At 36.1% G+C, this 72,089-nt stretch overlaps 2 protein-coding genes and 2 long non-coding RNA genes across 7 annotated transcripts; all 4 read right to left on the bottom strand.

The window, feature by feature from the left end:
* Window positions 1-29,733: 29,733 nt before the first annotated feature.
* On the bottom strand, window positions 29,734-30,467 carry LOC141596430 (COP9 signalosome complex subunit 8-like). Its single transcript, XM_074416587.1, has 3 exons — window positions 30,294-30,467; window positions 30,101-30,180; window positions 29,734-30,001 (listed from the first exon to the last, which is right to left on the bottom strand). Exons 1-3 carry the CDS (start codon window positions 30,450-30,452, stop codon window positions 29,749-29,751), a joined length of 492 nt encoding a protein of 163 aa, XP_074272688.1. The 5' UTR covers window positions 30,453-30,467; the 3' UTR covers window positions 29,734-29,748.
* Window positions 30,468-40,272: 9,805 nt separating this feature from the next.
* Window positions 40,273-58,097, bottom strand: LOC141596428 (putative F-box/LRR-repeat protein At5g41630). Of its 4 annotated transcripts, none has more exons than XR_012522483.1 (3): window positions 57,961-58,097; window positions 56,579-56,872; window positions 40,273-40,649 (listed from the first exon to the last, which is right to left on the bottom strand). XR_012522483.1 is itself a non-coding variant. In XM_074416583.1 (3 exons), exon 2 carries the CDS (start codon window positions 57,690-57,692, stop codon window positions 56,634-56,636), a length of 1,059 nt encoding a protein of 352 aa, XP_074272684.1. In that variant the 5' UTR covers window positions 57,693-57,722; window positions 57,961-58,097; the 3' UTR covers window positions 40,273-40,649; window positions 56,579-56,633. The 4 variants fall into 4 exon arrangements, 3 of the variants coding, with proteins under 3 accessions (XP_074272684.1, XP_074272683.1, XP_074272685.1); XM_074416583.1 differs by having other exon boundaries at window positions 56,579-57,722; XM_074416582.1 differs by having other exon boundaries at window positions 56,579-57,711.
* Window positions 49,122-51,136, bottom strand: LOC141594147 (uncharacterized). The gene is made up of 3 exons (XR_012522022.1): window positions 51,033-51,136; window positions 49,349-49,404; window positions 49,122-49,191 (listed from the first exon to the last, which is right to left on the bottom strand). It is a non-coding gene; the product is annotated as an uncharacterized LOC141594147 (long non-coding RNA).
* Window positions 58,098-66,803: 8,706 nt separating the features above from the next.
* Window positions 66,804-67,389, bottom strand: LOC141594146 (uncharacterized). The gene is made up of 2 exons (XR_012522021.1): window positions 67,250-67,389; window positions 66,804-67,112 (listed from the first exon to the last, which is right to left on the bottom strand). It is a non-coding gene; the product is annotated as an uncharacterized LOC141594146 (long non-coding RNA).
* Window positions 67,390-72,089: the final 4,700 nt, after the last annotated feature.

Raw genomic sequence — 72,089 nt, 5'->3', positions numbered from 1 at the left:
TGCTTGTATGTTCCCATGCATTAGTTGCTAATTCTCTTCCTAATTGGATTGTAGATACGAGGACGAGCAAGCACATAGTTCGTGATCGTGATGGGTTTATGGACTATCATCGATTTTCGGTGGGTTCACAAACCGTCATGCTTGGGAACGGTAGTGAGGAAGATGTCCTTGGAACTGGTACCTATCAAATAAAGCTTCGTGGAGGCAATACGCTGCTTTTACATGATGCCCTCTATGCACCTGGGGTGCGATGTTGCTTAGTTTCAGTAATTAGTTTATTGAAATTAGGATTTGTTTTCAATTTTAAAAATAGTAGTTTGGAAATTTTGTATCATGGCGATGTGTTTTGCCATGGTATTTTAAAGAATGGTTTCTTTGTACTAGACTTGGATGATATTTATAGTAATTCATCTTATGCTTTTGTTTCTCATTTTGATGTCGATTCTGAATCAGTTAAATGACATGCTAGACTTGGTCATATTGGTCAAGAAAGGATGAATAGACTACCTAAAGATGGTCTTTTAGACCGGCTTACTAGGGTTAAGTTGCCCATATGTGAGTCTTGTCTAGCTGGTAAAGCAACAAAGAATCCTTTTAGTAAGGCTTCAAGAGCTCTATGTCCTTTAGAACTTATCCATTCTGACATTTGTGGGCCTTTAAATGTAAAGGCTCGTCATGGTGCTATATATTTCCTCACCTTTATTGATGACTATACACGTTTCTTTAGAAGATAGGCTTCAAGAGCTCTATGTCCTCAACCCTCAAGTGTAGAACATGAGATTAGTCCTCAAGTTCAAGATCCCATTTCTTTAGAAGATAGTGGGAGAGATTCTTCACTTAATGGTGTGGAACGTAAGAGTGAACGAGGGAGAGTTCCTCAAAGATATTTTGATATCGAAGAGCGAGCAGCGTTCCTTTGTGATATTACAGAGATCGATGAGCCTACTTATTTTAAAGAAGCTATGGATTCACCAAATAGTAAAGAGTGGATGGATGCTATGAAGGATGAGATGGACTCTATGACAAGGAATGGAGTTTGGGAACTTGTTGACCTTCCGCCTAAACGTAAGTCAATTGGGAACAAATGGGTTTTCAAAGTTAAACGTAAAGCGGATGGGTCAATTGATAAGTTCAAAGCCCGATTGGTAGCGAAAGGTTTTAACCAAATTGAGGGTATAGAATATGATGAGACATTTTCTCCTGTGGTGAGACTGGCCTCTATTCGCCTCCTGCTAGCTCTAGTTGCCCATTTGGACTTGGAGTTGTTCCAAATGGACGTAAAGACTGCTTTCCTCAATGGGACGCTTGAGGAAGAGATCTATATGGATCAACCTATTGGGTTTGTCTCAAAAGGTGAAGATGGCAAAGTGTGTCATCTTAAAAGATCTATATATGGTCTTAAGCAATCTTCTAGACGATGGTATTTCAGATTCCATGAAGCTATTACTGAGTTTGGCTTCTATATGGTAGATGAAGATCATTGTGTGTATGTCAATAAAACTGCAAAGGGGATTGTGTTTCTCTCATTGTATGTTGATGATATACTACTAGCTGGTGACAACTTGGAGATGATTAATGCCGCTAAGCAGTGGCTATCCTCTATCTTTGAGATGAAGGATATGGGTTGAAGAGTCTATTGATCCAAAATACTCAAGAGGGGGGTGAATTGAGGATTTAAAACTTTTTGAAAGCTTTTTCGATTGTGCGTATGTAATTGATTATTTAAAGTTTATTGATTAAACTTTAACTAATCAACTAACGATTGTAAGCAAAGTAAACGAAAGAACGAAAACAAGAAGAGACACACGGATTTTTGAAGTGGTTCAGTTTCACAAGTCGAAACCTACGTCCACTATTCTCGATTAATAAATTTAGTACCTTTCTACGGATTACAAATTTACTAACCTAACTCGTACAACTAACTCTAGCTGTAACTCAATGAGTACCGTTAAACACTCGAGTGACTAACTTACGCTAATAAGAAAGCACTAATGATTCTAACAAAGGTTCACGTTAATGAACAAGTTAAGAAATCAACTAAGCACTATTATCTTATAACGATAAATGAAGAACAAGTATGCGAGTTTTGTAACACACGACCTTTCAAAATTGCAAATCGGTTTTTCTGTTTAAAACACACGGTTTGCTCTTTAATATATGAAAACAATTTTTATGCTTAAGGTCTCTCTTTTAGATGTTGTAAATAGCAAAGTATTTATAGGCAAGGAAGAGGTAGACTACACGGTTTCTACAAGAACCCTAATAGCCGAAATAATAAGATATAATTACAAATTATATCTTCTTATTATCTCTTTCCTAAAAGCCATAAAAGATAATAAAGAATATTCTAAAAGATAGAATATAATCTTTCCAAATATTATCTTTACTATAAATTCTAAGATTATGATAAGATTTCCTAAAACAAGAATATATTTTACCATAAACAAATATATTAAATAAGATATGTAAAGATAGTATTATAGAATAAAATCTTTACCTAATATCTCATAGGCAACACGAGATATCACGGTCCATAAGCTCGTGAATCATGCAAACCCTAATCTTAATATATAATTAGAATTTAGGTTTTAGGGGAGGCTATATGGAAACCCTAATTAGTAGTAAAGTCCAACTCATAAGTTGATCCAACATAACTACCAATTAACGCTAACCATAAAACCGGACTCCTCACTAAACTGGGCTTTATAAAATAAATACTTTCATTAAAACATTTAAAATAAACTTTAAACAAACATAAAACAATTTTCGAAACATTTATAAGTCGTGTATGAAAACTCAGCATTTCAATGTTATAGTACAAGAGCTATAACATTGAGCTCTTTTACTAGTAATGTTATAGCTGCAAAGCTATAACTTTACTAATCAAGAAACTCATTCTTGACTACCATTATGAGATAATCACCTATACTATTCTAATCTTCAAGGAGATCTTCGAGTATAGGCTACGTCATCATCCAAGCTTGATAAATCTTTAGACAAACTTCGTCTTCACATAATACTTGAATGAATCTTTGAATTGTCTGATCTTGAATGAAGGCTTGAACTTCTCATGTAATTGTCACAATCCTCTTTGTTGCTCGTAATAGGTTAATGCTAAAACACTTAACAAACATTTACACGCAACAAGCATATAAAATATAAAACACCTTGACATCATCAAAACATAAACATATAAACTATATGGTCCAACAAATTCCCCCCTTTTTGATGATGGCAAGTCTCCTAAAATTGTGACTAATTAAAAAGTTCCCCCTCAATATAATACCGTTATCTTGATAATAAAGATTAACGCAAGATCAAGACAATTTTTCAAAAACCGAAACTTTAAGGACTTTAAGAGACAATTGGTCTTGACAAGGAGCAAGCTTAGGTAGATGCTTACTAGAGACGTTCTTTCCCCCTCTTGACATCATCGAAAAGTTAAGAATAAATCAAAAATGACTAGAATAATATAAGACGAGACAAGAGATAAAAACGTCATAAGAAATAAAAGTAACAAGCAAAACTAGAAGCATCCAAAAGATAATTAGCATACAAACTAAGAATTAAACATGTTTAAAGCCAAAGTGGGCCGAATGAACACATGTCTAATAGAACACTTGGGCCATAACCACAAGTGTAATACCAAAATAGGCCGAATAAGAGTTTGTTTAACACACCATTAGATGAAATAAAAAGAAAGCTAATTAAAGTAAGGGCTAATGAGGGTAGGACGAGAGGAAATCAAATGTTACGGGTCTTATACGGGTTCACGTAGTCGGGTCTAATGCGGTGCTCCAAAGCATCCAGACGGTCAAACGAGCTCCGAACCAACTGCGAAAGAGTACCAATGCTCCTTTCAAAATTAAGCACTTTCAAAGAAAGAGCCTTTGTGGCCTCCAACGTAAGAGCTTGATCACCCGCCATCGCTTTCCCGTGCATCACCAAAGCGCCACCCTGACTCGTAAGGAAAGTGAGACGATCTCCGTGTGGGAACACTTCCCCACGTATAGCCTTCAGCTCCCTCTCAAAACCCGCTAACCTCTTGTCTACGTCCTCCATCCATGAGTACACCCGACTAGCATCCAAACCCGAGTCTAAAGACCGAGATGGTCCAACCCGAGACAACACCGTAGCTAAATTTGTCGAATGCTCCTCAAATTTCTCCAATAAACTTCCCATAAACCCCTCCAATTTCGACTCGACAGCTCCTAAACTCGAATCCACCGGGGCTTTCTCAACATCCTTTGCAAGTTGCAATTCGGGTCCATCAACAACAAGACCCATTAGCTTGATTAACTTGTCACACATACAATCTCGAGCACTAACACCGTAACTGTCAGGCCCTACCACTTGTTTAATTTCCAACAAACGAGATATCCACATACCATACGGCAAATCGATTGTGGTGCTCAACTTATCTTTAGTGACCGTAAGACTCGTCTGAATTATACGGTGCAAGACAACACTACCCAAATTCACCTTCTGACCTTCCAACCAAGAATAAACCATTATCGCCTCATAACTTGACACCTTATCACGGCCTCCTCTCCTCGGCACTACTGTGTTCCACAAAAAGTTCAAGAGGAACTTGATCTTAGCCGAGAAAGGACGAACCACGATATTGACACCCTCCGTCATCTCCTCAAAATACTTCTTCACTAACAACTCCTTTTCACTCCCAACATTAGACCACTCAAGACTCGGATTTAATTCAATTCCTTCATTAGGAACCGAAAAAGCAGAGCAGAAATCCGAAACAGAGACGGTAACATCGACACCATTAACAACCGCATGCAACACTCCTTTCTTAATTGAAACACTAGCAAAGAACTGTACCACCTCAACTGGGTAAATAGGACCCGAAAACTGACTGACATGACCCCATCCTTGAAAATCAAGAAAATTAACAAAGAAAGCAAGAGCGGGAATATTAACCAACCAATTTTTTGGATAGTATCTACCACCATGAACGGAATACCTCAAGACTCGATTCACCAGGATGCTTTCATCATGTGTAAGCCGAACACGATTCAATCCCTCTTTTGTCGCGGCTTTGGAAACATCTCTAAGCAAAGTACGAGCCACACCATTCCGAACTATTACCTCGGGTTCCTCCACAGCTTCACTATCACCAATAACAAGTTTATTTTTACCCTTGAAAAGACGGCGTCTTTTGCCTTCGGACACCGATTCGTCCCGACTACGAAACAGGGGTGAGTTTGGGTTTGGTGGTGGTGAAGGACAATTTATGGAATGAGGATTATGTGGTGGTAAAGGTGATGCTTGGTTAGGAAAGGGGCGGTTTTGGTTGTGACGGGTTGAAGTCCGAGTATTTTTTGCATGAGATGAATTCATGATGATGGTGATTTGTTGAAAAAGGAGGTGATGGTGATGGTTTGAGTGAAGGGGATGAATTGTGATGATGGTAATTTTTGGAAGAAAGAAAAGATATGCAAGTGGGGGATGGGTGGACGGGTAACACGCAAGGGTAGATATAGGTGTAGGTTTAGGGTTAACAAGTGGAGGTGAAATATGGTAAGTGTCTTTAATTAGGAATAGGAAAGTGATAAGTATGGAAATTTATGGTGATAAGACACAAATTTGGAAATTAAATTGATATAGGAAATATGAGCCGTGTACTTGTGAGCTTATATGAGAGATTTTTATGATTTGGAAAGATAAGAAAATATGGTGTGTTTTATTTATATGATAAAAGATAAGTTTGTATTTCAATTAACTTCTAAATAGCAAATAGAATCTTATGATAAAAATATTTCTATAAACGAAATTATTCATGCAACGCAATATACGGACACAGTCATACAATCTTAACTTAACTAGTCAGTCATAAAAAGATTGAACAAATATAGAAGCTTAGGTACCACGGATTAAACCAATTTCCAACCGTAAAGTCTCAAATCGTTCTCTTGCTAATGATTTTGTCAAAATGTCTGCCCATTGTTTTTCAGTACTACAAAATTCAAGTTTTATATTCCCCTTCTCAACATGGTCTCTAATAAAATGGTGTCTTATTTCAATATGTTTGGTACGTGAATGTTGTGCGGGATTTTTAGAAATAATGATCGCACTAGTATTATCACATAAAATAGGAATACATCCTACGTCAACACCATAATCACGTAATTGTTGCTTGAGCCATAAAAGTTGAGTACATACCAGTCCTGCGGCAATATATTCGGCTTCAGCAGTTGAGAGAGCTTAAAATGGGCTTGGTCCGACCAAGAAAGGAACTCTCTAAATTCTTTCAGAATTTTCTTCATAATTAAGCAGCCAAATGTATTGTCTCTAAATGGTATAACAACCAACCGTGCCGAACTTTTTCATTTTCTCGAGGATTTTCTCTCCAACCGACATTTATGATCATTAAGCAGAAGCGTTGGCAGCTTTGCTATCTTCGATCGGACCATATTCGGTTCCAGATATAAATGATTATTTAAATAAGAAAGAACAAGAAGGCAATTCCAGATGCTGCCTTAAGGGGCGCATAAGCAAGAGTTTATGCCTGACTTGAAGCAACTAAGCGAGTCAACTTCCTAGGGCAAAGCGCTTCCTCTTCCTCTGCTCTCGCGATAAAATTCCCTACTTTTAAAAAAAAAAAAAAAATTAAGGGTGGGGAAAGCGTGGGCCAGCTCTTTGCTGCTTACCTTAAAGAAGGAAAGAAGCAGCCTTTTCAACTTTTTCTTTTTATCCTCTCTCACACAGCAAATGTCTCTCTTCCTTGCTTATGCTTTACAGAAGAAAAAGATGTAAGGTGTGATCACTCTAATCTTATAAGAAGAGCGTCAGTCCGAAAGCCTTCGATGGCTTCCTTATGAAAACATAAATTTTCTATTATATAAGATTTCATTCAACGAGTCCCTCTACCGACCGAAGGGACTTGACTTATCCGAACCGAACGCATATTAGAATATAGAAAGTAAAGAAAAAAAGGCATGACCAGAAGAATTGTGCTTAAAGTACCCATTTTCCTCCTTCTTTACTTTCTCTTCACCGCTAAAGTGATGCACATTTTAATAATGCAGGGGAAAAGTCTTCCCTTAAGCCATAGCATAGGTCGAGCCAGTGAACTCCCTCTCCTTCTTTAGGGCAGGCTTGGGAGATCCTCATCAAAATACTCTATGGGGAGTTCCGGTAGCAGTAGGTATATGGCCCAACCGGGAACTCCAGCTGCTGGTGAGCAAGATAATTTTTTGGCCCTGCTCCGCTTTCTGAAAAGCAAGGTGACCCCTACCTGAATCTGGTAATGCTGCTTTTTCCACTGCTGCGGCCTTCTTTAACAAGGCCTTTTGTCTTGGGCTACAGCCAGCCTCGTCATCATAAGCTCGGATAGTGTAAAGCTCTCTGGGTCGAAGTTGAGACCGCTCACAGTAGTTCTGCCTCACCTCGCTTCTGAAAATTAAAAAGAACCAGCAAAAGAAGGAAAGAAAGCCTAAAGCCTAAGGACTCTCGGAATGCCTGTAAAGAGCAGGCTGTTAGATATAAAAGACTCCCTTTGGTCAAGCAAGCGCTTATTAGGCAAGGGGCAAGCAACGGCAGCAGAGGGAGTTTCCAGAACAAAAGAAATGACGGAGCTCTTTCCTTTCTTCGGTGCTACCTTTTTCTTTCCACCTAAGGGCTTATAACTACCTAAACGAAAAGGGCGGCATTTCAGGGGACAGACACAAAATCCAACCAAACTTCATTTTTTGTTTACCTAGTGGGAAAGCCTCAGAAAAGAAAAAGTAGGTTTCGAAAGTTAATTTTAAAGTATAGACCTTATTAAAACAGGGAATCCCCTCTCTTTATAAAGCTCGAGCCAAGCCAGCAGCTAAGACTGATGCTGCCATTAATTCCCCTAGGAAAGATGCTAGCTCTTTTATAAGCTTTTTACTAGTGAAATGGATTTTTAAAATGAAAAAGGAACCCGTAGGAAGGCGAGCTACGTGAGGCCGCTGGATTCAATTGTGATTTTCTTAGTTAGAGCAACCGAATTTTGTTTCTTCGAACCCCACGTGATGATACACGGTCCGACAAATGTGGCGACACCCGACGTGCTTTTCCTGTCTAGAGAACATCCTGCGTAGTCGGCATCGGAATAACCGACTAGATCAAAATTGCACTCCATTGGATACCATAGGTATAAGTTGGCCGTTCCAATTAAGTAACGTAAAATTCGTTTTACGGCCGTCATATGCGATTCTTTGGGAGACGATTGATATCTCGCATAAACGCATACGCTAAACATAATATCGGGTCTACTTGCGGTCAAATATAACAATGACCCAATCATCCCACGGTAAGTAGTTTCATCAACTGATTTACCGTTTTCATCCAATGTCAATTTCTTGTTTTCGACCATTGGAGTAGGCATAGCATGTGAATTTTCCATTCCAAATTTCCGAATCAACTCTTTGATATATTTTTGTTGATGGATCTTAATGCCTTCATCTGTCTGTTGTATCTGCAGACCTAGGAAGAATTTCAATTCTCCCATCATACTCATCTCGAACTCGGAAGTCATCAACTCAGAAAAATACTTGCACAAGCTTCGGTTGGTCGATCCAAAGATGATATCATCGACGTATATTTGAACAACCAAAAGGTCAGAATCCTCAGTTTTTAGAAATAGGGTTTTGTCGACGGATCCTCTATTGAATCCACTGTTAAGTAGAAACTTGGATAATCTGTCGTACCAAGCCCTAGGTGCTTGCTTCAAGCCGTATAAGGCTTTATCTAATTTGAAAACGTGATCCTAAAATTTGATATTCTTAAAACCAGGGGGTTGTTCAACGAAGACTTCCTCTTGTAAATATCCATTCAGGAATGCCGTCTTGACGTCCATCTGGAAGAGCTTCATTCCCTTGTGTGCGGCAAATGCTATCAAAAGTCGAATGGCTTAAAGGCGAGCAACAGGTGCGAAAGTCTCATCATAATCTATTCCTTCTTGTTGATTATACCCTTGAACCACCAATCTAGCTTTGTTTATGACAATGACTCCGGCATCATCTAATTTGTTCCTGAAGACCCACCGAGTTCCAATGACTGTTCGATCTTTTGGTCTAGGAACTAAATGCCAAACCTTGTTTCTTTCGAACTGTTGTAGCTCTTCTTGCATAGCTACAATCCAATCTGATTCAGCAAGAGCTTCATTGATGTTCTTTGGTTCGATCATGGATAGGAAAGAGTAGAAAGAGCAGAAGTTGTTCAAGGAGCGTCTTGTTTGAACACCCTTCTTAATATTCCCAAGAATATTGTCCATGGGGTGTGAGTTCTTGTATTTCCACTTCGTTGAAGTGCTTGGTTCTTCATTTTTATTTGAGCTTGACCCAAATTCATTTGGTTCGGAATTAGAGGAAGTTCCCTCTGAATCCAATCCGGGTGTCGTATTTGAGCCGATTATAACCTCGGACTCTACACCTTGATTTGGATTCAATGTTATAGTAACATCATCTATAACATTGGTTTGGGAGTTCTTATTTTGAGTCGATGTTATAGTATCATCAACTATAACTTTGTCCTTCTCCTTTTTGTCTTTTGAGGAACGATCAAGTTAATCCTTTATTCCCTCAATCTCATTATCCTCTAACTCCAAATCCGGGGGATCGTCTCTTGAGAGTCGAAAGTCGGGTTCATCTAAGTCTTCTTCCTCATCCTGTAATGGCTTATCGAACACGTTATCTTCATAAAAAATAACGTGTATACTTTCTTCAATACAAAGAGTTCTCTTATTGAAGACTTTGTAAGCCTTGCTATGATCTGAGTATCCTATGAAAATCGCCTCATCACTCCTAGGGTCGAATTTACTTAAACGGTTTTTACCATTATTATGAACAAAACATTTACTCCCAAAACAACGAAGATGGGAGATATTAGGTTTTCGACCTCTAAGGAGTTCGTAGGGGGTTTTCTTAAGGATAGGTCGGATCATAGCGCGATTATGGATGTAGCAAGAAGTACTAATGGCTTCAGCCCAAAAATTACGAGGTAAACCACTACATAGAAGCATTGTACGTGCCATATCTTCTAAAGTTCTATTCATACGTTCAACGACACCGTTTTGTTGAGGAGTTCTTGGTGCAGAAAAGTTATGTCCTACACCATTAACTCTACAATATTCTATAAAGGTTTGATTATCAAATTCGGTGCCATGATCCGTACGAATAAATACTAGATTAGTCTTATATTTGTTTTGAACACGTTTCATAAGACAATCAAATTCATCAAACGTTTCGTCTTTTGAATGAAGGAAGATAGGCCATGCATACCTTGAGTAGTCGTCTACAAGAACAAAGACGTACCTGGATCCTCCTCTACTCCTTACCTTCATAGGTCCACATAAATCCATATGTACCAGTTCCAAGGCTCGATTTGTGCTTACTACTCTTTTAGGTTTGAACGAAGATCTTACTTGTTTACACCTTGCACATGTGTCACACATCTTTTCTTGATCAAACTTGATCTTAGGCAACCCTTCAACCAAGTCCCACTTCTTGAGCTTGTTCAAGGTTAGTGAGCTAATGTGACCAAAACGTTTATGCCATAAACAAGGATCATCTAGTGTAACTTTCATGCATGAAAAAGAGTTAGTAGGCACAACATTTAAATCCACCATATAAACGTTCCTTTTTCCGTGGCCTTCAAGAATAACATTGCTCGTTCCTTCTATAATAATGCGACAACTATCAGTATGAAAAACTACTTTGTTACCTTTGTCGCATAGTTGAGATATGCTTAGCAAATTGTGTTTAAGACCATCCACGAGGTAAACGTCACTTATTGCGTGAGATTTAGAAATTCCGATTTTGCCAATACCAATAACCTTTCCCTTTTTGTTATCCCCGAACGTCACCTTTCCTCCATTGAACGGCTTGAGTGAAAGAAATAAATTTTTATCTCCGGTCATGTGTCTTGAACATCCACTGTCAAGATACCATTGATTGTTTTCTTTCACTACTTCCTGCAAAAGGATTAGATACAATTTTTAGGTACTCAAGCTAAGTTGGGTCCCTTAAGATTAGTTGCTCTAAATACTAAATCCTTTCGAATCCAAACACGTCTAATGACCGTTTTTCTAACCTTAGGTTTGTTTGGCTTGGGAGGAGTTCTAGGGTTAGGGTTTTCTCTAGGTCTAGGAATTTCTCTAGGTCTATCTTGACTATTTCCCTTGTGAATAGGTTTACTAGTTTGAGATCGACAAGGGTTTTGTGAGGTGCTAGGTTTCTTAGTGTAGTCAAAGGCCATGTCATAGAACCAACGAAATTTGTTGTTTCTTTCTTCGTTAGGTTCATTAATGGGGGTTTCCTTATCCTCGACAACTGTGTCAACAGTTTTAGCATGTTCGGCATTTTTTCGTAAATCATGAGCCTTTTTGACACAATTGATTTGGATATGACCCGTATGACCACAGTAATTGCAAATCAAGTATTCAGGAAGATCAACATACTTCCTTTTTCTAAAATCAAAATCCGAAGGTGTTGATTTGCATTTAGAGTGATCTCTACGGCTGTAGCACTCATGTCCTAACCCCATCTTCATATTATTGTCAGATTGTTCGGTTAGGAAGTTTAGGACTTTTGTGCTACCTTCCCACTTATCATGGACCTTTCTAGCGTGTAAAAGAAGGTCTTTTAGGGTTTTGATTTCCTCTTGACATTTCGTGTGATCTACATCATTATCTTTCTTAAAGTTATCACGAAAGTCTTGGAATCGTTTGTTAAGAAGGAACACAACATCTGTGTGTTCCCTGATATTATTCCTATGTTTCATCCTGAAGGGGAGTTTGATCACTGTCCATGCACTATTAATTTGACTGCTGGTAATGACAGAAGAAAGGGATCCTTCAAGTATTTTAATATGTGGGGGAATGGACCCTCAGTTTCTTGAATTGGTCCAGGAAGTTTGGGACAAACCATTGTATGGTATTAAAATGTTTCAGGTGGTGAAGAGACTGAAAATGCTTAAACATCCTCTGAAGGGGTTGAATGGTACTGCTTTTGCTAACATTGAAACATCTGCAAAACTTGCTAAGCATCACCTTTATGCTGTTCAGGAAAAACTCCATGCTGATCCACTCAACTTGCTAATTCAGCAGGAAGTCAATGAAGCCTCCAATTGTTATAGGGATTTGGAGAATGCTAGGAGAAGTTTCTTGGCTCAAAAAGCTAAGGCACACTGGATGCAGGAGGGTGATGATAACACGAGTTATTTTCATAGTATTATTAAAGCCAGACGAATGAGCAATAAGATTCTGACTATCCAGGATATGGCAGGGCACCATTGTAATACTATTCCTGAAATTGAAGAGGCCTTTATTACTTACTATAAAGCTTTACTTGGCTCTAGTAAGCCTGTCAGGAAAATTCATGGCCCTGTTGTCAGGAATGGGAAAGTGGTGAGTAGGGAGCAAGGGGAGGAGATGGTTAGGACTGTTACTACTGAAGAAATTCAGACTGCTTTAAAGTCTATTCCTGCCAATAAATCCCCAGGCCCTGATGGATTTACTTCTCAGTTTTTCAAAGATGCTTCAGTGATCATTGAGAAGGATATTATTGAGGCCGTGCAGGAGTTTTTCAATAATGGGCAGTTGTTAAGACAGGTGAATTCCACTACACTTACCCTTATACCAAAAAAAACTCGTCCTGTTACTGTTGCTGATTTCAAACCTATTGCGTGTTGCAATGTCCTGTACAAAATTATTTCTAAGGTTTTGTGCAATAGACTGGCTACAGTTTTGCCCTCTATTGTTAGTGAATCTCAAAGTGCCTTCATCAAGGGTAGGGACATTGTGGACAATATATTGATTTGTCATGACCTAGTGAGGCTTTACAAGAGAAGAACCTGCTCTCCCAGAAGTATTATGAAGATTGATTTAAAGAAAGCATATGATTCAGTAGAATGGAGTTTTATTGATCAAATGCTTCATGCCTTGAATTTCCCTGAAAGAATGATTAACTGGATCATGACTTGTGTGACTACTCCTAGTTACACCATAGCACTTAATGGTTCTTCTTTTGGATATTTCCCTGGCAAAAGGGGAATTAGGCAGGGGGACCCCTTATCTCCCCTCCTCTTCACCATTTGTATGGAGTATCTAAGTAGGGTTCTGAATGAAGTCACTAGCAGGGTTGATTTCAATTATCATCCCCTCTGTAGACCACTGAAATTAACTCACCTCTGCTTTGCTGATGACTTGTTGATGTTCAGTAGAGGTGATAGAACTTCCATTAAGGTGCTTCTCAGGGCTTTTGCTTCTTTCTCTTGCTCCTCTGGTTTGGAAATGAACACTGAAAAATCAGACATCTATTTTAATGGTATGGAGCAAGGTGAGATTGACTATATTTTGAGAATCTCTGGATTCAAACCTGGTGTCTTCCCTTTTAGATACCTGGGGGTACCCATTTATTATAAAAGGATGGGTATTGGGGACTGTACTAGGCTCATTGAGAAGGTGGTGACTAGAATTCGAAGTTGGGGGGCTAAGAAACTGAGTTATGCAGGGAGGCTTGTTCTCATTAAAGCTGTCCTTAGTCAATTGCACTCCTACCGGACTCGTATTTTTGTTATCCCTCTTACTGTAATTGATAGAATTGAGGGGATATGCAGAAATTACCTCTGGTCTGGCTCTGACCAGTTTGGTAAAACTCCTTCTGTCAATTGGGATAATATATGCAAAGACAAGAAGCATGGTGGCCTGGGTATTGTTAACTCCAGATTATGGAACACTGCTGTGATAGGTAAATACACTAGTTGGCTGGCTATGAAGAGTGATCATCTTTGGCTCAGATGGGTTTGTCATGTTTATATGAAAGGAAGGGACTGGTTTGATTATACACCCTCTGTTAACACTAGTTGGACTTGGAGGAAAATCTGTCAAGTCAAAGACATTATGAAAAATGGCTTTGCTACTGGGACTTGGGCTGTGCTTCCTGATAAGTATCAAGTGTCTTCTGGGTATAAATGGCTTATGGGACAATATCAACATGTTGCATGGCATCCTCTGATATGGAATAGGACCTTGCTCCCTAGACATGCCTTTATTGGCTGGCTTATAGTCCAGGGTCGCCTGATGACTAGGGATAGGCTTTTTAAGTTTGGGATTACTACTGATATGGCCTGTGCCATATGCTCCTCATAGACTGAAAGTCACCAGCATCTGTTCTCTGACTGCAATTACAGTACACTCTGCTGGGATCTTCTTAATGCGTGGCTTGGCATATCAATACCTAAGTCAAGAGTGGTGGATTGGTTTGTTACTTGGAGATGCCCCTCTTTGATGAAGAAGCAGATTGTTGGGGCTGCAATTGTTGCTTTATGGTATCATATATGGAATGCCAGGAATATTTCGAGACTTGAAGCTAGAGTATTGGCGCCTAGATACCTTCTGAGGCAAGTAAAGCAAGACATACAAGGGAGGTGCCAAGAACGAAAATGGGCTTTGAAGATGACTAAATTACCATGGGAACCAGTTTACGTTTAGTATTGATTACTTGATGTATTAGCTTGGAAAAATGTCATGTAGTTTGGTGATAGTGTAAAACTTAATTATCCATTTTATTAATATATTTTCACATTTTCACCAAAAAAAAAAAAAAACATATGTGTGTTGTTTCTTAACATTGATCATGTTAGTTTTAGATTCCTTTAATTGCTTTGAAAGGGAATCAATCTCTTTCTTTTGGTTTGAGATTACTTCTTCATTAGAAGTGACCTTAGTTTCCAAAAGTTCTCTGACTTTTCTAAGCTCTAAAGTTATAGCTTCATTAGCTATAACTTTGGCTTGAAGGTGCTTGATGTTAAGCTTCAGGTCGGAAGTTATAGCTTCATTAGCTATAACTCTGGACTCTAATTCCTTCTTTTCAGCCATAGTAGAATCTAATGTTGTAGCTTTCTCAGCTATAACTTTAGATTTTAACTTCTTAGATTTAGTCTTGAGAGTATGATTCTCTTCTGCAATTTCGAGAATCTGTTCCTTTAGATCTTTTAATTCCAAGTCCTGTTCGTGACACTTATCAAGAGATTGTTCAAAGAATTGTATTAAAGCACTTTTAGACAATTTCCTAACACGTTTTTTAAGCTCAAGGTAACTTACCTCTTCATCGTCATCCTCGTCCGATTCTCCAAGAAGGCAATAGTTTGAATGAGAATTTGTGCTTTCATCATCACTGTCGGAGATTAGGTCAAGACTAACACTGCTGAGACAAAGGTTTGCTACTTCGTCGTCTTCAGATTCCTCGTCATCTTCTGAGTCAAGGTCTCCCCAACACGAAGCCATCATAACTTGCTTGAATTCTCTCTTTGTCTTCTCACGTTTCGTCTTGTCCTTTATCTTCTCCTATGTTGGATAATCTTTGATCATATGACCAGATTCTCCACACTTGAAGCAACCTCTATTTGCGAAGGACGACTTTGAGTCATTAACCTTTTTGTTGAATGACTTGTTGTTATTGTTGTTATAGGATGATTTTGTTTGTCTGTTTCGAAATATTTTATTTTTAAAACGTCGTGCAAACAAGACAGTTTTATCCTCTAGTTCAGAGTCAACTTCTTCGCTATTCAAGGCCATACTCTTATTGCGACTTGGTTCAGCGTTGTCTTTGTTAAGAGTAATTTCATGGGCCATGAGAGCACCGATGAGTTCTTGATAAGATAGAGTTTCAAGATCTCGTGATTCCTCCATTGCAGTGACCTTAGCACGCCACTTCTTAGTAAGGCTCCTAAGAACCTTTCTAGCAATGTCCTCGGTACAGAAGGTTCTACCTAGGTTTTTTAATTCATTTATTATACTTGAAAACCTTGCGGACATACTATCTAAGGACTCATTAGGCTCCATAATGAATAGCTCATATTTTTGCATAAGCAAATCAATTCGGTGCTTCCTAACAATGGAAGTAACTTCATAAGCTATTTCAAGCCCGTCCCATATCTCCTTGGCCGTGGAACATGAAGAGAACCGATCAAACTCAGTAGAAGTCATTCCGTTTTGTAGAAGACTTATTGCTTTGGAGTTCTTTTCGGCTTTCTTGTAGTCGGCCTCGACATAGTCCTCTTCCTTCTTTTCATAGGTAGTGCCTTCCTCGGATGCCACAAGAATTTTATGCGGTCCGTTTTGAATAATCCTTCAGCACTCCCAATCGTGTCCTTTCACATAGTGAGTCATCATGTTTTTCCATAATCCGTAATTCTTCCCATCAAAGACGGGACACTTGAGATATTTGGAATCCATTTATCACGTGATAGGCAGCGGAATATAAAACGATAAGATATTAATTAACGGGAATAATCCATACTATGGACGTCCTTCTTATATTAATCCAAACTATGAATTAACTCACTTTAATCCCAAGTATTTTACACTCTTCCTTGATTGCACTTGTCCAATTTTTCACCTGCTAATTCCGGTAATATGTCTATTAAAATCTCATTATCAGTCATCACCTTTCACTATTACCAATTTAACCACCATTATTAACAAGCACCAATTATTTACAGGATAAGTTTGATTACCTTCTCCTTCACCATATCACTATCCTACAGCCACCCTAAACCTAAATTAACTCTACCCCAAAATTGAAATGGGGATTTAGGATTCTCGGAAACTATCACTATTGCTGGTGGAGGAGCACGGTAGTTCAAGGCAACAACTTCAGAAGAAGGCAATGGAAATGAAGTGCACGACGGCTTAGTGGTGGGTGCGGCTCGGTTGTTTGTCCGACGGTTCTAGGATATGTGAACCACCACCGTTCTAACCTTGGAAGGGTTATGGGCCAGTGGGTTTCATAGCAGCGGTTCCGATTTCGGTGTGGCCTGGTGTAGTTCGTAGGTGGAGATGTGAGCGAGTAGCGGTGCCGTCGAATGAGCAGGTACTAATTACTCGTGTGGTGCTGCTAGTTGTTTGAGCAGGTGGGCTCGGTTCGTGCAGCGGAGGTGTGGTGCTGGTGGTGGACAGTGGTGTAGAAGATGATGTATGCCGTTTGAGAAGAGTGGAAAGAGGGTATGAAGGATGAAAGGGGAAAGTGAGGTTAATGGGATGAGATTTAGGCAAGGAAAGAGATGAAGGAGAGTTAATGGTTGGTTTGGAAAATTAATTGTGAGGAAAAGGAAAAGGTTACCAGCTCTTCAGGTAGCTGGTCAGTGAGGTGCAATGTGGGAAGGGGGATAAGATAGTTAGGATTATAATCAGTTAATGCATAGTTTGGAATAATATAAGAAGAGGGCACATAGTATGGATTATTTTCATTAATTAATCCTAAGATAAATGAAAAACAATATAGATCAGCCTCTATGCGGTTAGGCAATCAAGAGCACGAGGCTCTGATAGCAATTGAAGAGTCTATTGATCCAAAATACTCAAGAGGGGGGGTGAATTGAGGATTTAAAACTTTTTGAAAGCTTTTTCGATTGTGCGTATATAATTGATTATTTAAAGTTTATTGATTAAACTTTAACTAATCAACTAACGATTGTAAGCAAAGTAAATGAAAGAACGAAAACAAGAAGAGACACACGGATTTTTGAAGTGGTTCAGTTTCACAAGTCGAAACCTACGTCCACTATTCTCGATTAATAAATTTAGTACCTTTCTACGGATTACAAATTTACTAACCTAACTCGTACAACTAACTCTAGCTGTAACTCAATGAGTACCGTTAAATACTCGAGTGACTAACTTACGCTAATAAGAAAGCACTAATGATTCTAACAAAGGTTCACGTTAATGAACAAGTTAAGAAATCAACTAAGCACTATTATCTTATAACGATAAATGAAGAACAAGTATGCGAGTTTTGTAACACACGACCTTTCAAAATTGCAAATCGGTTTTTCTGTTTAAAACACACGGTTTGCTCTTTAATATATGAAAACAATTTTTATGCTTAAGGTCTCTCTTTTAGATGTTGTAAATAGCAAAGTATTTATAGGCAAGGAAGAGGTAGACTACACGGTTTCTACAAGAACCCTAATAGCCGAAATAATAAGATATAATTACAAATTATATCTTCTTATTATCTCTTTCCTAAAAGCCATAAAAGATAATAAAGAATATTCTAAAAGATAGAATATAATCTTTCCAAATATTATCTTTACTATAAATTCTAAGATTATGATAAGATTTCCTAAAACAAGAATATATTTTACCATAAACAAATATATTAAATAAGATATGTAAAGATAGTATTATAGAATAAAATCTTTACCTAATATCTCATAGGCAACACGAGATATCACGGTCCATAAGCTCGTGAATCATGCAAACCCTAATCTTAATATATAATTAGAATTTAGGTTTTAGGGGAGGCTATATGGAAACCCTAATTAGTAGTAAAGTCCAACTCATAAGTTGATCCAACATAACTACCAATTAACGCTAACCATAAAACCGGACTCCTCACTAAACCGGGCTTTATAAAATAAATACTTTCATTAAAACATTTAAAATAAACTTTAAACAATCATAAAACAATTTTCGAAACATTTATAAGTCGTGTATGAAAACTCAGCATTTCAATGTTATAGTACAAGAGCTATAACATTGAGCTCTTTTACTAGTAATGTTATAGCTGCAAAGCTATAACTTTACTAATCAAGAAACTCATTCTTGACTACCATTATGAGATAATCACCTATACTATTATAATCTTCAAGAAGATCTTCGAGTATAGGCTACGTCATCATCCAAGCTTGATAAATCTTTAGACAAACTTCGGCTTCACATAATACTTGAATGAATCTTTGAATTGTCTGATCTTGAATGAAGGCTTGAACTTCTCATGTAATTGTCACAATCCTCTTTGTTGCTCGTAATAGGTTAATGCTAAAACACTTAACAAACATTTACACGCAACAAGTATATAAAATATAAAACACCTTGACATCATCAAAACATAAACATATAAACTATATGGACCAACATGGGTGAAGCTAGGTATGTCCTAGGCGTGGAAATTATGAGAGATCGTTCTAAGAAACTTCTTGGTTTGTCTCAAGAGTCATATATTAAAAAGGTGTTGGAACGATTTAATATGCATAATTCCAAACCCATTGACACTCCAGTTGAAAAGGGTAAAACTTTAAGCCTTGATCAATGTTCTAAAACAGATTCAGAAAAGAAACAAATGGGCAAGGTTCCATATGCTAATGCGATTGGTAGTTTGATGTACGCCATGTTGTGTACACGGCCGGACATCTGCTATGCGGTTGGTTTGGTGAGTTGTTTTCAAAGCAACCCAGGACTTGCGCATTGGCAAGGAGTCCAGAGAATCATGCGTTATCTTCGTGGTACAAGTGATCTAGTCCTCTGCTTTCAAGGTGGAGACTTGAGGTTAAAGGGTTATTCGGATGCCGATTGGGGTGGTGATTTAGATGAGTCTAAATCAACCTCAGGATATGCCTTTATACTTGGTGGAGGTGAAATATCCTGGTGCAGTAAGAAGCAAGATTGTATTGCTTTGTCAACCATGGAAGCAGAGTATGTCGCTGCTAGCCTTGCCGTTCAAGAGGCAATGTGGCTAAGGTGTTTTCTCCAGGATCTAAAACTTACTCCTAAAGTTGATGAACCTGTTGAAATGTTTTGTGACAATACTGCTGCTATCCAGTTTGCCCAAGATCCTAAATTCCATAGAAAGACCAAACATATTAAGAGGCGTTATCATTTTGTTCGAGACGCCATAAAGAATAAAGAGATAGCCATTAAGTATATATCGACTAATAAGATGATAGCTGATCCGTTAACTAAACCTATTGCTAGAGATGTGTTCCGAGCTCATGTGAGGAGCTTAGGTTTGCAAAGGTTTTAGTTTTTTAGCTTGTAATCTTGTTTAGTGTTTTTTCGACATGTATTGGATAATGGACTTGTATTAAAGCATTCTGGAATAAAATTTGTTTTTCTTCTATAAAATGTTTATGAGCATATGTTGCACGCTAAGGCACGTTGGAGATGTCACCAAGCTATATGATGCCTAGTCACACAGGTAATCGCCTTGATACTAGTGGAGCATCAAGATGAGACTGAGTCACGTTGGCACTTTGTGTGTATGGATGACGGAATTAATACTTGTGTAGTATAAGTAGTCTATTGACTCGTTGCATAGTCGCCTTAGTATGTCTAAGATGAGATTCTAATAGAGTCGGGTATGAAATACATGTCTTTCATACTAAAGCTTCTAAAACCGAATCTTGAGTGAAAGATTGAGTGTTAAGTATGCCAATCAGGTGACTCGGGTTAGATATTTGTGTAGTATTTAGACTTTTGATTCGCACGACATAGAAGAGTGGCATGCCCATCGTAGTGGGAGCTATGTTGTGACACATATATCATACTATGTGTGTTTTGTCAACCGTAAGGAGTGACAGATGAATCCCTAATCTGTTGCTGTGTGAGCCCTATTTTGATACGAAGCCCTTTGACTTAGAGCTGTGAGATGAAATTGAGATTTGATGTTGCTACTTTAGCGTGATTTCGGAGAATCATAAAGTCATTGGTTCGACAGGTCATGTTAGGAAAGCAGTCGAGTTGAGATGGATTTTCATTAGTGTCTAAGGAACGGTCAATTCAACTACACCATGTTAAGCCCGGCCGGCGGTTATATTGTGTATATAACTACGTAACATGTTATAGCATAAAGGGACAAAGTGTATCTTTGCGGTGTTGTCTCGAATGATCCGGGAATCGTTATTTTGAAAGTGTTATGTTAGTTTGATGGTGACTTAATATAACGCTACTTGTTACATATTGGTCGCACACCCCATTTTCCTATATGAGTTGTGATTGATAGTTCTGTGATGAACTTGGCTGTGTGACCAAGTGGGAGGATTGACTCGGTTGTGTGGCCGAGTGGGAGTATTGTAATATGAACGACCTTTTTGATATGGCTATTGCAAGGAATCTTTTGGAGCCAATATTATGTGAATATTGACTCACATAATGGCTGTGATTAAGGTGAAATAATATCCCACTAAATCAGTTTTAATGGCCATTATTTCTCCCTTATTCTCCTCTTCGTAACAGCTCTTTTGGAGCCTTATAAATAGTGAGTATTCTGTGAGAATACAACACACTCAGTATCATATAAACACAGTAACATACAATCACATAAAAGACACCATTGTTAGAGCTTTTGGAACTTGGGGTGTGAACTATCACCGAGACTCTAGTAGTGTCGGAATCGGTTTTCGAGGGCAGAAAGTCGGCACGTCGATCTTCCGTACCTATTCCGCTTTAAGGTACTTGTAACACCCCCATACTCCAAGTGCCTTACCAGGACCACCCAGGTATAAGGATGTTACCATCTCGATTACCCGAGGCAATGATAATCAAATAAACAATAATGAAACAACGTTTAAATAGAAATACTTTAGTGAAAGGTTACAATCTCGAAACCAAAACCAAAAGTACAATACATGTTCTCAAACTGACTGTCTACTGATCTAACTGAAATGTATATGAAAACTACTAAGCTACAGCGGAAGACTTCTATCATCAGATCGTGGCACATCCCAGCTATCCCAGTACTCAACTCATACCTGCTCAATATCTGCTCACCATCCCCGAATGGATCACCGCAGGTTTTAAAAACAATAACCGGGGTCAGTACTATTTACATAAATTATATAACCAAGAGAACAGTAACCAATACAGCTCATACAATCATACACAAGCAATCACTCCACTACATCTCCGTCACCGATCATCCTTTGGACTACCGCCGATGGGGGACCGCAACCGTTCCCACCTAAGCCCCGCTCATCATACCGAGCGATAACCCTGTCCCATTAATGTGCACATCCCCTTCCGTGGCGGGTTCCACGAAGGGCGAAACTAGGGCGTGAAGCCACTCCCGCAAGTGACTCCACTCAGCCGAGAACGCATCTCGAGAACCACAGACAAACAATCACAATATCAACAACCGTCTGAATCTATCAACAATGTATAATCACAATCGTCTGAATCAATCAACAACACTAATTACAGCACAATCACCACACATTATGTAAGTAATACTGAGTAGGGAAACCCTACCTGGAAAGCACAACAATCAGACGATCTCACAGCTGATATCAAAAAGCTTCCTCTACGAAACCTCCTCCTAACATACAAACATATAATCACTACCATGCATATAACACAACAAAACCCCCAATTCCCAAATTAGGGTTTAACCAACTTTAAAGAAACATTATAAAAATGGTATATAGGTCTTACCCTTAACGCAAGGATCACAACGGTATAAAGAAAGGTGAAATCCGACCTTCCAAACTCCGGGATTTGCTAACAATACGATTAAGGTGATGAACGTACTTTGCTTTCTCTCTTGACAGTAATTTAGGTTTTGAAAAGTGTTTAGAACAATGACGGAAAAGATTATATACCTTAATCGCATAATTAACAAAACCCGAGAAAACAACCCCCGTAAACCGACTACTCGATCGAGTAGCTAAGGTACTCGATCGAGTACCCCCCCCTTACTCGATCGAGTATCCTAGTTACTCGATCGAATACCCAACAGGTCAGAAACTATTTATAAACGCAACTCACCCTTACTCGACAGAGTAAGGCCTACTCGATAGAGTACCCCAAGACTCATAAATACGGAGTATTACAGTACCCATATTCTTACAGTGGTATCAGAGCCGATCGTGACACGGCTTCTGTCCCGACACTAATTAACATGATTAAAATCAAAATTCGTTTTTATTTATTTATCATGTTATTCATATGCCGTATACCCCTTGTATGTAAACTAATAAAATCATATGTTGAAACAATAGACAGTTTACATAACAACAAATCATACTCCGTATGTTATTCGTATGCCCCTAAAAATCTATAAACAAATGACTCATATGTTGTTTTCATTAACAATGTTTACACATCGTAATTCATCTGTTGAATTTATTAAAAATGTTTACATACATCATGTTTCTATGTTAAACCTTTTTTTTTGTTTGATTCATATGTTGAATTTACATCTTCTGCCAACAACCCATCGCTACAAGTTCCCCAATTAATTGAACGCTTACCTATTTGATCGTCTTCAGTCTTCGTGACTGTCGCATATACCCCAAATTAACGATAAAGCCTTCGTGTGTGTCACGAACCGTCGTCTGATGCCGAGCAGAGGCGCGTGTGTGTCACGCGCCGACACCGACCATGGGACATTGAGCGCGTGGTGCGGCTCAATCGTCTTATCTGGCGCCGATCTAAGTGATGGCGTCGGTCTTGCTTGATGAGGTGGTACAAGGCTGATGTATGTCGTTTTTGTGGTAGCCGTATGATTCTGTTTTTGTTTCTGTGTGAAATAAAAATTGAGTAATTATTGTTTCTGATTAAGAGATGGAGATCAATTCTTCATTTTTTTTAATGAATATATGGCGGCTTAAAGTAGAAGATGAAGGGGATGTGTGTTTTTTTTGTTTTTCTTCTTCTGGGTGTTTTGATTTGATGCGTCTAACGGGGGGAAGAAAAGGGGTTTTATTTTTATTTTTTTTTTGGTTTGTTCTTTTTTGCAATAAGGATAGTGTGATAGTGTATTATATTTATTCTCTTTGTTGACTTGTAAAGAAAAGTCTAGAACTTCACCAATTTTTTTTTACATAAATAATCATAGTGGGTTGCTAGTATGTGTTGTGTACACAAGTAAAGTTCCTGTAAACCCACATGTTGACGGTGAGTGCTACACTTTGTATATATATATATATATATATATATATATATATATATATATATATATATATATATATATATATATATATATATATATATATATTTTGTGTGTATTGACTTGTCGCATATGTTGCACAAGACCCTATTTTGTTACACACATTATTATTATCCAAGTGATATTATCATTGCTAATTTGTTTAGCTTAAATTTATTTATACGATTTTGTTTCGTAATAATATCATAAAGAAAAAGTTAATTTTATAGAATTTTATTGTTTATGTCTTTTTGTGATGATTACTAGCATAGCGAAATTTTCGAACATATGACATGAATAATAAAAATCTTGGGGTAATTTAATTTTTTCAAACGTGCCTAATGTCCATTTGTTAATATATACTTGTAGATGGCTAAAAATATGGTTGGTGACTTGTCCACGACTGAAAAGCTAGATGGTACGAACTATGATATCTGGCGTAGGAAGATTCAATATCTTCTTAATGAACGCGAGGTACTTGAAACCTTGACAACTATTGTGGCTAAGCCTCAAGCGAGAAAAGCGAGGATTTGGCTAAGTATAATGAAAATTGAAAGCACATGATGAGTGGTTAAAAAAGGATCGTTCTGCACGCTTTACTATGTTGTTCTGCATGCACAATGATTTAATTGGTGAGTTTGAAATGTGTCCTACTGCTAAGGACATGTGGGACAAGCTTAAGATTTCGTTTGGTCAAACTTCGGCAACGAGGCTCCGTGCCTTGAACCTGAAGTGGATGGATTATTCGATTGATCCTAAAAACAATGTGACCGAACACTTACGTGTCATGAGTGCCATGATACGTGATCTGAAAGCTGCTGGGCGAGACGTGCCCGATGAGGAACAAGTAGTGAATGTGCTTCGCTCTCTTCCCTCCGATACTGAGGAGTGGAAGAATTTTAAGCTCCTCATGTCTCACAGTGAAAATATCAAGACTTTCACTGAACTTGCTAAACATGTGGAGATGGAGGTGGAGCGTCAAAAGGCGCTCAAACCGCCTACTCTCTCTTCTTTGCACTTGTTGTTCATAATAAGTTTAAGAATAACAAGGGTAAGAGGGGTAATAAAGGGAAACGCCCAACTAATACTCCTGGACCACAAGGTGGAATCCAAAAGCAACAAAAGGCTAAAGAGCCTAAAGAGGTCAATTTAGCGCGTGTGAAGTGCTACAATTGTGAGAAGAAAGGTCACTTTGCTCATAAGTGTCCCGAGCCAAAGAAGGTACTTTTCTCCTCTAATGATCATGATTTGCTTGTATGTTCCCATGCATTAGTTGCTAATTCTCTTCCTAATTGGATTGTAGATACGGGGGCGAGCAAGCACATAGTTCGTGATCGTGATGGGTTTATGGACTATCATCGATTTTCGGTGGGTTCACAAACCGTCATGCTTGGGAACGGTAGTGAGGAAGATGTCCTTGGAACTGGTACCTATCAAATAAAGCTTCGTGGAGGCAATATGCTGCTTTTACATGATGCCCTCTATGCACCTGGGGTGCGATGTTGCTTAGTTTCAGTAATTAGTTTATTGAAATTAGGATTCGTTTTCAATTTTAAAAACAGTAGTTTGGAAATTTTGTATCATGGCGATGTGTTTGGCCATGGTATTTTAAAGAATGGTTTCTTTGTACTAGACTTGGATGATATTTATAGTAATTCATCTTATGCTTTTGTTTCTCATTTTGATGTCGATTCTGAATCAGTTAAATGGCATGCTAGACTTGGTCATATTGGTCAAGAAAGGATGAATAGACTAGCTAAAGATGGTCTTTTAGACCGGCTTACTAGGGTTAAGTTGCCCATATGTGAGTCTTGTCTAGCTGGTAAAGCAACAAAGAATCCTTTTAGTAAGGCTTCAAGAGCTCTATGTCCTTTAGAACTTATCCATTCTGACATTTGTGGGCCTTTAAATGTAAAGGCTCGTCATGGTGCTATATATTTCCTCACCTTTATTGATGACTATACACGTTTTGGTTATGTGTATTTGTTGTCTCGACGTTATGAAGCACTTGATACGTTCAAGCGTTTTGTAGCAGAAGTTGAGAACCAATTGGATCGAAAAGTAAAGACTCTTCGAACCGATAGTGGTCGCGAATACCTTTCTGATATGTTCAAAGGTTTTTGTGAGGAAAAGGGTATACGTAGACAACTTACGATTCCCCATACTCCACAATAAAATGGTGTTGCGGAGAGAAGGAATCGTACCTTACTTGACATGGTTAGGTCGATGATGGCTCAAGCCAACCTACCAATTAGTTATTGGGGAGATGCGTTGCTTACGGCAGCCTACATTCTCAACCGTGTACCAAGTAAAAGTGTACCCCTCACACCATATGAGTTGTGGTATGAGAGAAAGCCCTCTTTGGATCATTTACGCCCGTGGGGTTCAGCTGGCTATGTGCACAACCCGACCCATAAACATGGCAAGCTTTGTCCAAGAGCCACCAAAATGGTGTTCATTAGATATCCTGAGCATTCCAAGGGATATGTTATGTATGGTGAGCACCCAAATGGTGGCATGACCGAGATTGATTCTCGTAATGTCGCTTTCCTTGAGGATGAGTTCCCAAGTATTGGTGAAATTAATAAAGATCTCAAGTTGTATGAGTTACAACAACCATCTCTAGGTGAAGTGGGGGAATTTAGAACTCTCGAAGTCACCATAGATGGCGAAATCCCGTCTAATGATGTGAATGATGGGAATAGTCCCGTAATTCAAGAAGATGGAAATTTGCCTATTAGTGAAGATCCACTTGAAATTGAGGTAAGTCCTCAACCCTCAAGTGTAGAACATGAGATTAGTCCTCAAGTTCAAGATCCCATTTCTTTAGAAGATAGTGGGAGAGATTCTTCACTTAATGGTATGGAACGTAAGAGTTAACGAGGGAGAGTTCCTCAAAGATATTTTGATATTGAAGAGCGACCAGCGTTCCTTTGTGCTATTACAGAGATCGATGAGCCTACTTCTTTTAAAGAAGATATGGATTCACCAAATAGTAAAGAGTGGATGGATGCTATGAAGGATGAGATGGACTCTATGACAAGGAATGGAGTTTGGGAACTTGTTGACCTTCCGCCTAAACGTAAGTCAATTGGGAACAAATGGGTTTTCAAAGTTAAACGTAAAGCGGATGGGTCAATTGATAAGTTCAAAGCCCGATTGGTAGCGAAAGGTTTTACCCAAATTGAGGGTATAGACTATGATGAGACATTTTCTCCTGTGGTGAGACTTGCCTCTATTCGCCTCCTGCTAGCTCTAGTTGCCCATTTGGACTTGGAGTTGTTCCAAATGGACGTAAAGACTGCTTTCCTCAATGGGACGCTTGAGGAAGAGATCTATATGGATCAACCTATTGGGTTTGTCTCAAAAGGTGAAGATGGCAAAGTGTGTCATCTTAAAAGATCTATATATGGTCTTAAGCAATCTTCTAGACGATGGTATTTCAGATTCCATGAAGCTATTTGCGAGTTTGGCTTCTATATGGTAGATGAAGATCATTGTGTATGTCAATAAACCGCAAAGGGGATTGTGTTTCTCTCATTGTATGTTGATGATATACTACTAGCTGGTGACAACTTGGAGATGATTAATGCCGCTAAGCAGTGGCTATCCTCTGTCTTTGAGATGAAGGATATGGGTGAAGCTAGGTATGTCCTAGGCGTGGAAATTATGAGAGATCGTTCTAAGAAACTTCTTGGTTTGTCTCAAGAGTCATATATTAAAAAGGTGTTGGAACGATTTAATATGCATAATTCCAAACCCATTGACACTCCAGTTGAAAAGGGTAAAACTTTAAGCCTTGATCAATGTTCTAAAACAGATTCAGAAAAGAAACAAATGAGCAAGGTTCCATATGCTAATGCGATTGGTAGTTTGATGTACGCCATGTTGTGTACACGGCCGGACATCTGCTATGCGGTTGGTTTGGTGAGTCGTTTTCAAAGCAACCCAGGACTTGCGCATTGGCAAGGAGTCAAGAGAATCATGCGTTATCTTCGTGGTACAAGTGATCTAGTCCTCTGTTTTCAAGGTGGAGACTTGAGGTTAAAGGGTTATTCGGATGCCGATTGGGGTGGTGATTTAGATGAGTCTAAATCAACCTCAGGATATGCCTTTATACTTGGTGGAGGTGCAATATCTTGGTGTAGTAAGAAGCAAGATTGTATTGCTTTGTCAACCATGGAAGGAGAGTATGTCGCTGCTAGCCTTGCCGTTCAAGAGGCAATGTGGCTAAGGTGTTTTCTCCAGGATCTAAAACTTACTCCTAAAGTTGATGAACCTGTTGAAATGTTTTGTGACAATCTTGCTTTGCTATCCAGTTTGCCCAAGATCCTAAATTCCATAGAAAGACCAAACATATTAAGAGGCGTTATCATTTTGTTCGAGACGCCATAAAGAATAAAGAGATAGCCATTAAGTATATATCGACTAATAAGATGATAGTTGATCCGTTAACTAAACCTATTGCTAGAGATGTGTTCGGAGCTCATGTGAGGAGCTTAGGTTTGCAAAGGTTTTAGTTTTTTAGCTTGTAATCTTGTTTAGTGTTTTTTCGACATGTATTGGATAATGGACTTGTATTAAAGCATTCTGGAATAAAATTTTTTTTCTTCTATAAAATGTTTATGAGCATATGTTGCACGCTAAGGCACGTTGGATATGTCACCAAGCTATATGATGCCTAGTCACACAGGTAATCGCCTTGATACTAGTGGAGCATCAAGATGAGACTGAGTCACGTTGGCACTTTGTGTGTATGGATGACGGAATTAATACTTGTGTAGTATAAGTAGTCTATTGACTCGTTGCATAGTCGCCTTAGTATGTCTAAGATGAGATTCTAATAGAGTCGGGTATGAAATACATGTCTTTCATACTAAAGCTTCTGAAACCGAATCTTGAGTGAAAGATTGAGCGTTAAGTATGCCAATCAGGTGACTCGGGTTAGATATTTGTGTAGTATCTAGACTTTTGATTCGCACGACATAGAAGAGTGGCATGCCCATCGTAGTGGGAGCTATGTTGTGACACATATATCATACTATGTGTGTTTTGTCGACCCTAAGGAGTGACAGATGAATCCCTAATCTGTTGCTGTGTGAGCCCTATTTTGATACGAAGCCCTTTGACTTAGAGTTGTGAGATGAAATTGAGATTTGATGTTGCTACTTTAGCGTGATTTCGGAGAATCATAAAGTCATTGGTTCGACAGGTCATGTTAGGAAAGCAGTCGAGTTGAGATGGATTTTCATTAGTGTCTAAGGAACGGTCAATTCAACTACACCATGTTAAGCCCAGCCGGCGGTTATATTGTGTATATAACTACGTAACATGTTATAGCATAAAGGGACGAGTGTATCTTTGCGGTGTTGTCGAATGATGCGGGGAATCGTTATTTTGAAAGTGTTATGTTAGTTTGATGGTGACTTAATATAACGCTACTTGTTACATATTGGTCGCACACCCCATTTTCCTGTATGAGTTGTGATTGATAGTTCTGTGATGAACTTGGCTGTGTGACCAAGTGGGAGGATTGACTCGGTTGTGTGGCCGAGTGGGAGTATTGTAATCTGAACGGCCTTTTTGATATGGCTATTGCAAGGAATCTTTTGGAGCCAATATTATGTGAATATTGACTCACATAATGGCTGTGATTAAGGTGAAATAATATCCCATTAAATCAGTTTTAATGGGCATTATTTCTCCCTTATTCTCCTCCCCGTAACAGCTCTTTTGGAGCCTTATAAATAGTGAGTATTCTGTGAGAATACAACACACTCAATATCATATAAACACAGTAACATACAATCACATAAAAGACACCATTGTTAGAGCTTTTGGAACTTGGGGTGTGAACTATCACCGAGACTCTAGTAGTGTCTGAATCGGTTTTCGAGGGCAGAAAGTCGGCACGTCGATCTTCCGTACCTATTCCGCTTTAAGGTACGCATATTCTTACAGTGGTATCAGAGCATATTTTTGGAAGGCTGTGGGCATTGCCTCGTCCCGAGTACCTAAAGAAGATAATGCCAATCCTAAAACCCTAATTCTCCTAAACAATCAGTTGATTTGGGACGAACAGAAGACGTAAATAAGACAACATTGCAATAAGCGATAAATGACCTGAAAAGGCGGTAACAAAGGGTTGAATTTGAGAAGACCAATTAAAAGCGGAAAGAGCTTGATAAACAGCAGCATAATCCTTTGTCCAAAGCTTCTGTCCAATATTCCACACAGCAATCACTTCTGGCTGGCTTTCTTTAACCGCCACCGGAATCGACTTCCACAGAAACCTCGCGCTATTACTGGATACCATCAACAACAACAATAACCATCACAAACATAAATTATTGAACAAAGTTACAATTTTTGAGTCGGAATTAAATTAGATCAAAATTGATTACATGTCGCCATTGTAGATATGTGCTAGAAGATGAATCGCGTAGGGCCAATCGTTCTGGAAATTGATGCCTTCAGCAGATGCCTAAAACAGAGAGGATAATTAATTACGTAGTTATGAATAAGTCTCTTGTAAGACGGTTTTACGATACTGTTATTGTGACACCGTTTCAAATTGGGGGAAAAGGAGAGAGATACCTGTAGCATTAAGTTGTCGCAGATATCGGCAATCTTCACGTAGCTTCCGGCAGCCATGGCGTCAGTGAGTGGAGACAAATCCATGGCGGGGTGTTTGAGACTGGAGTTTTGGTTGCGTTTACTCCTTGAATCTCCAAAGAGCCGAGAAAGGGAAAACATAATTATTACTCCGTAGAAGTTTATAACCTCGTGAGATTCTATTATATCTTTTCCGTCACACTCATTATAAGACCGTCTTTTAAAATACTTGCTTTACATATTTAAATCAATTATTTTTTTATTTTTTTAATGACGAGGGGTTGAATTCCCGGGCCCATACATTCCCGCACCATCACAATGAACCATGTAAGTCAGTGAAGCCACCCCGTCGGGTTCTGCAGTGGCCAAGTGATAATCGTCTCAGCTGGTAGTCGATTATTTACTTATTCCATAATTTTTTTTAAATTCCCCGTTTCTGTTATCCTTCAAAAAACTTAATTAAATCTCTCCTAAATTCAACAATTATTATACAAGTTAATACTAATACTAGTGTAGATCCCGCACAAATGTGTGGTATTATAAATAATAATTTATAAGGAGTTTAAATATTATAGCTTGGTAACATGCTTAAGCGATATAATAGGGAAAATTTGATAGTTTTCATACCAGATAAGATTGACGTTTTAACTATACCTAATTACATAAATTAATTCACTATTGCGTATAATAATATTATACGATTACATTAACCAAAATAGTAACCTCAAATAATGACTTAATTAGACAATAAAATTAGAAAATTGGCAAAAGGAGATAGTCAACTTGTAGTACTTTTGTATCAAAAGACAGGAAAATAGAATTATAAAAAAAGTTGTGCATAATATTTTGTCTCATATCATACGTATTATTGATGCAGTACCACATGTATAACAAAATTAAAATATCTCATTAATGCGTGTTTAAAAATTTAAAATTAGTAATAGTATCTCCTAGTTATGGTATAGAATTAATATGATATAATGTGAGGAGTGATGACCAATCATAAAGCATTTCACTTAGGCGGTATTAATATGATATAATGTGAGAAGCAAAGAGCAATTGTTAAACATTTCATTCTTTTAGTAGAAGAGGGATTCCTCCACATGTCGCCTCTATCTATAAAATATAATTAAAAGGCTACCCTAAAATGACTAATAAACGCCACGTAGACAAAGCCACGTAGGAGTAAAAAATGCCACGTAAATGTGACTCATTGCCACGTAATTGTCTTATTTTATAGATTTAATTCATTTTTCTATAAATTAATTTAATTAATGTAACCCTTACAAATTTACATCAAAATTTCATAATTTATAATCAATATTGACATTTTAATTGAATTTTTGTAATAAAAACATGTTAATAAATGTCATAATTTATAATTAAAATTGACACTTTAATTGAAATTTTGGTAATAAAACATGTTAATAAATTAAAACTTTTCATATTACTTAACATGCACCCACCATTTTTATTAACACTTTTTCCTATTTAATTAATTTTTTAATTAAACATTATAATAAATTGATTAAAACTCTTCATAATACTTAATACCCACCAAATTAATTAAAATTTCTTCATCTCCAATTCATTTTTGTAATATAATATGTTAATAAATTGATTATATTTCTTTATACTACTTACGACCCATAATTTTCATTAACATTTTTTCCTATTTAATTCACCTCTTGAGTTGCTCAGCAATCAATTATCTAATTTAATAACACCACAAAATAAATTAAAAATAAAATTAAAATATGGGAGTCTATGGTTGTGTGATGGCTATAAAACCTATAATACCTATGATAGTTTCTATTCACAATATTTATTTAAAATCTATTGCTCATTTGCCAGAGTTTCTAAGTTGTGGATTATATTTTATGGTTTAACTAGGTTTGGTGGCCGGCTACGCCCGGGCTACCTTTAATTACCATTTAAAATTTAATTTCTATGAAATATGTTTCGCTAAATTTGGTTAACACATACATTTACAATTTATATCCTGAAATTATGATGAAATATAAAATTAATCAACAAATTATGTGACACGTTCATCACTCCCGGTGAATATTATTACTTTCACTGCATCCCCTGTTAATACTATTATGTTCACTACTTATTCGGTTAATGTTGTTTGTTTAACTACTCCTACTATTTTTTACGGTTAACCCGTTAGCAGAGACGAAGCTCTTCCTGGGCCCAATGGGCCATGGCCCGGGCACATTTATTTGAAAAAAATAATTATAAACAATAATTTTTATAACATTCCTAAATTGTCATCTCAATATCTCTTCCTTCCATATTAAATCACGTATACAAATCTCAAAAGGCTATATTGTCATAGTTAATCCCATAATTATTTTCTTTCCATATTAATTATTTTTTCCATATTTCTTCTAGTTCTAAATTTAAGTCTCCTTCCCACGATGCAAAAGCTCAATACAAATTTCCTAAAATATTACTAAATACGTTAAACATCAAAAAAAGATTTTAGTATTTACAAATCAATGTCGATACAATACAATATAATTATTTCAATCCACACCAAAAAAAAATATAATCATTTCAATTAGCATTAAGTAGCAAGAGGTAATATCTAAACCAATTTTTTTTATTCTTTAAATTTTGCGTTGAGTTATTATTATTATGCTATTAATAATTTAACCGAGATACGTACTAATTTATATATTCTATTGAAATGTAGTCCTCACTCTTTATGTTAGTTTTCTTTATTTTTTCGTTGAATTTCTGTTGTTTATATTGAGTTTTTTCTTTCACTTAATTATAAATTTAAATTAGTTTTGTCGTAATGTGGATTAATTAGTCAGAGTCAGTGCTAAAATGGGTTAATATAGATATGATAATTAAATGTTTCGGCCCTGTCTTGAATTTGATCCTAGCTTCGTCTCTGCCCGTTAGTTTTGTCAAACTCATATATTTAAATAAACTAATATTTTCTTAAAATCGAATTGTTAGTTAATTTTTCATACTCTCTCCGTTGTTCCTACTGTTACTTTCATTACATGTTTTGTGACTACTATAATACTATTATTTCACTTCTCCCGCCGTCATAATTTTTTCTTTTACTACTCCCGCATTTATTATTGTTAATTTCACTACTCTTATTACTGTTAGTATGACATTCACTACTCCGGTTGCTATCTAGGTGTATTAGAGTTCTATATTTAAATAAATCTTAGATTAGAATATTATTTAAGAGCAATCATTATTATTGGCTAATTAAATTACAAATCTAATGAATTATGGAAAATTATATTTTTTTGGAAATCTAGATTGATTTATTTACTTTTTAATAGTTTCCAAAATATAAAATACTTATATTATATTATATTATATTCGTGTATGTTAAATAATTAACATCTTTATACTAATTAATACCATAAGTTGGGCATGTTATTTTAAGGAAAATCACCATATTATAGTGTTCTCTAAATTTATACTTCAACCAAAACTATCTAATATTTACATTGAAGTCCCTTGGTCGGGTCCATCACACAGTGCTATGATTAAAAACTATATAGTATAATTAATTTGTATAGATTTATTTAATTACATTGAAGTCCCTTGGTTTCTGGAATTAATATATAGTATTGATTGATTGATTGATTTGATTATAGAGAGTATATTGAGTATTATTGTTGTTATTTCAAATAAAGTATATTTTAATTTGTTGTGTTATTGGTTTTATAAATCCTTTGATTTATATTTAAATTCATGTTTTCTATTTGGTTTAATTTCAATGATTTATATGTGACAATGTTGATTCGTTTGTGAAGTTTTTGCCATATTGATGTTTTACCTTTTGGTCAATATATTTTTTATATGAATTTTAAAGCATCGTGAAATGTATGTGAATGCAGATAAGACAAAGCATCACGTGGGTAATTTAAAGGGGGAAGAAATACAAAAGACACGAACTTGAGGTAAAATCTATTTATACAATATAATTAAAAGGCTACTTAAAATATTTAATTTTAATTCACATGACATTTTTATAGAGGTTAATACTAATTCATCTATATTAATTACTTAATTATTTATTTTTATACAATATTATAAAAAGGCAAAACTATGTATTAAAAAGTTAATTATCTCCAAAATTGTCACAAGCTTATAAGTACCAAAAAAATTTAAAAAAATAGCAGTTGCAATCACTAAAAAACTAATATAAACTCTTTATTTTCCTCTCATAAATTTGGTTATTAATCTACCTATTTATTTAACTTTAATTTCATAAGATAATTAAAAAGCAAGCGATACTATCTACCATTATTATTCTGCATGTCATATTTTAATTTCAGAAGTTATTTTTTAAACCATTCTCATGCAAAGTAGATTGTGTAAAAAAAATAATAATAATAACAATAATAATAATAAAACAAACCTTTCACATTTCATTTCTCCTCACACCATATTTATGTCTATATTAGACTTCATAATATGAGAAAAATCTATAAATCTAATTAAAAGGCAAGCCAAACTATCTACCATAATCTATATGTCATATTTAATTACAAACGATAATATCTTAAACCGCTCTTGTATAAAGTAGATTTTGTAAAAAAAAATTTATAATTATTAGTAATCAAGCAAACCTTATACATTCCATTTCTCCTTACTCCTTATTTATGTTTATATTAAATTTCATAATAATGAAAAAAATGATGCTCAAAACTCAAAATTCATGAACCTTGATTCATATTTATACTTATATTAAATTTGATAATAATGAAAAAATCAATAAATCTAATTAAAAGGCAAGCAAAACTATCTACCATAATCTATATGTCATATTTAATTACAAACGATAATATCTTAAACCACTCTTGTATAAAGTAGATTTTGTAAAAAAAAAAAATTATAATTATTAGTAATCAAGCAAACCTTATACATTCCATTTCTCATTACTCCTTATTTATGTTTATATTAAATTTCATAGTAATGAAAAAAATGATGCTTAAAACTCAAAAGTCATGAACCTTGATTCATATTTATAATTATACTAAATTTGATAATAATTAAAAAATTATGCTCAAAAGTCATAAACGCATCCTCAATTGTTTATATATTTTTGTTGGAAACCAAAATTTATAAACCAAAATTTTTCTCATCCCTATTGCTAGTAGAACTAAATGTGTTACTAATCTTCCTATGATTCTATTCCAATTAAGGTAAATGTATTAAAGTTTTAGATTATTAACTAATTTATTTCTTTTTTAATGCAAGTTCCATTGGTATGAAGTTCTGATCACATTTTTCAGCTTCATCGTATGTATTTGTTTTGTTCTCATTTAGGGTTTACCGAAATTTGTGGTGTTGACCTATTCAAAGGTTAACATACTTTTCTTTCTCTATTTAAGAGGAAATTTAAGTTAATAACGATAATATTGTATAAAATAAATTCCACTGTTTTGATGGTTAATTCACACTAATTACTGAGTTACTTTTTTATAGGGACGATTCATTGGAGAAAGAAGACTATAGGGAGAAGTAAAATATTAGGATTGCTTAAAGAACTATATATTAAAAACTAAGTGTAAGATTGACGACATCAACGTGAATGAGTAATAGTTTTTTAGTTTTTTTTTTCAACTGTATTTTTTATTTTGGTATTTGTTGATTTTTTTCATCATTTTACCTTTGAAAAAATAACACTCTTTAACTTATCGACTTTGATCTTTATGTTAACATGTCAATGCCCGTATTTTTAGTACACGATTTGAATTATTCATGAGGTAATCTTACTATGTGATTTGATATTTTATAAGTCTCAATTACTAGAAACACTAAAAATATCACACTAAAAACAAAATATCGATCCCGTGAAATTCACGGGTCACAAAACTAGTTAGTAATATTAAATTGTTCCACATGTTGAAATTTTATTAGTGGTGCATAGAAGATTTTGTACACTAAATGTAACCGTATCATCTCCGAGTGTGTACGTTTCTGTGGTCCAAATTATAATGAGGTAATTTGTTTAGACCCCATTACAGATAATGAGGTAATTTATTTAGACCCCGTTACAGATTTTAAATTGAGCAGGTGGACATATTTTTTAACCGAACTACTTATCATAAAATGTCAATAAATTTTTATCTTAAAATTATTTAAAGAAAAAAAAAGAATTTCTGTATCACAAAAAGGCTGAAGATAAATTTGTAGGGAATGTAATATAATCTTGTAAATATTTACATGTAAAAATCATGCTCATTTATAACTCATCGTACATATAGTAGTATATGCTACAAATACTTAGCCCAATTTAGAAGATATTTTTTAGGCGGGAAAAATGAGGGTTTCACCTATTTATTTAGTAAACAGGTATTGAAAATATAATTTAAAAAAAAAAATCATAATTGCTTTAATTTTTGTCAATATTTTTTGATCAAATTAATTATAATTTTGCAGCGATGGTTTTACAATTCTTTTTTTAAGGGAAAATGTACATGGTGCCCTTGAAATTTGCCATTTAGCACGTCATACCCAAAATTTGATTCGGAAAACTTTAAGAGGTCATAACTCGTGTTTAAGAGATTGGAATGTGACGATTTTTTTTTCAAATTGATCGTCTTTTCGTGAACTACAATTTGAAAAAAAAAAATCGAGTTTGGAATTCGTTACCAAGAGATATGGTTATTCAAAGTTTGTTCGGTCAAAAAAACTTTTGACATACAAAACTTTTTAGCCACGGGATTCAAATACGACAATTTTTTTTTCTAAATCGTAGTTCTCGAAAAGTTTGTTCGGTTAATATTGTGACGAAAAAGAGCCCGTCATAAATGAAATTTTGCATAATATTAGGTACCACATACCGAGTTAATAGATTATACAACCAGTTGTGTTGTAGTACAACTGACTATGTAGAATATGAGCTTTATATTAAAGATTACGAGTTTTGTTTTAAAGAATTCGAGCTATACCATAAAGTTTATGGAGTCACCAACTTAATCATTAAAAAGAAAAAAAAACTTTAAAAAAGCTTAAAAAAATCACATAGGCCAAGTTAAATATAGATTAATTGTGCGGTGCTATTATACCGGTGGAGGTATAATGTTATTTGTGCCACTTAGCCCCTTACATATGTGCATTAGACACTAAAAAACATGCATAAAATTTGACACAAACTCATTTTAGTCAAGCTCGCGAACATTTTAAGGATATTATCTCAGACTCGCTTACGCCTTAAAGAGGATGTACACATTCCGAACAAGAGATAATTGAATCTTAAGATTGTTGAATACTTGAAGTGATTATAGATTGAGAAAGATTGTGTGTTGTGATGCTAGATATATTTTCGATTGTTATTGTGTAGTTTACATTTTCCGTAATCAATCTTTGGTTGATATGTGTGTTATTTTAAAATTAAACAGCAGAATCGCAACTGCCGTAATAAAATATAAGGAGATATGGAATTGGAAATAGAAATATAGATCTAAAACTTTTATAATGTGATAATTTAACCGGTTTTTAACTAAAAATCCTCTTACAATAAACCAAACCTGCATAAATCAGCAGTTTCCAAACTAAAAATACACCCGACCTGTATTCTGCCCAAACCTAAATTTAGCGAACATGTAAGCACGCTCCAACCGATCATTTGATAGCTCTAAAGATACACGATTGCTAGCATATGTAAAGCGTAAACCCTTATTATGATCGGCTTTTTATGGATTGGGGTATAAGTCGTATCACATACGAAGATAAAAACATATGATAAGGGCTCGAACTATCAACTATGCAAAAGTATGGATATAAGGATTTGAGGTTTTCAATTAAACACATATGCAAATGATAAGTACGTATTTTATAATTGTCATTCTAGTTACCAAAGTTGGCTGGTGTGAGAGGTAAGAGCTCTCATTTCTTAAACAAGTGGTCATGGATTCAATTTCTGACTCTTGCGAATGAAAAAAAGTCAAACTTTGGAGTGGTTGACGGACTGAAAGTCGTATGCCTATCAAATGTAAATTTATAATCACTTACTCACTAAACTACAAAAACAGTAATATAGAGAAAGTAAGGGTCGAACCCACAAGGAAGGACAAAGTCAATTAAAGTGTATAAGAGTATAGAGTAAAGTAACCAGTTTAGGGGGAGATTTGATTTGTTTGATTAACTAAAGAACTAATACTAAGCAAATAATAAAGATGAGCTAATTCAGAGATTTAAAGGTCTTGAGTCAAGCACAAATCCGCAACTTAATACCAATTGATCATTGTAAGACGGTTCTAATTAATTATCATGACTACCTTATCGTGAATGATGATATTCCAATTATCCTTAAGATTAGCTAATTAAAACGTATCCCGTTCTTAACTAGCCCTAACTATTAAACAACCTTAACAATCCAGTTCAAGGTTTAATCTAACAGTAGCAATATGAATAGATAATTCGACAAGGGATAAATAGCACATACAATCCAGTTGTACTTTAGATATATGTTAATCGCTTCTAAGTATCAATATTAACGAATCCCGTTCAATATTAATCCCTAGTTGTTACAAATATAGAGTAATCAATAAATCCTATTCAATTATTCTAATAACAATAGAATGATGAATTAGACAACTAGTTGCGCACCTAGAAATCATAAGACAACATTCATAAGATAGAGAACGAAGCAATTAACAATAGTCAAGACAAAGATTAGAACTTTCAAACTCACAATTGAATAATAAGCACGTCAATGTCTTGAACCAAGAAGGAGGAATTAATTCCTCATAATAGATCTAGAATAATAAATTAGGGTTCTTGATAGTTTCCCCAAATTACAATGCTTATTGAATAATGAATAATAGGAATCCATTTTTGAAATAATGCCGAAAAATAAAATATTTGTCGTTTTGGGTCGGTTTTGAAAATATTTGTCAAAATGGTGTCCACGTAGGTTCGGGATTTCTAGACCTGAAACACGCCACTACCAATGGCGTGTTTTGTGAAAGAAACACGTCATTAGCAGTGGCGTGTCTTTACAACAATTTTTTTCTTCAACTGACATAACTTAAAAAAAAAACAAAAAAAAAATACTAAGACACGCCATAGGGAGTGGCGTGTTTCCACTCCGAAACCCGCCATTCCCAATGGCGTGTTTGTTTTAGTCCATTTTTTAATGAAGTTTCTTTCCCTACTCATTATAAACACGCCATTGGTAGTGGCGTGTTTTAGGTCCAGAAATCCCGAGCCTACGTGGACACCATTTTGACAAATATTTTTAAAACCGACCCAAAACGCCAAATATTTTATTTTTGAGCATTATTTCAAAAATGGACTCTGAATAATAGAGATAGATACTTGGTATATCTCCCCTAATAATAATAGCTAATTATAATAAGTTTGATAATTTGGAAAGTAGACAAAGTCAAAGGACGTATAGATTTCCGTACGTAGTTGAACGAGCGAGTAATCCATAATCTCATGCGGGTCGCTTGACCTTCTGCCCGAATTTCAGCCTTCAAATGTCTGCTTTTTACGTACACATGGTTCAATGATTTGGTTGTTGGCTCATTATAGAGACAAGTCCACATGACATGTTCCCTTAATAGCCCATCTTGCTGTCTTTGTCACCATCTTTATTCAAGAGTCCAACATTGAATTATCCAAACCTCACCTCTTATGCTCAATCTCTTATATTGTCATTTGAGCCCAACTTGATATTTTTGGTTTCATTGGATATATGTGTCCGTACTTCCAACTTTACAACCCTTGCAAAATTCTTTAGCTTATTTCACCCGATTAGCTCCAAATGCAATCAATATTACAAAATAGAAACTTATCCAATATAAAACCACTTATTTTAGCAATAGTCAACTAAATCGGCGCTCATACACCATACTAAATCCGTCTTATCAGTGGTCAACCCATTAAGTTACACTTTCTAGTAAAGGACTTTACTTACTACTTTCCCTAGGCGCCACGGTTTAAGCTTATACGGAGTATAAAATAAAAGATGCAGTTCTAATAATCAGACCGTCTTACACGAAGTACATCAAAAGCTGTCATTTACAGGAACAGTCATCCTCTTTTTTTGGGCATATGCTATACTTGTCAGTACAATATTCTGGCAGTTGACGAGGCCCATGGGAAGCTCGAGACATGCTTAACAAATTTTTGCTGCTCTTCTTCCTGCAATCGATGATCAATGTGGACAATTATCAATTTGTCCAAGGCAGCTGCGCTTTTGAGCAAGAGTTCTACAAGTTGAAGCTGACTCTTCCAAGATTTCGCATAGCCATACAGGGTGATGGTCTTAAGTTGCGATGTCACATAAGGGGAAGGAAGGTTGATACGGAGCAAATCACCAATAGCTTTGAAATCCTGATAATACATAGGACAAAATACTAGCTGTTAAATAATTGCAGGCAATTGAATCAATTTAAATTCCAATTGTGGAGTGGTCACATCAATAGGATTATACATCCAGTCGTATATATAGCATTGTACAACAAGGTATAAGAATCCGAGCTTATATATATATATATATATATATATATATATATATATATATATATATATTTTTTTTTCGGAGCTAATTCAAAGTTCATATTTTTAATGTGTAAATGGAAGAGTTCAGATACTTTCTAATAAAGCTCATATTCTTTAACATAAAGCTCGGATACTTTATTACAAAACTCGGATTCTATACCGTACAACTGGTTGTATAATCCATAAATTGCTCGAATTAGAAGACTATCATACACTTACCTGTGTGGTGTATATAATGAGTTCCTCCAAGTGTTGTAATCTTGTCATCAAATGATAAATGCCTAAGAGGCAGCTTCGGCAGAAGTTGTTGTGTAATTCGAGAACTATACGCTTCCATTTACATTGTAAGAGCTTCAGTTTTACTGTTGAATGGAGGAATTCCTGAAATAGAAGCAAATGAACATTAGAAAATACGGAGTAGCAAGCGATATAAAGATCGACAGAAAACAGCACAAATAGTGTCTGAAAGAGAGCAGAAAAAAAGAGAGAAAACATACCTTTGAAGGCTGACGTGATAGTCGAAAAACTTCAATACCTTCAAACTTTCCTAATAACACTTGATTTATTGTAAGTATTATACGTTCGTCACTACTTTTAAAGTTTAAATCTTTGATGTAGATATCGCGGACAGATGAAACATCAACGATGTCTAGTAGCCAATTCTTAATTTCCAAATACAAATTTTTAAGGTTGGGAACGTAAATCAACAGACTTGGCAATTCACGGACATCCGTAAGAACAAGAGATAATTTATCAATATTTCGATCACTTAAACTTAGCTTTGAGATCTCAAAAGGATTCGAAATAACAAGTTCTTGTAACGAAGGGCATCCAGATATAAATCTTTTGAATTTTTCATCACTAATCCAAACACGGTTAAATGAGAACTTCTTTAGGGATCTTAACTCGACTTGAAATTCTCCCTTGAATTTGCAAAACTCGAGTTCAAGTGTAATAAGAAATTGACTTGTGAAGTTAGGCAAGATAGACTTGAAATCTGTATCTATACAAAGATGAAATCTTTCAAAGGAGAGGTTTTGGTGATGCATCAGCACATTGCGGATGAAACCATAAAACCACCGAATATGTTTACCACAGTCTTTCTGATGATCACAAAAGTTGTTAAGATATTCACCCATGTCAAAGTCGAGGGTATGAACCAAGGTCCAAAGGTTTCCAAAAGGACGAAGTAAAACAGTTCTAACAGCATCAATAGTAGGAAGACATGAAAGAATGCGCACAATTATATCATCTGGTAATTCACTCAACCTATCTCGGTCGACATTATCCTCTGATAAACGCATACGCTTTTGGGGCCTTAATAATGTCATGGTTTTCTAGTGATTACCTGATAACAGTTTCAATAAAAGAGATTTATATTCAGAATTTCAGATATACAAGTGGTCTTATGATTTGAGACGTTTTTATACTAACTAGTTGTTGCACCGCGCCCTACCGGGCGCGGTGCCCCAATTTGGCGAAACGGTATGCACCAATATTTACGAATTATTAGATCAGGAAAAAGACGCGGCTAGTAATGTAATTGAAATGGTGGGTTAAACATAGTAGTGAATGAATACACAAACTGGGGAGGATGTTTGGAAACGTGATAGGTTGCAAAATATAATTATAGGATGAATAGTTGTGAAAAAACGACAAAACAATCGTGCTACAAGGTGGAATTAAATCGCCACTTCTGGGCAACTATTACTAAACCGGCAAGCTGGTTATTAGGCTGGTCCATGTGAATCTCATTGCTTATATTATATAATAGTTCAAACTTAATCGCTATATCGTGTATCCATGAATCTCATGACTTATATTATAAAATAGTCCATGTGAATCTACATTTGCTATATCAATATACAACCAACTACCCCATTTTCTACTCTAAATAACAACTAACTTATATGACCTATTGAGATTAAAAAAACAATTTGGAGCCTAGCAACAAAGTACGGAGTAATGCACAATGCTTATATCACCCGTGATTAATCTCTTTGAAGCCACAACGTATCTCTTTGAAGTCACAAAGTGACTCCTACAAGTCAGCAAATATCTCCTGTGTTGCCCAGCAGGTAGTAACAATGATTCACAGATGTCAATATACAATCAATGCCTTGGGTAAGTGCCTAAGTGGCATCTGCCATATACATAGTAAATTTTCTAAGCTTAACAAAAAACTATTGTCACACTAACAGGCAATGGCTAAACAGCTAGCCCCAAAAGCCAACTTATATGACCATTTAAAGCTTGACAAATTTATACTTATTTGTTAACAATCAGATAAGCATACAATTAGAAAATAGAAGTTGTGGCTCGTGGGCATTAAACTATGCTAACCAAAGATGAAATGGAGGGCGTATTTCCATTAGATGCTTTTGTTAAGATGCCAGTTAAAGCAGAACAACCATTTATGCTATCTACAATGATACACCACATACGAACTATATGTAAAACATTAAGAGATGGAAATGATGACCACGTGATTTTCTTCTAGTTTCCGCCATACAATTTAATCCATATTCAAGGAAAGTAGAACCACATGGCACCAATAATCTCTCCATCCTAAGAATTTTTTTTGTGGGTTTGCACCCAACCATTCGATTCCCTGGAACTCAAGTATTTGAGGATATGGGTCAGTTGCGGTGATTCTAGTCATTATTATTAAGGGTTTGTTTTAACTTAGTCGAGTCGCTGTCAGTTTTCTCAGCTATAAACCTTAGACAAGCTCTTTTCTCGGCTATAAACCTTACAAACTCAAAACCTGATCAATCGCTTCTCACTTTCCGAGTAAACTTAGTCTTCAAAGAAATGATACACACATGTCTAAGGGGTAACTATTTGTGAAATAATAAAAGCACAATTTTTTTCAGTATTCATAGAAATCAAAGCATTGACTGGCCCACCACTGAGTGCAAGAAAATCAAACAGAGTACTCGTACCATAGCAATTACCCCGCGACAGGGAAGCACTAAACACAGGGAAGATCGACAGTAGGGAGTGTAATTGACAAAGAGAGCACTAACCACACAATTATTCGTTCTTGTAGCACGAAGGGACGCTCGAGCTCAATTCTTTCTTACATCTTCCTCTGAAAATATGAAGTTCTTTGGATGCCAGATCCCGAGTTCTACAACTCCTTCATCATGCAACGTCACGAGACTTAACTCAAAGAAGGATCGATTCTTAGCTGCAAATTTCAAGAAGCGCGACATTAATAACCTAAATATCAGCCGATGCTTAATATCGTGAATAGCAGTTCACCTAAACAGAAGTTTAGCATCGGTAAATTCTTTTTTAGCATAGTTTCTATTTTCCACTGAAACAACATTGTAAGCAAAAATGTACCAGACAATATTTCATAGCCTCAAATTAACTATATGAACTACAACTTGGTTCCATTAAACAACAAGATTTTTAAAAAACTAATGCTTCACAGCTCTTTGCCATAAAAATATTCGAACAGAGAACAATAGAACTCGTAAAGCATGCTAATTAACATTAACAAACAATCTAACATGAAACCCAACAAGCCAATAGCCGACATATTTCAAGAGCAAACACCTTAAACAACACAGATATCATACACAAATTCTAGACTTCAACACCCTAGAATACTGATCCACGAAGCAAATAATTTATATAACTCTATGAATATCAAATAAAGAACAACAGATGGCATCCACTTCAACAATCAGGATACCCATAAAATTAGGATTATTGAATTTGCTAAAAACTGCAAATCACATACTTGTTCGTAGTGTATGATTAAATATTTATGTATCAGATACTCTATTAATGTGTGTCGTGCATTTGAAGTTACCTATACTTATGAAATTATAGGCAACCCTGATTTGAATAGATATTATACAACACTTCGCAATAGAAATCATCTCTACCTTTAGAATTCACATTTAACCCGGAATGACTGAATTATTCAATAATCTCGCAAAGATCAGGCAAGATGCCAAGATGTAGCAGCCTTACAATGTTCAATCTTTCACAACCAGCCTAAAAAAAATGCTAAACCTTCACTTAATTTTCAACATGACAATACACCATAGTACCACATCTCAGCAACTTAAATGAGTAATAAGTTAAACTCTAACAAATCGACGGTGGCACTATTTTATTCAACTGCAGTCAAGTGGTGAATTTCTCAGCAATGAACACTTGATTCTCAATTCAAATCCAAAGAAGTTTTTTCAGACCATTTCACTTGTGTCACCATGGCTATCTATTCAGTCTAACATAAATTCCTCCATGGATAGCAGTACATCACACTTATCATACTCCAAACATGGTTACTTGCAAATGAACTACAAACCCACGGTCCACGGAACAATCGTCCAACGTATTCAGCAAGATGTACCACCAACTGAGAAACTTAGTGAGTCAGAGGCACATTTGCTTACCATATATTCCAATATAATTAACAGAACCTAGTATCCACTTGTTTCTATCTTCTCAACCCCGCAAAGATATCGAAGATATTACATAACTTTTCTCGTTTGACAGTCAATCTCGCCTCAAACAAAATAGCATACTCTAATGAAGCAAAAAAAATACAGACAATTAAGTAAAACAAACGCAAATATCCTTAGAAATTCAGTAGCGAAAACCTACTGTATCACATACCGAAAGCTGTAAAAATCATACTTCCTCCAATTCAATTGATTCTTTACATTTGCTTAAAATACTTCTCACAACAACCAAAAAACGTAAAGAATCAAACGAAATTAATTGTGCTACTCAAGCAAATCGTAACACTGAAATCGGAAACTAATAAACACGAAAGATCAATTAAACTATGGACAAACAAAATGTTTCATTCATCAGAAACACAAGATTTCAAAACAGTGAAAAAATTGTTCACGAACGGATCGAAAATCAACAGGGATAGTGCTGCAAATAATTCAATAAAATAAACAATAAACTTATACTTGTCAATGACTTTAAGGGGAATAGCGCTCTAAAACAGGGAATAGCTAAATTTCCGACACACGATCAAAACAAGATTCAACGGGGTAATTGTAGCTCAGCATCTCACCTAAAGTGACTGGGAAATAAGAAATATAATCAATGAAAGGTTGTTTAGCCAGCGAATTTAAAACAAGGTACCAAAGCACGACCATATGCAGGAAAAATGATAGCACTAACAACAGAAAAAACGCCAGCTACTGTCAAAAATAAACTTATACTTGCCAATGACTTCAAGGAAGCGACACGGTAAATCCACTGTGAAAAGTAAAAAGAAAGCACTAACCAAAGGTCAAGCCACTACTTCGTAGGTTGGAAATTAACTCTAGCTTCGGAAATCAAATAGTAAAAGCTAAACGGCACAATCTCAATCTTAATACTAAAATCATCATTTTGGTATAATTTCTGAGCGTAAAATATCATCAGGAAGTGAGAAACACAATCCGATTATCTGAATCACACCTAATTACCACTCATACGAATCACCAATTAAACCAAAATAATTTCTGGAAACCCAACAAGAAGCAAATCAAACAGTCTAAAGAACTTCTTTTACGAGTCTCACAACATGTCATGCCCGTTCTCCTTCCTTTATTCCATTGGTAGCCTACTGGTTATACACTCGACTTCCCTCACACTTTCTCCTTCCTCTCCATCCCTCATTCCCCTTATAGTTTATCAATACGTTACACTAAAAACTGTCAGCTAATCGACATGATCAACACAACCTTATTTTAACCAAAAAACACACAAAAGTCCACAACTCTAACTGAACACATAATCAACAAAGGACAACTCAAATATCCCCTCAAATGGTTTACTACATTATTATCCCCCATTGAATATGGGGTACAATGGAGAACACTCCACTAACACATCAACACATTTCACTCGAATGAAAACTACTTCACACCAATTTAGCTTATACTCATTCCGGCTATATTACCTATTTGCCTCAAATTAAAATACCTCTCACAAAACATATAAAAGTAAATAAATGACCGAGATGGAGGAAGCATTAATCTTAAGTAGCAAATAACATTACATAGACAAACAATCCCTGAGAGTTTGAAAATTCAGCAAAAAAATAAAAATAATTATTTCACGAGAATAAAATCATTATGAATGGCCACAGTTCCGTAAGCAACTTTTTTCCACTAACCACTATAGCACTATACATATGTCCACTAATCAACAGAAATGAAAGCTAAAATTTAAGAATTTATCGAGGGTGAAAATGCAAACCGCACAACTGAAATATAAAAGCAAGAGCCCAATCGCATGAATCTTAATTTCCAATCAGATGAAGAGACACAATTCGAGCATAGAACTAAGGTCTTCCAAGTAGGAAGGGAAACAAAACATCCCGCTAAACTGTGTAAATGAGGCTGCTCATATTGTGAAGTGATAGTCACACAATGCCATTCAAGTTTCCTTATAGGTCGACTAATATCAGCCTACCACGAGTGTGAAACTATGTACAGAGGCTACCTAATGGCCTTACGCCCTTACACCGCCATCCGAGAGGGCCTTTGAAGCAATGAGGTAATGTTGTTGCAAGGAGAACCAAGAAATAAAAAAAATCACCAAATCATGACCAGGTATCTCAAACTCAATGCATGATCAAGTTGTTTACCTTAACTAAAACGCCAAGTGAGTTTAGACTAAACAGGATTCCGCAAAAGGGAAAAAAAGGAGGTGAAAAAAAGTCTATTTCTTAAAATTGTGACTTACTAATTAGAAATCCACATATAAACAGGTCACTGAAGAAACATTGTCAAAAGCAAATATCTCCAAATAGCATGTAAACAAAAATGCATCACGCCTAACAAGTTTCAAGAGACCAAAAGGGTGAAGAAATTACCATTCTCGATAGCATTTCAGGCACAAGGCATGGTCACAATTTGGCAGCACAATTTTACTATAACTCTCCGTGCAAATACCACACTCTTCTCCCTTTCGCTATCAACATCAGAGAAGTGTCTATGTTCATCTCTTTTGCGGTATCTCTCCATGCACGCAGATTTCTGTTTTTTTAACTTCTATATAAGTAAGACCATTTTCAAGTTGCAACAAAGAATGATAAATTACCGCTGCACAAGAAAAGAAAATACGTCGATATATAAAACAAAAGGGATAGAATACTTGTTTTCCTTTCATGTACTATTTAGATACGAAGTAACATTTAAGACCAAAAGATAGGAACTTGCCTTATAGATGAGAATTCTGAACGAGCCCAACGCTCCTGCCAGGTGACAATCCGTCCAACTAAGAAGCAAAAAGTGGGCAGCAGGAGTATAGGACATTCACATTTGAAGGCAAGCCCCATCATATTCTCTAGGTAACTCGGATGCTCGCAAGACCAGTTAAAACGTAAATTCGAAAGAATTCACTTTTACAAAGCAAGATCCCTTGCATGAAATTCAAGAAACCCTATAACATCCCCTCCAAAGATCGATATATAAAGTAACAAAACTCACCAAATTGTTGGACAAAATCAAACACTTACTGACCTAAGATTGCAGACCTTTGCCCGTTTTAAATCTTACACAACAACTGCAACCACATTCCAAAAATCACAAATATGTGCAATAACCAGGAAAAAACAATTACGATAAAATAAATAAATACATAAAATGAGGAAAGTGAAGGAATTCAGAGCGTGAATGAGCATTAAGAGACAGAATGGGTAAGAGATAACGGAAATTTGAAAAAAATTAATGGGGGATGGAATCACCATCAAAGCAAAATCGTACCTGTATCATCAAATTAATTGATCAAAACATCTAAAATAGCTGAATATCAACACCATCAACGCAAAAGAAAGATGACATATTAGAGGGAGAGAGGGATAACAGGAGATTGAAATGAAATTATGATTTTGGGGGAGGTTGGTAAATGAAATGAAATGAGAAAAAGGGGAATGAAAACAATCTTGAGTGACAGCGCGATAATGAGAATGAAAGGGAGGATAAAATGGAAAGAGTAGCACAAAACGAAAAAAAAGGGAAATCAAATCGGGGAAATGATACATCCAAATTACTTAGATTTGATACCCTTTGCAAGAGCAAATCCAAATAATTGTTGTAGATTAAATAAGTAAGAGGGAAACAACAAACCTTGGGCCAGGATCATCTGTTAAGGGCAAATTTCATAACAGTAATAGGATCGAATGTTTTGATAGCTTTCCTGAGATTGTTAAAAGAATCTCGATGAGAATGTCTATAGAGATGCATATCATTAGACCCAAGAAATATTGAAACGGTAAGAAGCCATTCTTGCTTTAATTTTTAGATTTGGAACTTACGCTTTCAGTAGAGACAGAGCTGCAAAGAACATCATCACTTTTCTCTAGGGTTGAAGCTGATATATAAACAAGTGTTTCCATACTCTATTTTTAAGAAAATTGAATGAACATCAAATCAGAAACAGATTAATAAGTTCAAAATCCAGCAAGATAAACAAGAACCTCGTATCAATCTACCATGTATAAAAGCCATTATCCCAAAGGTTAAAATATCAAAGAAGGATAGAATTCAAAGCAATACCTTCGACCTTCAAATAAATATAAGCCCTACCTTCTCCAGATCATATCCACAGGAGCCTGCAAGTTTAGCGCACATTCTGCGTTATATACTATGCTATATCATATAGAAAAATGACATAGCAATGCGCACATTCCTACTTTGAGTTAAGTCAAGCAACAGAAAGATAAAAAAAAAACTCAAACTGCAGCGAAGACAGTTCTATAGAAAACAAAAATACTGAAACTTTCTTACGTGAGATTCAGAACCTTAGCATTCTCAGAAACTATAAAAACGATAAACGGATGGGGGAAGCTACCAAGTTATTCTCAAAGTCATATGCTTAATAAGGAAAGCCTGATTAAAACATAAGTTTGTCCTACAAATCTCTACTAATTCTTTGGCTCAAGATGTAAGGAATGTGTATTATCTCGAAGGTATCTCAAACTATAGCATTAGACGGTCCATATAGTACATCACAGAGAAACTCATTTCAACTTAAAGATGACAGTTTGGCGGGAACGCAAACAAATTTTGCTTTAACTAAATTCGTTTTCTTTGAAGCAGGATGGAAGCTCCTATAATTCATAAGTGTCCCGACTTTAAAATGTAAAATAAAGAATTTTTTGTAAGCCTAAATTTGGCATCCTAAATCTACAAAAAGAAAAATGTAATTCCTAAGATACACAATGGTTTACAGACATCACTGCAACGAAGAGAGATTTCTAAGGAGAGTCAAAGAACATTTTATGATGGCTGTTCAGTGGCGTGAAAAAAAGCCGTAGTAAAATTCGCTAATATGACATATACCGCATCCATCCCAATTTATCATCCCTATTTGACTTTAGTTGTCAATCGATGTTTCTTTGGATATATCAAGACACAATGTAAAGTTTGTCATGGTTGATTCAGCCAAACCTTTTCAGATATAGCTAGGTTTACGAAAGTTGTAGCTATTGTGTACTCTGAGAAAATATCGGTTAGAGTAGATATTACTGACCACAAAGTCAAATAGGGAGTGTATAAATGGGAGAGGGGGTGTATTAAACTATCACCCTCCACAAATTCTCATTATAGACGGACACTATCCGTCTATAGCTATAGACGAATAGTGTCCTTCTCACAAATGAAAGTGGGTAGTGCAAGTGGGTGAGAAATGGATACCCCCACTTACACTACCCACTTGAGAGGGACACTATCCATCTATAGCTATAAACAGATAGTGTCCGTCTATAATGAGACGGACTGATCACCCTAATTACAAAGAGAAACATACATTTGAGGCAAGAATGCAAGATACACCGTAACTGAAGTTCAGCAACAACAGTAACATGCGAATAACAATGTGGCTCCATAGTAAAGGCAACTCACCAAGAACTTCATTGATTCCATGTCAAGTTGAAACTCATCCCCGAGCATTTGAAATAGGAATGCTCCAATGTCCCCATGCGTTTTATTGTCCATCTCATTGACACTCCCTAATACTCTACTTGACGATTCATGCGAGCTCTCACGAAAGCAACGCACCAAAATAACCCAGAAATTCAAATTGTCCAAAAAAATTATTGCATGCAATCACTTTAAACCTAAAAAATCCCCAAATTATTACATGCAATCAATTTAAACCCTAAATTATTTAATTTAACTCACAATCATTGATAGTTAACATATATAGAAAGAAAATCACAAGAATGAACAGGCAACTTACTTAGTACTGTTCGTATCAGACGGATTCAATTTGTCATCGCCATTATTGTCAATTTGATAAGTGAATTGCTTTGTCGAAGAGGAGGAGGAAAGATCCATATAAAGTAGAGGACATGGGAATTGGAAAGGAACACAGCACATGAGTGATATAGAAACGAGGAATGAGGAGCAGAAAATGTATAATTATTAATGGGGATATGACTGTGGGAGAGGAAAAGAGGGAGAATGAGGAGTGGAGATGAGATTGCTGGCGTGTTGTAGACGATGATCAGGAAAAAATGGCAGGGAAGTAGTAATAAGAATGAAATGGAAGGGGCAGAATGGGTAGAGTAACACAGAAGTACTGTTACAGCTACAGTAACCACTCTTTTGGTTTTTTAAAGAGTATGGATATATAGCGAAACTATTAGGAAACACACTATTTCCTAGTTTGAGAATAAGGCCTTGTTCTTTTGGACTTAAAGTCACTTAATTTAAGTTCACTTCAGATCCTATAAGTTCGATTCGATTCGATTCGAGATCCTATAAATTCGATTCGATTCGAGATCCTATAAGTTTAGTTCAGTTCAGATCTTATAAGTTCAGTTCAGATCCTATAAGTTCAGTTCAGTTCAGTTCAGATCCTATAAGTTCAATTCAGATCCTATACCTCACTTAATTTAAGTTCACTTCATATCCTATAAGTTCGATTCGATTCGATTCGAGATCCTATAAGTTCGATTCCGATCCTATAAGTTCGATTCGATTCGAGATTCTATAAGTTCGATTCGATTCGAGATCCTATAAGTTCGATTCGATTCGATTCGAGATCCTATAAATTCGATTCGATTCGGATCGATTAGTTTCAGTCCAAAAGAACAGGGCTTTATAGAACTTAGGCTCTGTTCTTTTGGACTTAAAGTCACTTAATTTAAGTTCACTTCAGATCCTATAAGTTCGATTCGATTCGATTCGAGATCCTATAAATTCGATTCGATTCGAGATCCTATAAGTTCATTTCGATTCGAGATCTTATAAGTTTAGTTGAGATCCTATAAATTCGATTCGATTCGATTCGAGATCCTATAAGTTCGATTCAATTTAGATTCTATAAGTTCGATTCGATTCGAGATCCTATAAGTTCGATTCGATTCGAGATCCTATAAGTTCGATTCAGATCCTATAAGTTCAGTTCAGTTCAGATTCTATAAGTTCAGTTCAGTTCAGATCCTATAAGTTCAATTCAGTTTAGATCCTATAAATTCAGTTCAGTTCAGATCAGATTAGTTTCAGTCCAAAAGAACAGGGCCTTAGAAGTCCAATCCAACCTATACTATAATTAGAAAGTTTCCTAATATAAATGAATCCACAAACGAAAATATGGTTAAGGAAAAAAGGTTTACCAAAACCCCGTTTTACACAAATTATTGTGTGAGGCAGTCTTACACAAGCACACAAGAATTTACATGACAACCCACCTGAATACGTGATGATAATCACTAAGAAATTGTTGGAGAAATAAAATAAAAAGTTTTTCATTAGTTTATGGAATGAATTGAATATCAAAACAGAGCATGAGGATACCGGATGATGAATTTCGTTTCTACCTAATAGAAACGAATGGCAAATTCTCGTGTAAGGCCGCTTTATACAGGAATTTGTGCGCCATGTCGCGCCCATGCTTTGAATTTTGGGTTTCACCTTTTCTTTTGTGCTTCAAAAATCTGATTAATAATTTAATACTAAAAAAGATTGGCAACGATTTTTGCATTGATTTTGAGGAGAAAAAAAAGATTACGCATCTGAGATAGACCCTATTCTTTTGGACTGAAATGAATTTGATCTGAACTGAACTGAATTTATAGGATCTGAACTGAACTGAACTGAACTTATAGGATCTGAACTTAACTGAACTTATAGGATCTGAACTGATATGAGCTTAGAGGATCTGAACTGAACTAAACTTATAGGATCTGAACTGAACTGAACTTATAAGATCTGAACTGAACTGAACTAAATTTATAGGAGCCGAACTTAACTTAATTTTATTTTATTTTATTTAACTTAACTATTATTATTATTATTATTATTATTATTATTATTATTATTATTATTATTAAAATAATAACATTTTTTCGCTTTATATGCATTGGTTTGCTTATACATTATACTACGATTATATTACGATAACAAATAAATCACATATTATATCTTTTTTTCTAACCATTTAGGCCATGTTCTTTTGGACTGAAACTAATCGATCGAATCGAATCGAACTTATAGGATCGAATCGAATCGAATCGAACTTATATATAGGATCGAATCGAATCGAACTTATAGAATCGAATCGAATCGAACTTATAGGATTCGAATCGAACTTATAGGATATGAATCGAATCGAACTTATAGGATCAAGTGAACTTAAATTAAGTGAGGTATAAGATCCGAATCGAACTTATAAGATCGAATCGAATCGAATCGAACTTATAGGATCGAATCGAATCGAATCGAACTTATAGGATCTGAAATGAACTTAAATTAAGTGACTTTAAGTTCAAAAGAACAGAGCCTTATTTCCATATTATCATAATCCTCATCACTTTCATCTTCACTATCACTCTCAACAACGGATCCATTACCTCGCCAAATGTTTTTGACTATGTTGTTTCGTACCTAATACATGGCCTTATTCCGCTTTTTATCAAACATGCCAAAATCTATTGTGACGCTGAAATTATTAATGAGAGGAGTTATTTTTTTTTTAAATAATAATGTATGTATCGAATAATTAATGTCAAATATTTTTGTATCGGTTTTTAAAATTAATACTCTGTATATAGCTTTTCTGAACTAAATTTATAAGATCTGAACGAATTTTTTCGAATCGAACCTATAGGATCGAATCGAATCGAACTTAAAGGATCCGAACTTAATCGAACTTATAGGATTATCGAATCGAACTTATTGGATCTCGAATCGAATCGAACTTATAGGATCGAATCGAACTAAACTTAAAAGATCGAATCGAATCGAATGAATTGAATTTATAGGATCTGAACTAAACTTATTGGATCTGAACTGAACTGAACTTATAGGATCTGAACTGAACTGAACTTATAGGATCTTAACTAAACTTATAGGATCTGAACTGAACTTAAATTAAGTGACTTTAAGTCCAAAAGAACAAGACCATAGTACCTCAAACCTTGTAGTTTTTAAGCATATTAGCATTTATAAATATAGTTTTTCAGCAATATTATATTTTTTTAGTGTAATATTTTAGTAATTATGGCAAAAACTTTTTATACTAAAGTAAAACTCAAAAACTTTAAAATAAAACTCAAAAATAAACAATAAAAGGTACTACCTTAGATGTATAGTCATAAACTGTTGAGAGTTCAACTAAGTTTTAATTTGGTTTTAATTACAAACGTTTATGATTGTTGGAGTGTTTTTCTAATAAATATTGTTGTTCACCTCCTAAAAACACATCATCATCATCATCATCATCATCACGACGTGGTAGAAAAAAAATATACTCCCACCGATCATTTGTTTACATATTCTATTTTAGGTGTTGGAGCCAATTGTTTACCTTTCTATTTTAGGAATAATTTTGATGGGCAATTTGATTATCCACACCCAATTTGGTCAACATGTCATATAATAATTCGCTTCCACAAAAGATAAACAAATGACCGAAAGGGAGAGAGTATCTTAATAAATCATAGAGTTTTATCATATGAAGGTTCCTGATCTTTTAACTCCCAATTTGCTAAACTTTATAATCCGTATTTATTTCAAAATTGAAGATCGGAGGTGAAGATCCCTCATTTTTCTATGCTTACTGGTACAAATATGAAATAAGACGATAAATGACCGAGACAGAGGGAATACTTCATAGGCAAAGATCACTCATTTTTCTACGATGATCAGCCGCGTATTTGTTTTTTCTTCTTACAAATTGAAGATCGAAGAGGCTCCACTCGATGTATATTCATGGGTCTAGAGTTCTATGCTTACTGGTACAAACATGGATGGAAGGGAAAAATTTGGCCAATGGTCAGCTACAAGCCTGCAACCACCATATACTCCCTCCGTTCCGGTCATTTGTTGTCCTTTGGTTTTGGCACAAAGACCAAGGAAAGGAGAAAGGGGTCAATTACTAAATAACATGTGGAATAAATTGAATGTGAATGATCAAATTACTCATTAAATTCATTCTTAAAATAGAAAGGACAACAAATGACTGAGACACCCAAAAATGGAAAAGGACAACAAATAATCGGTACAGAGGGAGTATACAACTGCGGCCTTCCATACTCCGTATTCATCATTGTTTAAAGCGGGGAAGATCTGGAAAGGAGAAGGGCCAGTGTTGGGAAATTGACCGAGCCTGCTTCCTCGTGGGTGAATCCTCCTTGTGGCTAGCTAAATGATTTGTAGTTGAAGAAAGCAATGAGGGTTGCCTACAAAGCCTTGCTTGTTGTCGTAATGCCCAACTAAAAAACCAGTCAACTTAATTACTTGACCATAGATGAATTGTCAACATACATTGAATATTTGCATTAATCTCACGTTCTTACTTCCTCTGTTCATTTAGATTCCATACGTTTGTTTAATATATGTGAGGTGTATTTTAATAAAACATATGGAATCAACGTGAACGGAGGAAGTGGTTCACAAACTGTAATGGCAATTTAAAATCATCCTAATTGATATACAGAGAGTTTTTAACTGTAGGCATGCATATACACACGAGTTTTAATTCTGAACAGTAACGGCAGTCCAAGAATTGGCATCTGCAGTGGCAAGGAGTACAATAATAACAGCTAGTCTTGCTTGTGACGGGCTAATCCCGTCACAAGCTTGTGACCTCTCACAAAAAGGGAGAGGGGACAAGGTGGGGGCACCCACCATGTGCTTCCCACTCATTTCTCAATGGGCATTTTGTGAGAGGAAACGGAATCCGTCACAAGATTGTGACGGATATCGCCGTCACAAATGAGATTTTGTGCAATAACTAAGACCAAACACCTACCGCAAAGATACAGATTTATCACAGAAATCTGAAATCTTAAATCCAACATAATGAAAAGCAAGCACACCAAATTTATGGTTAAAAATTTAAAAATCAACAAAAATAACAATAAATAAAAACCAGTATGCGACCTATATATGCAATCAGATCCTCTTACTAATCACTGACACTGTATGACCAACCGAAATTTAATAAATTAGGAAACCATGGTGCTAATTGGTTTGAAAGTTGAAAGGTAAGAGAGCACTCCTAGTGTTCCATTCATATCGTCATTCATACACATGAGAAAGGAAGCCCATGGTTTAATTTCGGTCAATGCACCTATTTGCGGTCACAAACTCATAATGCATAATCACAGCCGAAATATAACAGGAAGACACATGGATGTAGTTGCTATGAAAACTAAGGGGCAAGGATAGCTCACTCCAATGCCCATTTAACACCATCAGAAACTTTCTTTCCGCTAGATTCCTAAAAAAAAAGGCCTATCTGAAATAAAAGATACAGTCCTATATAACAAGACTTACCATGTCATTTCCTGGAGAAGTTATCTTCTTTTTCTTTGGGCATATAGAATACTTGTCAGGTGAAGATTACCCTGGCAGTTGATGAGGCCCTCGGGAATTCCGAGGCATGCTTAACAAATTTGAGCTCATCAGCTTCCTTCAATCGACCTTCGATGGGAACAATAACCAATTTGTCCAACAAAGTTGCACTTTTGAGCAATAATTCTGTTAGTCGAAGCTGACTCTTCCAAGATTTCCCATAGCCATGAACGATGATGGTCTGAAGTTCTGGCGAGAAGTGTGGAGAAGGACTTTCTACTTGGGGATAATTGATGTAGACATCACGAACAGATGAAATGTCAATGACGTCTATTTGGCACAACTGACTTTCCAAATACAAACATTTAAGGATGGGGAAATTAAGGGACAACGATTTTTTCTCATAATATTTATCAGTAAGAGAAAGAGATAATTTAGTAATGTTTGGAACACTGAAACTTAGTTTCGTCAACCAACCAGGACTCCTAATAACCAGTTCTTGTAAGGAAGGGCATCCAGATATAAAGCTTTGGAAACTTTTATTACTCATTCTAACACGGTAAAGCGACAATTTCTGTAGAGATCCCAACTTGACTTCAAATTCCCCCTCCAATGTGCAATAATCGAGATCAAGTGTAACAAGAAATTGACTCTTGAACTTAGGTAAGATCGAACTCAAACTATAATTATAATCACAATCATCATATAATCTAATTTCCTTGGCTTTCCTACCCAATGCAAACATTAACCATGCTCTTATATCATCTGCAGCCTCGTCAAACTCCATAGACAGATAGAATTTATCAATGGACGGATTTTGGTGAAGCATCAGCACATTGCGGATGAAATGACAGTACCACTGAATATGTTCACTATTTCCCCAAACACACAACTTGTCAAGATATGCAGTATAATCGAAGTTAAGAGTATGAACCAAGGTCCAAAGGTTCCCGAAACGACGAAGTAAAACAGTTCTAACAGCATCAATAGTAGGAAGACATGAAAGAATGCGCACAATTATATCATCTGGTAATTCACCCAACCTATCTCGGTTATCCTTTACCGAATATATATGCTTCTGGGTACTTAATTTCATGGTACTCGATTGCGATTACCTAATTACAATCTCAAATTAAAAAACTTGTTTCAGTTCTCAGCTCATACTAATCAAGGGCTATCCTAATAGAAGTATCACTGTCATTTGTTTAGCTTTAATTGAATTAAACAAATGATTGAGACGGAGTGAGTAATAATTAAATTGAAGAATCGTAACTACAGTTGTTGGAGAAACAAAATGAGAAATATATATATTAATAGTAAAGGGCGTGAATCGAAATTAGAAATTTGAGGAAAGCAAAATGAACCTGATAATAAGGATTAGGGTTTCTTCATATGCTGGTTCTTACAATCTTACTCCGCCTTGTTTTTGGAGGAGACAGAGAGGACAAGAGGAAAAGAGAGAAGATACTGAGCTAAATCAGTTAAAACTTAAACGGGTCGCCAGTTTGGGTTTGGGTTTGGATTCGGGTTGAAATATAGATTGGGTTTACTAATGACTAGGCCAGCCCTAGGGCTGGTCAAACGGGCGGGCCAGCTGGGTTGGTGATGGGCTAGTCTTGTCTCGTCAAGTGATAGCTCAAACACTTGTGTCTACCTCATAGTCGTCATCTACGCGCCGATACGGTCATTTTGACAGTAATTAGAGTACATTTGGAGTTCGGGTCAAAAACTGTCTTCATTTTCTAATAACAGTTTAAAATGCCGAGTCAGAATATTCTGGAATGTTCCGGATGTTTCTATTCCATATTTTCAATCTTTTAATCTCTTTGGCAAATTATATCCCGGAAATATTTTATAAATATTAAGGAAATTGAGATCAAACCGCAATTCCATAAAAGAAACGCGGAAATCTTTCTTCCGCAGGAGGAAACCCTTGGGGAAAGGACGCAGCAGGTGCTGCGCCTCTTCCCCAGCTTCTTTCTGCGTATTTTCAAATCTTTTCGAGATTTACTTCCAAAGTTTTACCGAAACCCGAATTCCTTCGTGTGATTAGTATAAATAGGGACCTTCGTCCCTCATATTTCTCACGCGAGTGTCCGCCCTTCTCTTCTCCCTTTGCATTCTAGACCACGCTATTGCTTTTTAGCGTCTACGTGCTTGAACTTTCGACCACGTAAACTCGGATCCTTCTGAGTACTAGCCTCGTTTTGCATGACCGACCAATTTGACCAACTCCACATCAATCAACCTAATCAATCTGTTTAATTCCTCTTAGAGGGCACTTTCGTCGTACATTCGAGTCGAGCAACACTAAACGTCAACTTAGTTAATCTCGTTTCGTCAAACATGTAAGTCTGAGAGTGTAAATCCCTTCTTTTATTATTGTTCTTTATTTTTGTAATCATTATTGTAAGATTTACGTCGAAAACACATTTAAAACCGATTTATAGAACCTTGTTTCAAACCCTTTTTACGGATTAACAGGAGACAAACGTCGAGAAAGGACGCAGCAACTGCTGCGCCTCTTCGAAGAGAAGCAACATCTGCTGCGCCTCTTCCCGAGGCTGCCGCAGTTCCTGCTTCCTTTCTTCTTCTTTCCTCTTTTGTTCCTCTGTTTGTTTTGTTTCGTCTTTTATTGTTCATATTTCATTAACACGATAATTTCTAGCATAATAATTTAACATGTAAATCATTATTAATTAATTCATCTATTAATTCCCGACTTAAATCCCTTATAATTCATATTTGCGGATTTTTGTCATTAAAATCAATTCCGATTTTTAGGGGTTCCATTCATCAATATTGAGTCTCTAAGATCCATCTTTGTATATTTTCATCTGTTATTTATCATCATCGTCATCATTAGTTCTTCATTAATAACCTAATTAACCTAATTAGTTTATTTGATTCACTAATCTTGTATTTATTTCGTCCTGATTAGTTTTATCCCACGTTTTACTGTTTTTATGACCCAATCACATGTAAATAATCTATTAAACCACTTCCATCCGAGTCAAATATCATTAATCGATCATTACTTTACCCACGAACATTAACAATATGCGGTTCGCTTTATGCCCGAGAACTCAACCAGAAACAGACGCAGACGAATCGCGCGCCTCTTCCAAAGGACGCGCCTGTGCGTGCGCTTTGTTCCGGTTGATTTGTCTCGGACTCCGTTCTGCTTTGACCTAGTTATTAGTTTACGTATTTAATTAACTATTAATCGTATTATCACCTAATAATCTGTTTGTTCATTTATTTTCTTTTATTTTCTAAAATCATCCGTTTTAAGTGTATTTTCGACGTAAATCAATTAACCCATTGTAATTATTGTAATTTTCATTATTGTATTTTATTCTTTATTCTTTATTGTTTATTTGTTTGCTCTCACATGTAATCAACATTAAATTCCTGCTTCGACCTAATTGCATGTTAAACTACGTGTTTCACCGATTTAGTCTAATTCACATGCTAGGATAAATCTAATGGATGTTGCATTGCATGCATATAACCTTCAACATATCGAGTATAGACGATTTTCCCTAATCATTAGTAGAGGCCGCTATCGAGGCGGGCGGGATTAGGTGTTCGATCAAAAGAGCTTCCTAATACGTACCCTCATCCCTTACTCAAGATCTCTGTGAATATCCGTGTTCATTGGCATCCACGAGAGTCATTCTAGACATAGAATGCTAAGGGTAACGAGTTCTTGGTGTTCATGTCACTACTTTGTGTCTTGACATGACACGAGGTATTCGAACGGTTTCCAATTTTCCACAATAAATTGGTGGCGACTCCACAAATGCAAAGCTTGCTCGCTTTTCCTCCTGAGCGACCCCCGTGGGCCCGCGTCCACACGACATAGTCAAATTTCACATGCTAGGATTAATCTATGTTTGTTGCATTGCATGCATTACATCGACGACATATCAAATATGATTAATTTTCCTAGTCAATAGTAGAGGCTGATATTGAGGCGGGCGAGATTAGGTGTTCGAATTAAAGAGCTTCCTAATACGTAATTTCACCCCTTACTCCAGTTATCTCTGGACATCCGTGTCCATTGGCATCTCGAAAGTCATTCTAGACATGGAATGCTAAGGGTAACGAGTTCTTAATGTTCATGTCATTACTTTGTGTCTTTAGGTGGCACGAGTATTCGAACGGTTTTCAATTTTTCCACAATAAATTGGTGGCGACTCTACAAATGCAGGCTTATTCAACCATTCACCGGTTTCAATGCCTCACAAATCGATAACGGCCCATGACGTGCTTTGGAAAACTAAGGTTCCGTGGGAGAAGTGCCGCCGCCTCGAAATCAACGCGCAGGTGGCCCATGTCCACAAAGGGAGTAAAACATCTACTCAGTAATTATTACCCTTATGCCAAACCTATCATCAATGAACTCATTACCCAAGTAATTAACTTCCCCGGTAATTATCACCCAATTAAAATTTACCACTGATTATTCCATGGATTCCAGGCAAGCTCTCAGAATTAAAATGGATGCTGTTTAAGAAGGGAAGGGAGTAATACATGATGAATTTTTAATATAACTCATAATGGTATGCTATACTAAGTGTGGTATGCCGGTTATGTTGTTGAAAAACATTAATTCCATAAGAGGATTATCTTCCGTGATCTGTCTTATTATCAATCGTCCTGAAAATTCATAGTAGAAGGGAAAATACTCACGGTTCCAAAGTCGGAAAAAGGTACTGAACCCGAGGATAGTAATCTTGGGATAGTAATGACTTACTCGGATACAAAGATTCCTTTCGTTCTTAAGCATTGACAATATTCGTTGAGGCCATGCTACGTAGATGTGACAAAAAGATCAGGTCGTGTTGGTTTCAGGTGTCACATTTAAACGGTCTCGAACTCTTTAACCCAAACCCGACTCAATTAAATATCGTGTCATGTTCTTATCGATCCAGTTATATTAATGGGTAATCAAGCCTAAACTCTAACCTATTAATTTCGTGTCATGTCAATATTTGGAAAGTATAAGTATATTTATGTGAGGATCAAGAAAAGTTGGGATTAATTTAGTAAATAGGTTATTCGTGTAGGATTCGTGTATAGAGTGCTCAGCCCAAACCTAGCCCAACTAAATCTCTTGTCGTGTTCGTGTCGACCCACTTGCATAAATGGGTCATAAATGTTAACCCAAACCCGTTAATTTTATGTCGGAATCGTGTCGTGTTTTCGTATCGTGACATTGTTTGCTGGCTCTAATACTGCGCCATGACAATAAACAATAGTTAGTGACAGTCACTAAATCATGTTGAAATTTATCTGCCAAAACCAGTTTTTATTAATGGCCAACTTTATCTAGAAGCGTCAAGAACGACGTCATCGAGAGATTAAGGTTCTACATCGATGATAAAGACCAAATGTATCAAGGCCACAAAAAGGACGTTGTTTACAAAGAAGTTTTCACAACTTACCAAATTAAGATGTCGTATTATATATTTTGCACGAAGTTTTTAAGGATAAGCAGTCAAAGACTATTTCGGTTAAAAACTGATGGTGCTGAGATAATATGAATGGTAACTCTATAATCTAACTATATATCTGAATGTTAGCATACAACTGATATAGTTAAATACCAAATGCCACAACGCTTTCGTTGCGTTTTTGTTATAAGAACTGATGATTAATCTATTCTTATTTAAATTACCCTCGAAATTTTGTTTGCTCTTATTTTTAGCATAGTTTGAATTTTTGTTAAATTTAATAGTTCTCTATTACTAGACCATGCTAACGTACAATAACGTTTTCAGGTGCCATGAAATATATACTACTAACTAACATTATTATACTAACTTCGTTTTAAAAAATGACATAAACTACTAACTGATGTTATCACATATGATACTATTAGGTGCCCGTGCATTATATGTGATAGAATGAGAGATATTTTGATGTGTTTAAAGACTACTAATTCTATTGTTATTCAGTTTGGATTTGATTATGCGAGATGTTTATAAGGAGCAAATACTCTTAATTGTAAATAATCAAGGTAAAATTATATTATATAATTATGATACCTGCTGTTTTTTTGATAACATCATTCAATTTTACGTAGTTGTAAAATAATTTGCAAAACTCATAAATACATGTCTCCGTTATTAAGGGTTCATATTGGGAAACTCCACCATGTTTATAGATAGAGCATTTTGTATTTAATTAAAAATCGGTTGTGCCTGTAACAATGAAAAAGCTAGCTACATATATACTATAACTATGTCGCTTGATGTTATACTAATCGATGACTAAAATTTTATGCTAAAGGCACTAATAATTAATCGGTTATCATTTGCACCAATCACAATTTTTTTATCAACTTAGAATATTATTTTACACATAATCCTAATGGAAGCCCCGTGCATCGCACGGGCTTTCCAACTAGTTAATAAAAAAATGCCACTTTCACGAAGCTCAATCAGTTAAAACTTAACGGGTCAGCGATTTGGTTTGAATTCGGGTTAAAATACGGATTGGATTGCCTAATGACGATAGCCAATTTGCCAGCTCTAGGGCTGGTCAAACAGGCGGGTCGGGCTTGTCTTTGGAGACAAGGAACCCGCCCAAAATAGGAGGCAGGTCGAGCCGGGCAACAAGTGGGCTGGGCGGTTAAATGTTATGGTCACATAAACCCAGCTACTTCACAAAATCGAAGAAACACATACCTCTGATTCTCATATAACATATTGATAGTGGGTAGAGGTCGTCGTACCCAATCAAACAAATTCTCAACTAGTAAGAGTAGTCGAGGTCGAACCACAAGGAGATCAATTATTGAGTACTAGTTTTGTCTTAGATTATAAGTTAGCCACGCGAATCAATAAATTGATTTTAAACTAAATAACTAAAGTACCAACTAACCTAGACAACTAAGTAATAAAGCAAGTAATAGAAATAGTAATCGTCTAAACAATAAAGAAAGACCCAGGATTCGATTTTGTCGACCAACATGTTCATTACTATCATAAATCCGTTAATTAGTCATAAGTGTGTTAAGTGTAAGGGGGAAAGCGCTTCTAATTCGCCTACTAACTCCCTCCCGGGCTCATAATAGGACACTAGTATCCCCAACTCACCTCCCTCCCGGGTTCGTGACTCGGACTCCCTAATTCAATACCCAAATACCCGAGTATTGGTCAAGGTTATTAAACCCGCGTTGATTTCCAAGTCATCCCACTCCCTCTCTCGAGGGTCGATTTCAAACTCAAGATTGAAGACACCCTCCCTCGGTTCTCCCTCTCGGGTTCAACTTAGGTCGACAACTAGTCTAAACGTGGTGGTCTCACTCCCAGCCTAATTGGTTCTCACCAATGGTAGGGTCAAAAGTCAATCACCAACAACAAATAAGACTATAACAAGTCAAATCCTTCAATTTTCCCTAACAAACACTCTGACAACTAATTAAAATGGAATATAATCAAGTAACTTACACATGTCGGAGGTAAATCGAATCCTAGTGAAAATATTACTCACTATTCATATTTAATCTATCACAAGACATATTAAATATTACACAAGATGTGTCATTATCGGGTCGGGTTATTTCGGGTCAAATGATGTGTCGGGTCGGGTCGGGTTTTGGTCTGGTCATTATCGGGTCCGATTACTTTATCATATTACTTCAATTTTTGACCATTAAATTTAGTTTTTAAGCATTATTTGGTTTAATTGCTTCATTATTAAGTCAAACATAACAATCTAATTACAAAATCACTTTTATTTTGATCAATATTAAACTTAATAATTGTCGATTCATCAATTTAATCGGGTCAGTATCGGGTCGGATCTGGGTCGGGTTCGGGTCATTGATCATCGGGTCAAGTCGGGTTACGAGTCGTCATCGGGTCGGGTCGGGTCGGTTTCATGTCACTGGTCATCGGGTCATGTCGGGTTACGGGCCATCATCGGGTCGGGTCTGGTCGGTTTCGGTTTCGAGTTGCAATATTCTCGGGTCGGTTTGGGTCATAATTGATCGGTTTCAATTCGAATCGGGTCAGACTTGCCAGCCCTAGTAGAGAGTAATAGCTAATGGGTACATGACCACGTTTACAAGCCCAAATGAGCAAGCCACATGCACACGTTATCATCCGGTTTTACTTGAGGGCTTCATTTGATCGCTTTTAGTCGGCCCACATAGTTTTCTCTGTTATTGCTCCATTTGGTACCTATAAAATATACTCCCTCCGTTCAATTCCACTTCGCATATTTGCTTTTTACACGGGTATTAATGAACGGATTAAAAAAACTATAAAAAGTACATAGGGAAAGAGAATAGTGGGGTTAAAAATGTTAAAAAAATATAAAGGTGGGGTTTTATGGTGGATTAGTGTGGGGGTATAGATGACATTTTTTGTAAATATGGAGTGTGAATAATGATAAAATGGTCATTTTCTTGGCCTAAAAAGGAAACATGTAAAGTGGAGTTGAATGGACGAATAAGGAATACATGTAAAGTAGAGTTGAATGGAGGGAGTAACGTCCAAGAATAGTACCAAATTAATCAAGTGCTTGCAGTCTAGTGGTAGTCTTGTGTAACCTCAAAGCTTGCAAAGGCAAGAATTGCGAGGTCCCGTGTTCGAACCCACGGATGAGCAATTGCATGCGGTTATCTCGGCGGCCCCAATTGGGGTGGTTTACATGGTCCAGGTGGTGATGCCGGAATGCCTGGACCCGGGGGGATTAAACCCCTCGTCACCAAAAAAAAAAAGAATAGTACCAAATTCCGGAAAATAATATAGAGCGACAAAATTAACATAAAACAACCAATACTCTATTTTATTTAAAAACGAGCGAATTATATTAACTTAAACTATTATTCCGACTAAATAAGAGATAAAATATAAGTTTAAAATACATAAAATATTGAGTTATCACATATTACAATATGTCTCACTTGTGACGGGTCAAGTATCATTCACATGGGTAAAGACAAAAATTAAAGTGTTTAAGAAGTCACAAATGATTTGTCTTATTTACCCAGGTGGGTTTTACTTGACTCGTCACAACCTTGTGACGAATATCGGCCGTCACAAATGAGAATTTGTGAACATATTATCATTAGCTATAATCCTATAACACTAGTTTAGCTGTGCTTTGAGACATTATATATTATTCTCTTCATTCAACTCCAAATGGTACTTATCACTTTTTCACGTTTTTCAACGCGAGTTTTACTTTATAAATATCTTTAGTTACACATTTGTAAAAATTATAAAAGTTTGATATTTTAAATGTACTCCTAAAGACGAATAAAACAAGATCCACATGAATATATTTTATCGCAAATCAAAGAAAAACCAAGATAAGTATGGTCTTTTTTAGTTTTTTTTTTCGTGCAAAAAAAAAAAAAAAAAAAAAACATGTAGCAGTTTTTTTTGGTCAATCAGCAAAAATTAATACAATATGCAATCTAATGCACTCTACCACCTTTTAAGCTTTGAGGATTTATACGACACTACTACATAAATAAAAAAGATCACACAAATGCTTCTTCAGAGTCGACTTCTCAGTTTTCATGTTACTTGCTGACTGCTCCTACCAAATTTCGCCGAATACATCAAATCTGCTCCGTCTCTTGTTAGTTAATTAAAATACATCTGCTTCCTCAGCTAGGATAGGAATTCAAACCTCCGAACTAATGTTTAGTTAATTCCTTAACTATTAGGCTTAAACATCCACTACTACAATAACCATTAAGGAGAACGGTCAAGCACCGTTCTAAATGCGCCTTTCAACCGGCCTGTGGCCAAGCGTTCTCTTAGACATATGAGAACGGTTGGTAAATGGTCAACCCGTGCTCATTGTTATTTCAAATAGCACGGTTGCTAATGGGAACCGCTTTCATTGATATTTCAAACAGCACGGGTGTAAAAGGGGACCGGGCTCTTTGTTAAGGCGTTCTCTTTGGCAGAGGTGTTTGGCGCCATTGTTGAACCTTTTCAAAGAGAACGGGGGATGATACAACCGTCCTGTTTGTTAAGGCGTGCTATTTGATATACCATTTGGCGCCATTGTTTTACCATTTCAAATAGAACAGGTTTAACAATTAACCGTTCTCTTTGAAAAGTGTTTTTTTTTTATATTTCCTTTTTCATCGTAATTCCTACACGCTTGAATCGTATATATAGCTCATATAAGAATTAAACCTGCATTAAAATTCAGAAACTCCAGCATATTTTACGCAACAAATTTTATTAGAATTAACAAGGACAAATCCTTGAAAAAATATACATCGTTTAATGTTTGTAATAGCGCATAGGCTACAAACGTACTTTCATACTTGCAAAATATAAATAAAAATCCTTGAATCGTTATTACTTAGTAGCATGTAATATAAGTGCAAAAATAATTGAACATCAAGAAATTGTAATCGGCTTCATCCACCATTACTTTTCGGCTTAAAATTGAGTGTGAATTCAGCCCAAATATTCCGCACCTTGTCGATTTGCTCAACCGTATATGTCTTTGGGGCGTTAAGCATGAACTATATATATAGGACATCCAAAAATTTAGTTAATACGCTATATATATGACGTGTAAAGTAAAGCAATTAATAAGATGGAGATTATAATAAGCAAAGCGATGAAAATAATTGAAATGAAGAAAAAAAAAAATACATACATTTGGGGTAATATTAATATATCTTCCTTTGACTAGCTCCAACATATATCGACAAATATAATACCCGCATAATACGCTCCCATCAGGCTGGCGAGGACACTAAAACAAAAACCAAACCCATATACATATGTCATATCTACTCTGACCAAAAACAGGCCAAAATAAAGCATGATGCAAAAATGACGAGAATGCAAAGCTTGATCAGGCCAAAAAAAAAAGTCTTTTTGCACAAACCGATCAGGTGCAAATCGACTGCCACCCAAAAAACAAGTCTTTGCATACCGGTGACATGCCAAAATAAGTGAAGCCAAAGAGAGTTACAATCACAGTGGCAGACGCAATTGAGTTTATTAACTTCATACTTTCTATAGTACTATCATTTTCAGGTTGTAAAACTATGGTGCAACTTGTTAACCTGACATTACACTATATGACAGTATACAGTTCATAATTCATGCTTCATTTTATGTTCTAAGATCTTTTTATGGTATAAAAGTAATAATTCCATAATCATTCAATACAATTTTCGACGCAATTTTCATCATGGATTACACAATAGCAAATTCTTTTAACACGAAGATAAAGTTGAATTGCAGAAGTGTGACAGCCTTTCCTTGGCTATTTGTAGGAGCATGTTTTCACTATATTTATAGATTGTATTGGATCCATCTAGACTACTGTTACTGTGCCTGTAATAGAAATCTCCACTACAACACCATGGACATACAAAATCGAGATAATACTCGTAGTGATCTTTATGCATCATTATATACAAAAATACAGTAATATATACAAAGGTAGAGACTCCAAATGATTTGGCATCACTTAAATGAATCTACTTATCATTGAAAGTTTAACACCACAAAGTAGCAATTTAGTGAGAAAGAAGGAGAGACATACTAAAGGTAGCGGAAGTGAAGGTCGAAAACCCGTCAACAAAACTCCCTAGACCCAGTAATGACAGTAGAATTAATCCCATTACCCATCAACATGATGCAAAAAGTCAGGGCATATTCTGACCGTAAGTGCTCAATATGCGGCACATTTAGATGATGCACGCACCAACAGACCAAAATCCATCAAATTTAACATGATTCAACTATAGTCTAAGTAGTCTATCAGGTGACAATATAAAAGATATACCTTAATTATTCTCCAAGTAACTGGTTTTGCCTCGAGCCCTGCTAGTGGATCGATAGAGTTTCTTTTCTCGAAGGCTCTTTTCTCTACTTCTGTCGGCGGCTTTTTAGGAGCCTTCCCAAAATACTCAGTTATGCATATGCCATCAGGAACCCCTCGCACACGGCCACTATGTTCAGGTTTGCCGATTGCCTTAGCTAGTATATCTTCTCGTCCCTTAGGCTTAAATGTACCTACCTCCACCTCTTTTTCTAGTTCTTCCTACACCCATTCATAATATTATATTATTTAAATACATATATAGTTGTGTCAATTCCTAGAAATTAATAATTTTTGTTTTAAAAATTGAAGAACTTACAATTTTCGTAGCCACTTCCTTGTAATATTCGGTCAGGTCTCCATTATTAGGCGTGTGACCCCTTAGCCAAGTTAAGTGCCGGTCAACTTCCTCCAATATCACTCCATTTTTGGCAAAGTCTTGCTTCTACAAAAAAAAAAATAAGATTGTCAAGAGTATAGTAAAACCTCCAGATTTAAATAAATATAAATTATAAAGGTATGTCTAGGTGTATGTACTTACGATTTTAACTTCAATCCCACGGTAACCTGCTCGAGAGCCAACGAACCTTGTCCTATTCATACAAGCATTCTTCTTGTTGTTTGCACTTATTTCCTTACATTTTACAACATATAAAGTAGTTAGAATAATTATATATAGTGGAAATGTCTTACGATATTTTTTTGATAAAAACTAAACAAACCTAATAAGTGAATATTACCTTAAATGCCTGAGTAGTGTGAGATGCCACAAACACATTCCAATCCTCAGGTGTTATTGAGTCATACTTTTTTGTTGGTGGTGTCCTCTGTATTGCGCCTGTTTCGTCGTATAGCCACTTACAGACTAAGGTGCATTTCCACTTTCTCCATAAATTCCCAGCCTTTATGAGACACAATCAATAACGATGCGATAACGGTGAAAGCGCCCTACACAAATGACAAAGTTTGTCACCAGAGCCTAGTAATTTATATATCAAAAGCGCCCTACACAAAGGCTCTGGCTTGGCACCAAGCCTATGTTGGCCTGAGTATGAGAAAGCCATCAAGCAAAAATTTGGTAATATGCATGAAGACCCTATGTCTGAATTACTGCAACTCAAACAGACTACCTCTGTACAAGCTTACCATGATGAATTTGATGTCATGAAACCGAGTATGTGATGGCAAGTTACTCTATTTAAGCTAAATGAAGTAAACAAAGACACCAACAACAAACACAATAAGGAGAAGTTATCCTTATGTTGTCTTTCGTCTGACGTGACCTATACGCAACCATACATAACAGCTGTGATAATAGATTTACCTCTAATTTTGTATCACGTGTGATAACTTCCTCAAGGGAGTATCAGCTTTATAAACCAATTAATATCCCGTGGGTAATTCGGTACCACCAACCTCTAACAACCAGAGCATACTTCATCAGCCAAATCCATATGTGGAGTTTTGACTGTCAAGAACAGTGCTTAAGCTGTTGAACTTTGTCACATACATAACATATTTAGAAAAAAGGGCAAACAGATGAACTTAAGGACAAGAGTTGAACTCTCATTCTAATAATTTCAGCATAAAATTCAGCTGCAAGCAGATGATACTCTATGTAGCAAGTCTTGTGTATCACCAGATGAAAAATTACCTGACAAACAACTGTTGCACAGAAACAGATCATATCACTGCAAATATTTAATAATCTAAATCAACTAAGATAAGCAATACTGTCCACTGTGATGCTATGATCTCACTGCATGCAGGGTTCAAGCAGCTAGAGCAAACCCCTGGCATAATTGTTTAGAAAGGGAGATATGGGGAAGAGCACGTGACAAGGCCATCTCAGCAACCACAATCATCAGATAACCAAGTCAATTAGTCTATTTAAGGAAATTATATTAGAGCACTGATTATCATGAATACAATATATTAGAGCACTGACTATCCTTACTATTTTATGCATAGAATAATCAAGTCAATTATCAGATAACCAAGACAATTACTGACCGTGATACTATCCAAAATTTCTTGCTTCGTGACATCATCCACATGGTCCCACGTTTCCACTATGCAACTAACATGCCTCCGAGTAGTAACGCCAACCCAGCTACTAAACTTCCCAGCATACGTTCCTGTAGGCAATCTATGCACTTTATCCCACTCTAATTCAATTGGGTTCTTCTCCTTAAGTGCTTTTGAAACTAAGGCCAACTCTGTTCGACCCCTCTCCTTAGACCTTCTCTTCCTCTTCTTGCCTGAGTCATCAGAGTTAGTATTGTGAGTTCCTTTACACCTCTGTGAGCCCATCGATCAACCTGGCCTGCATTAACAAATTACACACTCATCAAATTCTGTAAATATATCAACATAAATAAGACGTGATAATAAATATATTATAAATTCTGTAGCTTAAAAAAATTTAAAAAGCTTCTGAGACAGCAGGTTAAAATAAGGGGTTGGGGGTAAAGTGGCTCAGTTATGCAGGTAGGTAGGTTGGTCTTGGTTAGATGCATCCTTCCTTATAAGGTATGTGGTGATGAAGTCAGAGCAGGAGAAGCGCGCAGCTGTTATAAGGGCAGAAGGAGAAAGTGAGGCTGCCTAGTTGATTTCAGAGGCAACTGCATCTGCATGAATGGGTTTGATCGAGTTAAGGAAGATTGAAGCTATGAAGGAGAATGCAGCTACAATGGCAAGGAGTGCTCATGTCACTTATGTTCCTGGTGCAATGAGCATGATTATGGGCATACAACTTCTAATTTAACTGCTTTAGTTTGACTTATCCAGAGTAATGTCTGCTGGGTTTGACTTATCCAGAGGCAACTGCATCTGCAGGAATGGGTTTGGTATTTGTTCTTATAAAAAGGGCAAATGATGAGCATCTATATATGGCCAGTCTCATTTACAATGTTTGGATGAAAAATAGGAAAGCAGCTTGACAAGATGGGGTATTACAGCATCCTAATGCTGTATCCATGAAAATCAAAGAGAATCTAAAAGTAAGACCTAAACCATTATTAATTTAATTCACATTTCACCTAAAAAAAAAGAAAAAAAATTATAAAGCATAACTATAATAAACATAAATCATCATGACTTACTCATTTTTCAACAATACGAGGGCGTTTTCTGGAAGGGGTGTCAGTATTAATCCATATTCCTTCGTTGTGATCATCACGCGTATATTAACTCGAACTATTGCCAGTATACGTATCATCTAAACCTGATACATTACGATCAAAACCCTCATATAAAACATCTTCATCAAAACTATCCACATCCCGCCTACTCCTTACGGATAAAACAACTGGCCAATTTTTATCTTTTGGATCGGTCACATAAAACACTTGTTTGGCTTGTGTGGCTAAAATGAAAGGATCTTCCTTATGTCCACTTTTATCAAGATTCACCAAAGTGAATCCTAATTCATCCTTACAGACACCGGTATTAGTTTGACACCATTTGCACCAAAAAACAGGGATATCGAAATCTGTGTAATCTAACACCCAAATCTCTTCAATAACTCCGTAATAATGCATCTTACTTAAAATTGGATTCTTATCTTTTGAACTAGAAAAGTGCATGGCTTCAGCTTCTACACTTACCCCACTATTTTGCATCGTACTCTTGTCATCTTGCTCACGAGTGTAAACGGTGC

The sequence above is a fragment of the Silene latifolia genome, chromosome 8 (assembly GCF_048544455.1).
Source record: "Silene latifolia isolate original U9 population chromosome 8, ASM4854445v1, whole genome shotgun sequence".
In the NCBI taxonomy this organism is placed as follows: Eukaryota; Viridiplantae; Streptophyta; class Magnoliopsida; order Caryophyllales; family Caryophyllaceae; genus Silene; species Silene latifolia.
The sequence above is the reverse complement of the archived record's forward strand: the minus strand, read 5'-3'. Positions and strand labels throughout refer to the sequence as shown.

Excerpts from the sequence above, each read along its gene's own strand:
- LOC141596430 (XM_074416587.1), bottom strand. The coding sequence starts at position 30,452 with ATGTTTTCCCTTTCTCGGCTCTTTGGAGATTCAAGGAGTAAACGCAAC. Across the intron at positions 30,181-30,293 it reads GCGACAACTTAATGCTACAG|GCATCTGCTGAAGGCATCAA; the intron begins GTATCTCTCTCC and ends TCTCTGTTTTAG. Across the intron at positions 30,002-30,100 it reads CATATCTACAATGGCGACAT|TAATAGCGCGAGGTTTCTGT; the intron begins GTAATCAATTTT and ends GATGGTATCCAG.
- LOC141596428 (XM_074416583.1), bottom strand. The coding sequence starts at position 57,692 with ATGAAATTAAGTACCCAGAAGCATATATATTCGGTAAAGGATAACCGA.